Source organism: Chiroxiphia lanceolata, chromosome 1, assembly GCF_009829145.1.
Source record: "Chiroxiphia lanceolata isolate bChiLan1 chromosome 1, bChiLan1.pri, whole genome shotgun sequence".
In the NCBI taxonomy this organism is placed as follows: Eukaryota; Metazoa; Chordata; class Aves; order Passeriformes; family Pipridae; genus Chiroxiphia; species Chiroxiphia lanceolata.
In genome coordinates, this window is record NC_045637.1 from 101,964,589 (window position 1) to 102,036,677 (window position 72,089).

A 72,089-nucleotide genomic window follows, 5' to 3' on the forward strand; every position below is an offset into this window, starting at 1 on the left:
TTTCTCACCCCACTGCTACCCCCCCCCTGTGGACCCCAGAGCAGGGCAGATGAAGCACAGGAGGCTTTCCCCTTGCTGTAGTCGTTTCTGGCCCTACATGCCCGTGGGGAAGCAGCAGCAGCCCCTGTGGAGATGGGGCTGGGAAAGGCAGGTGTTGTTCCCACAACCAGAACCTGGCTCCCAGGGGTGGAAAGTGGGGGTCAGGAAGTTAAGAAAGGTCGGCCAAGTCCCACTGGCTCTTTCTAATCCTTTTTTCCACACACAGCCCCTTGAAACTCCCCTGATTCCTCCCAGTGCAGTGTCTGGGGGAGTTGCTCTACTGCTGCAGGATTCAATTTATTTTTCTCGCTTCCAAACTATGCTTCTGCAGAGTCTCAAGCCAGTTTTGTTTCAGCTTGTGTCAAGCAACACACAGGAGAGATGTGGCTCTATTACACTGATTTGTTTTTCTTTTCCTTCCTTTTTTTAACCTTTTTTTATTATTATTATTTTGACAGGAAATCTTGCTTCTTTTTCTCTTGCATAAGTATGATGTAACCCTGTGAAAACAAATACAGTTACTTGTTGTTTACATGTGTAAAACTGAAAGGAGAGTTTTGCTGATGAAGTTATATCTGAAGGCTAGAGTTGTATAAAAAATTTATTTATTTGTATTTGTTTGCTAGCCAAACCAAAAAATCAACAACAATAAAAAAAAATTCTTTTGGTCCACCCAGAATTAAAATTTGTCTGTTTTCTTGCCAAACAGCAACACACAAATTTGAAAGAAATGTCATTTCAGGTCAGAAGACATTTCATATAGGCTTTTTAACATTCATTAAAGATGAATATAGGTAAATTTCAAAAGGAACCCTTAATGCAAAATGAGAACTGGAAAATTTCTGTTTGAAAACAATCAATATGCTCTTTTCTGATATTTCAAAATGTTTCTTTTAACACAAAAATTTCATTCTGCAGTTATAAAGATTGTTCCTTACAAGGAAATTAGAGCAAGCTTTTTGATACTTATGATGGAATGGAAAGGTTAAAAAGTGGTTAACTAACAATCTTCTTATGTATAGCTGGAGAGTGTACTTTTTTGTTGTGGCTTTATGCAAAGCATCCAGGCAGTAAACCAAATTAAAATAGATAGACTATAGTGTCAAGGGAAAGTTTTATCCAAACAAAATTTAAATAAATTCATGCATTTCACTAAGTTAAAAAATAAAAAAACAAATAATTTTGCACATATGTAATGGTCTCAAGATTTTGCCATTTCTCTTCCACTTTGAAACAATAAGACCCAAATGTGGATAAAATCATCTTACTCTTCCCACTCAAAGCAAGCAACTTTTTCCAAGTTCTTACGCTGACAAAATGTGTTTCTTAGGAATTAATGTTTAAAACTATATAGAATAAGTGTTTTAGTGCTCTAGTTAAGGAAAAATAAACAACTGCATTAGCTAATCTAAGTTCAAATAAACAGATGCATAAGCTGGTCTATTTCAAAGCAATACAGAACTGAACAGAGACCATTAACACTCAAAACACTTCGTAAGGTTCAGAGATGGTTAACCTCTTCAAAGCAAAATGTGCTTAGGTCTTGTATGGCTGCACTGAGGGAGTGAGTAATAACACCCCTATGTAGTGGTAAGCTGTAACTGCAGATTTTCTGAGCGTGTATGCTAGTGCAGAAGGCAGCTCACATGAACTTAATTTTAAAGATGAAGAGAACAAAAAATGTGGTCTCATTTATTTTTCACTGCAGCCAGCAAATTTGACCGAACACAGTGGTGTCCAATGCTCTTTTAAATCTTAGCAAAAAAATCTAAATTTTCAGGAGCTTTAAATCCCATGTGCCAGAGAAAGACCCTTTGAGATATTGCCCAAATATTGTGACATGGTATTGACCCTTGCTTATTCAGCTCTGTGTATAAATGATTTGTGGATCATGAAAAAAACTTTCACGAAGGAAAATCCTGGCTACCTGCACAGTTTAGTAACAGAGATGGAAAGCACTAAATCTGTGCTTTGGTGCATTGTGGATTTTTAAACAGATCTCTCCAGTTTGTCCCAAGTCTACAGACTGTTTCCACACAACACCCTCACCCAAAAACAACAAAACAAACTGCCCCCCCCCCAACTCTCAAACCAATAAAAGTCAAACAACCACAAAAAAGGAGACTAGTATTCTAAAATAAGTGTGTGTGTGTTAAATACAGAGCCATTTGAAGTAGCAGAGACTGAGATAATTGTATATAGGTCTCAGAAAACATAAGAAATAAGAGGGCCTCATTAGGTACAATAGTGCTGATATCCTGATGGAAAACAAAAAACCTGCCAAAGTCTTCTTTCAGGCATTGTTTTGCAAATGTTCTAAATGCAAACCAGCATGGCTTACTTTGTATAAAATTTTGATTCAATAATTTTTCTTTATAGTTCTATAAAATAATACAGAGTATTGTTCAACTTTTTAGTTTCTTGAGGGGAAGGGAGAGACATTTAACACTTTCTGAGAAGCACCCAAACAAGATTTTTTTTTTTCCTTAGGAGTCCAGCCCAGGTTTTACTCAGATTTCAGTACAAGCCGGGCTAGGATTTAGGTGTGTCAGCCAGCACTAAGTGACTATACATACAAATGTAGGTATGATCAATAAGGTTTCTAGTTACAGAGATCACTATTAAAACCTTTACAATTAGCATTTGAACATAATTAACATTATTACATGATTTACAGTATCCCCACACTAAGAACACCACAATAGATAATAAGGGAAAAGGTTGAATTATAAAAATTTGAATTTTGTATTCCTTAATAGGGAGTCTCAGTGCTGTGATTTAAGAAACTACCAATAAGTGCAGAAGCTGCAGGAGGCTTTACATGGGAAAGGAAGAATAGCATTTCTTTTTAGAGCTTCTTAAAACTTTGTTCCACTTATGAAATCTTCTACAGTCTGTACTATTATAACTTAAATAATCTATATTATAACTCCAAATTTACATATTTTAATTACTTTCTTTTTTTTTCTCATATAGAAGAGAAGGAAAAATTCTTCTGTTGGAAGAATTCCACTTGGAAATTTCAATTTCAGGAATCAATAAAAATGCTGTAAGAACTCCTGACAGGTTTGAGGTCAAAGCTTTTAAACAGGTTTCCACATTTGCCAGGTTTTACAGCCCATTTTAAAAATATGTGCTAAAATCAAAGAAGCCCAGTTGCGCTGAAATGATAAACATGACTGGGAATGCTTCAGACTGTGGATGACTTCTTCAAAACACAAGAATGAGGCTTGACTTTTCAGGCAAGGGAGAGCAGCAATTCTGGCACCCTAGGGACTTCCTGCATTGTTCTAGGTGGGTACGCACCTCTTTCCAAAATGTGGGCCCAGGGAATGCCCACTTTACACTAGGAAGCCATAAGCTACTTCAGCTGAGATATGGTATCTCTGTGTCACCCCACAGCTTGCAGTGTAGACAAGTCCTGAGTGTTTTTGAGCTGTATGAACATAACCACAAGCTGAACAGTTTCGTTGTTCAATACAGTTTTGTGCTGTACTTGGAAACTGAATTTATAAATACCTTTCCATAAAAGCATCCTAAGGGTAACAGATGCCTAAAATACATTGGTTCCATTATCAAGGAGTAGATTATTCAAGCTGAATACACAGTATCAGAGTTTACTGATTTGTATATAATCTACATTCTTAACATTTTCCCGGAGTGCTGTTAGTTTGGGTTAGTGGGACTTACTGTACTCTCAGTGTTGAAAGATGAATAAGCCTGTCAACTGAACAGCATAATAAATTTGTTAGGCTGCACATGTTGTGCTCCACCTCTCCCTCATTCTTCATCATGTATAATGTAGCCTAATGCAATATGGCAGCTGTTAGCAGAAAAATGGTGCAGCAGCCATAAAAAAGTGATTTATATCTTAATACCAAAGCAGCTAAAATTAAGAAGCTGATGTTTGGGAGGGCAGCAAACAAGTGAAATGTGAAACACAACACACACACACATATATAAATAAATAAATAAATAAATAAATAAATAAATATGTATATATTAATGAAACATAGGAAGCTGTGAAATGTTAGACTGACAGTGAAATTCTCCCTGGGTATCCACTGCAAGGTCAGATTAATAAAGGGGGTAATTGATGGTGATGGTTGTGGATGTTCAGAGTTGCCTGCATGTCACAGCTGCTTATGCTGGAGTATTGGAAGCATGTTAAATGTATCTCCTGACATGAACCCAAAGATCCTTACTACCAAATTGCACAAGAAAAGCTAATTTAAGGTGGCAGCTGGCAGAAAGAAAACATATCGAGCTGAAAAGTTGTTCTTAGCAGCCATAATGTAGAGAGGAAACAGTGGGATGGGAGAAATAACGTGGGCCTCACTCCTCTGTTTCACTTTTCTGCTGGTATAAATTCACCAGTTTAAGGCTGCAGTCTTGGACTAGGGGTTTCTCCCTGGATGCTGAAACTCTGAGCATCAGAGAAAATTCTTTATTTGGTTTACAACATACCCAATGTGACTAAACATGATCGTGTAACATCTTGTCAGTTTTGCCACTGAACGATGTAACACATTAATCTAAGACACAGTGAAATATAACTACCACATCAGATTACTCCTTGGTTTCTGTTCAACATACACTGTGTGTATATATACTATAAACACACATATGTCTACGTACGTATATACTCAGGCTGCTGCTAAGTGTGATGTTTTTGCTTTAGTGGGTGGCACTATTCCTTCTCAGTCAGTACTAAACTAGTTCTTCCCCCCATGGTGCTTAATGAATAGTGGAATATGGTCAGGTCAGAGAGGTTAATAGCCCTACTTTTGTGAAAAGTGCCAGGGGATCTTTCTTAGCAAGCAGTGAGAACCTCACATTAAATACCATCTGAAAGACAGCCTGTGACTTGCTCAGAATCACAGACTGGGGTGTTGTTGTAATGCAGAAATAGGGGGAACCATGCTACATATTTAAGCGATGAGTCATCCTGCCCCCACAGATATTTACCAGGTGCAGTGAAACTTTGCTTATACAGAGTTACAAAATAATAACCAAAGGGAGTATAGGCAGAAAAGAGCTTCTCTTGGGCACATTTTTTTTTTTTAATAAATATGAGAGAAGCTTTCACCTGATTGTGTTTAGTTGTAAATAATCTGGATAGGGATCTCTCAGACCCTTTGCTGACTTATTCTGGGTGCAATAAGTACTGAATAAATTGGAGCAAGCAAGACCTGCGGCAAAAATGGGCACACTGTTGTTACTAGAGGCCTCACCTTGGACAATTCCAGTTCTTTTAGGAAAGGGCTACGGAATCCTAGTTCCTATGCATTAGATCCTGAGTCACTTTCTATCTACCAGGATAGAGATTATTTTAACAGGATGTTTTATGTTTTGATCATATCCATGATAAAGTGCAACAGCTAGGAGGACTCCATTTTGTGAAGCTCTTTTGAGCTCTTGCCCAGTCTTAATATTGCACTATAGGGGGATACTGTAACTACAGATCATTTCTGTACCTAAAGACTTGTTAGGTCACTGCTACCATACTGAACTTTTCAATCACAGTTCAAATCACATCGAGGTCCTTAAATAACCATTTCCCAGGGGCATCAATGCATTAATGACACATTATCTTCTAACATACTGGTGACTAGTTTCCTCAGGATTCAGCTTCATATGTGGCCCCTCTCCCCTCCCCAGCCTTTCAGTCCAATTCTGCATGTGCAAAGGAGCCCAACCTGTGCTAGCCCATTGGCAGTGACTTCTATCTCCACAAGCCACTTGAGGATTAAAATACCAATCTTTGATACATGGTCCCATTTTAGAAAAGCATATATGGTTTGGGTTTATTTTTGCAGCACTGCTTTATGCCGGGGGGAAGGAGCATGCCTTGCATTGCCATCACAGGAATAGGCTGGCTCTCTGCAGCAGCATACCAAGGAGTTCATGCTGCTTCTGCACTCATGACTGGCTTTGTCTTTGCCCTGAGCACCATGTGTAGGGAACCTGTAGCTCCTAAACATTGTAAAACAGCTTAGGAACAATCCTGTTGCACTGAAGCAACGGGCCAGAGAAACATGTGCCTAGCTCAATGGTATTCTTAGGAAAAAGACTTAGCAAGGACAGCAGGATTCATCTCACTACCTATGTGGGATTGAGATGCCTCATAACTGTGTCTCACCATAACTGTTTTCACAGCTGTGTGGTTAAATTCTACGGTGTAATTACAGTATGATACTATTAAACATAAACTTTCCCACCAGTTTCTCTGAAATCTCTCTGTTGGAGGATACGAAATAGTATCTTTACATTTCTGGTAAAAAAAATTCATAAATCCATTTGTTAGCCAATATTGAAATAGTGTTTTTATATTTGTTAGAAACGCTGTTTGCTTACTACTTGTCTCTGGAAAATTGTGATTGTTTCAGATGTCCAAACTAGATGTTCAGAGTAATTCCAAGTGCACAGCAATCAGTCAGACACTGGTATGGCCTGTTACCTGAATAGATTCCAGAAACCAAGCAAAAATCATTTTAGGAATTACTTCAGTTGTCATTGCTTTGTGGTATTAAAGGTGAAATGAGGAAAGTTTTAAATAGCGAGAAGCAAGATTGCATAATAATTTAGGTCAAAAAGTGAGTAACATGGCACATAGCTGAGATGTTAGTTGAGCAGAATGTAGTGAGTGTAGAACACCAACTACCAGGCATCATTGCCATAATTCTATTAAACTAGCCATTTCTTGAAATTCAAGTAAGGTGTTAGCATTGCTGCCAGCAACAGTTTTTACAAAGACAAATTTGATGACGAAGGATGGTTTGTATTTTTGTGGGCACTGATTAAAATGTATTTGGAGATAAAAGGTATAAGCAATATACACATATTGGAAAACTGAAGAAAGTGCTTTTTCATGAAGTGTAGCAGTTATTGAAACTGCAATAGAAAGAAGTCATTGCTGGCCACCACAGAAAGATCTTTTTGCCCAATTAGATATTGGGTATTTGATATCAGAAACTAAAGCAGTGCAGGGAAATTGAAGCAGGCTGTACTTCTTTGCCTTTCTCTTTTGGAATGGCTGTGCAACATATATGGACCAAAGCAAAGGGCTTTTCTTGTGGCTGCAATCTCTCCATTTCTCCTTTCTATGCCAAATAACACAAAGACATTCCAAAACTGGGCAAGTTTTTGTCAAATACTCCTAATCTTAAAGAATTATGATTACGTGGAGATTTTACTGAACCATCATTTTTTTATTATTGTTATATTTCAGTTTGGTCAAGTATGTTGCTGAGAAAGAGTATGTTTCTACTGTTTTCTATCTTTCAGTGGCAATATGTTCTTTGGTTCTGTGTCCTTCCAGCTTTGCATGAATCACTAAAGCACCAAATCCTTTACTTTTCAACAACTCCTTTAGTGGATGCAAACCTTCCTTTGACAGAAGCACCATAACTACCTTGTTTACGAGGACAAGGACTAGGGCTCCATGTAATTTTTCATCTAAACAAACAAATAAATTTATATGCAGCTTTACTTCCAAATCAGAACTCTTATGCTGGTCTTCAAAATCTGTCTTGTTCTGCTTACTATATTTTGGAATACTTCTCTGACTTCCTGCCTATTTACTCTTGTCTGATAAAGTATATACAAGCATTGCCAGGATCAGCATTATGAGTAGTATATGCTCCTTCCACCCCAGAGTTTTCTTCAATGACACCTTGAACATCCTTGCAGAGTTGTAGAGCCTCTGTTCACACTGGCTGAAAGTACCTGAGCTTGGATCAGGCATCAGAAAGCACTTCAAGAATCTATGTACCCGTGCTTATGTACCTTTTTGCTTTATGTACCTTTTTTTTCCCTTTTCTTTTTCTTTTTTTTTTTTTGACTGTGTTCAATGAAGGATATTTCTGTGCTTGTTTATTCTTAAGTTTGCTAGGTCCTGATTTCAGTCATCCTGGACTACATCAGAAGTAATACAAATGCAGTAAATCAAATCTCTTCTGGTGTCCCTGAGATCAGGTCTGACTCACTTCTCCTATACCTAGTCTTTAAAATCAAATCTGTTCTTTTTTTCTTTAAAACTGTCATTATGTTCTGCTGTACTTTAAAGTGTAGTATTACTTTGAAAAAAAGAGCATAAAAATGACATTTCAGGGTTCTATATTTGTCTGACAGTTGTTTCTGTTGCAGAAGTGCTCATTTTATAAGTTAAAAAGCTGTCTTTCCTAATACAGTGTTATGATTCAAGTTATTGACACACCATCATCAGATTCTGTGACCAGTGTAGGCCATATTACATTGTAAAGCCTCTGTCTGCTTGCACCACTCTGTCTTCTTCAAATCATGCCCCTGGTAACCCTGAGAGACCTTTTGCATTGCATAAGCACGTTGGAGGTCTAAAGGAACACAAAATGCAAGGCAAACATACACTGCAGAAAAAAAATGCAGCTCAGGCTTTGTGTTAGAATGGCAGGGATCACTACTATTAATAACAGTAAAACTTTATATTTCCTACCAGAAACAAACATAGATCCACTCAAGGTTATTCTTTGGGGGCCAGGTTTGAGGCATAGAACTTTCAGTACAGAGATCTGGTCACCATTCTGCTAAATGTACCAGAAAAGCTTTAATTTTATCTCAATGAGAATCTAAGAAAATCAAGACAGTACCTTTCAGTTTTTCAGAAGTGGTGATCTGTTCAGCTGCTTTGGCAGGAAATATGTTTCTAAGGATGCATAGGCAGCACTTGGCTGGGAAAGGGGTTACCTGAAAGTGATGGATGTAGCACCAAGCAAACTTCCACATATCCTTGCAGTCAGAGGTCTGCCTTTCATTTTATTTTATAAAATATATTAACCAATTTGGCATTAAAAGTACAACTTTTGTCATATTGAGAATAACAACATGTTATACAAAGGAACTAAGGCTGGAAGTTGAGGGAAATTAAAAAAAAAAAAAAAGGAAGAAACAAAGCAAAAGTGAAGACATGGAACAGTTATGTTTAGTGTGTGGGGGGAAAAAGAACCCAACATCTTTCCTCTCCATTTTTGTCTTTTTTTTTTTTTTTAATATACTTGAAAACGCAACATTTGGAAAAATCTACACATGTCTAAATTTAGGGTCTGTGTTACTTTACTCTGCATTTCTTTATCACACTTTAGTCATCCATATATCATTTTGTAGAAAGTGTATGTGGCAGGCTGATGCATGTCTTATTTTATAAATATTTATTACCCACTGGTGTGTTCCTGTCTTTGAAGTTACAACCACTTCTCCTTTTCAGTCCATGTTCCCTCCTTTTCCCTGTTAAAAAAAAAGAATCTTGTCAAACAATTTTGTTTATGTGGAAATGCTATGAAGACTAGTTTAGTTTTGGTTTTAGTCTCATCTTTATTTTAGCTTGCCTTGCTCCCCCCCCCCTCCCCCTTACTTTTCTTTTTAGAAAGTGTAGGCCCAGAATATTAATGTAAACAACATGATCTCTGTTGCTATTGCGTGAATGCAGCAAGGCAAACCTGGCTGTTCACAGGCTCATGTGCCCATTGGTCTGTCTCCCCAGGGATGCCTTGAAACAGTTTGAAGGAAATATGACTGGCCTTTGAAGAAGGCTCAGAGACAATCATCAAAGGCTGTAAGTGCTCAACAATGAGGATAATACAGTTTTGTGATTTAACAGGAAGGAATCTTAAAAACCTACCAAACAAAATAAAACCCAACAACAACCAAGCAAACAAATAGTTGGCTGCATCAGAAGGATAACCAAACTGTCTGGTTTGCTGCAGCATAACTTTAATTTTGTCTTGTGACGTGGAGTGAATTCTTTCTGCACACACAGGGTCAAATGTTTGCTCATAAGATGATCCACCATGCTGTTCTACCAGAGAAAGTGTGGTGTTATACTGAGGTAAAAGTGACATAACTAACTGAGAGTCAGAAGCAATCAGCTTTTCCAAGCAGAAACATGATGACCTAAAAATTATGTCTTATTTTTCTTCCGTCTGTCTATTCCTCTAAGGAAATTCTATGTGAGGAGTTAGAGTGAGTTGTACTCTGAGAGAGCAAAGGGAGGCCCAATTGCTCTCTTGAGCTGTCTAGTGAGAGTTTCTGTTTTACCCTAGTCTGCCATTCTCTTTTGATACCCAAAACCATGCCTGTGTTTTCCAGTTATACCAACCAGTCTAACAAAGCAACGCTGTCTTGACTAGCAATCCCCTAATGTTGAGTTTACTTTTCTACCAATGATGAGAATTTAGCTCACACTGATCATTATAATGCTCAAGTACCTTCTTGAGGAGCAGCTCATTTCTATGCAAGTGTTGAAGGCCAGGTTGGATGGGGCTTTGCGTAACCTCGTCTAGCGGGTGGCATAACTTCCCACGGCAGGGGCTGTGAACCAGATGACCTTTAAGGTCCCTTCCAATGTGAATCATTCCATGATTCTATGATTACTGATTTTCAGCTGTTCTTTCATTATTTTGTGAAGTTCTTCAACAACTCCATGCCATCAGCCATTTTTCATTCCCTTTTTCAGATTTTCATGCTCACAGCACAGTCCCTAATGCTGAGCCAGACATTCATAACATCTCTCCTTTCCCTTCATCTATTTTAATTAAAAATTAGGAAAAAAAAAAAAGAGAAATAAGTTTTGTGTGTGTGTGTTGTCTTCTTTATTGCATGATGGGTTGGTTTCTTTAGGAAGAATTAGTCTTTGTAAATTCTTCCTGGAAAATCCAAGCTGACTAAATCAGTGTGCTTTTCTTTCCATGAACTTGTTGATTCCTTCAGAGAAATGAAGCAGGTTTCCCACATAACAAGCACACATTGACCCTTATTGCACTTATCTTCTTAACCTTTTAACTCATTCTTAGATATTACAGATTTTACAGGGTGCTCTAATTCTTTTCAAACTTAATATAACATGTTTTCAGAATTATTTACTGATGTTTCTGTCCCTTTCATTTTTTCCTCACTTAAATTTTACTTTATCCTGCTGACCCATCATACTGGCTTTTGGGGTCTTTTTCAGTACTGTGACTTTAATACAGTATCCTTAAATAGTCTGGAAGCTGCTTTGAAATATTTTGCTCTTTCAGTTCTGCCTTTCAGCTTCTTGAAGTCTTCATAGGTTTTTGCAATTTCTCTTTCTGAAAACACGTTCTGCTGTAGCAGAGGTAGGTAGAAATATGGACAAGTACAACTTACCTTCTTCCTATTTCAGAACTATGTTATGATAGTAGATTATTACATTGGATTATGCATAGAAGTTTTCTTCTTTTCTGCATCTGTCTAGATGCTCTCTGAAGAGCTCATGAGTGATAGCAAAAAAATTAATCTCTGTATCATGACTTGATGTCAATGTTACTGCATGGGAGTAATTGGAAACACCCGCTGTTGCTGTGTTTCCCCTCTTTGCAATCCCTCTACTCTTCCTCAGATGTTGCAGACCGTCTCGGTACCTGCAGTGGGTAACTAGCAGGGCAGGTCTGGTACTGAGCTGCTTCTGTTTGGACTTGGAGTTTCTATTTGTAGAGAATGTCTTTTATTTGTTGACATAATTAATTTATTTATCTGATCTTTCTTCTTCCTGTCCAGACGTGGGGGTGGCAGAAAGCTTCTATACTTGATAGTATTTTTTTAGGCTATGGAAATAGGAATGGAGGAGCAAAGCCTGAAGCCTAACCCTAGAGATGATTTCGCCACAACAGCTGTGTACAAATGACCAGGCTGTCCACTGAAAGCGTGAGAAAGGAGTAGGATTTGCATGAAAAGGTATGTGTTTGAAAGCATGCCAAATTTGAACCTGATTCATACTAAGATAGTTTTCCATTGCTGAGAAAGGCCTGAATTGCTTCTGAGGGTTATGTCATATGCTAGAAATTTTTTTTAAAATTTGAAATAGTGTGATATCTCAGTTGTTAGCCAATCTGTCTGCCCAGACTTCAGATACATTTGTAACCTTTGTACACTCTCATGATGGCAAAACCAATGAGTGTCTAAAGTCTGAAAGTGGTGCTGTGTCTTCTTCCTGCAATGTGTCATTTTTGAGGCTAACATGACCCTGGGAAGGGATGTGTCAGTGAAGAAGACAAACAGCTCAGTTGAGAACTAAGATTTCAACCTTTGAATGGATTCCTTCAGTAGAAAGACTGTGTGAAATTGCATTCTGTAACTGGGAATTTTTCTACCTCTACTCTGATTTCAGTTATCTTTATGTTTTCCAAAGGCATTCAGCTCTGATCACTCTCATATGTAGTTCAGTAAAGTGCCCATGTCATCTGCCACCTTACTATTTGCTCTTTTATACTCAGTGATCTTTCTCAGAAAATAGGACTTCATTTTACTTTCATTTAAGCCATCCAGGTCTGTAATGCCCATCTGACTTCATTAAGATTGAGACAAGTGCATCTTAATTCAGCCATAAGAGGCATTCTTGTGTGTGCCTAAGTTGTGGAGGAGCAGTCTGCTCAAGAGCCCCTCTAGGGGGCTAGTATCTCTTGCTAACTTTGCTCTGAATGATTTTTGTTTGTTTGAATTAAGCTGTTATGTTGGTTTTGTCTGTTGTTATATGACATTCTGGAAACCATAACTCTCTTGATACACATTTCTATCTTCTCAGAAACAGAGTAATTTTCTCATGTAATAGAAACTATATGATTCATATCTATAAATATTGATATGAATATATAAATATATAAATAATATCAATAATTCATAGAATCATAGAATAATAGAATGACCTGGGTTAGAAGGGACATTAAAGATCATCTAGTTCCAAACCCTTCAGCATGGTCAAGGACACCTTTCACTAGACCAGATTGCTGAGAACTCCATCCAACCTGGCCTTGAACATTCCAAGGATGGGGCAGCCACAACTTTTCTAGGCAACCTGTGCCAGTGTTTCACCACCCTCACAGTGAAGAATTAATTTCTATCGTCTAATCTACCTCTACCCTGTTGCAGCCACTCCCCCTTGTCCTATCACTACATGTCCTTTTAAAAAGTCCCTCTTCACTGTCCTGGTAGTCCCCCTTCAGGTACCGGAAGGTTGCCCTGAGGTCTTCCTGGAGCCTTCTCATCTCCAGGCTGAACAACCCCAGCTCTCTCAGCCTGTCTTTGTAGGAGTCATGCTCCATCCCTCTGATGATCCTGGTGGCCCTCCTCTGGACTCACTCCAGTAGGTCATGTTTTTCTTATGTTGGGACCTGAGATCTGAATGCAGTACTCCACGTGGGGTCTCACAGGAGTGGATTGAATTTGCCCCTGTGTCCACGAACTGCAGTGTCACTGTTCAAAGGCAAAATAAACCCATTTCCTCTCACAGTCTTTAAAAGACAAAGATACATAGATACTGTCTAGTCATGTGGACTTTTCTTTCAAACCTTTCACTTCAGGTGCTCGGAGTTGCTGGCTGTCTGATGGGAATGGGAAATCTCACTGTTCACTTAACTCCGTCCTGCAGAGAGTATTTGGGACTCTATTGTAGATGATGACTTTCTACGCTATTTTTCCAGCCAATGCAATTCTAGCAAAGCTGATCAGAAACAATAGTAGACAGGAGAGATGAGATCAAATGGTGACATTGTGTGATACAGCTCTTTTGAAACCAGGAACCACACAAAGGTCATAGAAGCTGGGCAGCAGATATTTGCAAGCCATGGATTTGATCACGGGGAGGACAGTCAATCTGATACCTAGGCAGGACTTAAAATCAGTCTGTGTATTTCCAGGAAACAGAAAAACTTAGGTAAGAAATGAATCGCTGAGGACAGCCATAGAACTACCAAAACTTTGACTCTGTTAACCCTGTGACAAGCATACAAAGAATCATGATATGCACTGAAACTAACCCAGTGACTCAATAGCTCAAGTAGCAGTGTGAAGATGCTCCTCTAAGGGAGAAAATACACACTGAGTAGACACAATCTGTGTATCTGTTTTGAAAAATCATGAAGTGTTATCTGCTGTTGTCTGTATATTATTAACTTGGTCTAATTTGTTTAGAATAGGTTTTTTTCAGTATTAGCAGATTGTTCTACTTGTGCAAAAGGCAGTTCTTAGTTCTCCACTGTTCTTTTCAGATGGAGCGTTTCAATGAGCTTGTACAATAGCAGCAGTTCTCAATAGCATTCTTAAAATAAAAAGGAAATAAAATGGCTTCAGAAAATGAAAAAGAAACTGTGCACTATCTAGTACTGCATTCTATGTCATGACAGAAAAAGGATAGCTCCCTGTTTTACATTTGAAATGTAAGCTTCATTTGTACTAGGTTATACAGTTGGAATACAGTTGGAAGTTTATGCAGTTGGAATCAAGTTACCTTTATTATTTTATTCTCTTAGAGCAACTTCCAAATCCAGCTGGATTAATCTTTGCTGGCAGTAATAATTATAGAATCATTTAGGTTGGAAAAGACCTTTAAGATCATTGAGTTCAAGTGCTTAGTGATCATAACAAAGGAAAGAAAGCAAATATTCAAACATGTCTTAGTTCTAACCAAAACAAAGGTTTTCTCTAGTTCTACAGGCCTGTCAGCCTGACCTCAGTGCCTGGCAGGGTTATGGAGCAGTTCATCCTAAGTGCAATCACACAGCACCTACAAGATGGACAAGGGATCAGACCCAACCAGCATGGGCTTAGGAAGAACAGGTCCTATCTGAACAACGTGATCTCCTTTTATGATCAGGTGATCCGCCTGGTGGATGAGGGGAAGGCTGTGGATGTGTCTACCTGGACTTCAGCAAAGCCTTTGACACCATCTCCCACAGCACACTCCTGAAAAAGCTGGCAGCCCATGGCCTGGACAGGGGCACTCTGTGCTTGGTTAAGAACTGGCTGGAGGGCCGGTCCCAGAGAGTGGTGGGAACGGTGCTGCATCCAGTTGGCGGCCGGTCACCAGTGGTGTCCCCCAGGGATCGGTGTTGGGCCCAGTTCTGTTTAATATCTTTATTGATGATCTGGATGAGGGGACCAAGTGTACCATTAGCAAATTTGCAGACTACACCAAGTTGGGGGAGAGTGTTGATCTGCTGGAAGGGCTCTTCAGAGGGCTGGACAAGCTGGAGGGATTGTCTGATTCCAACAGGATGAGGTTCAACAAGGCCAAGTGCCAGGTCCTGCACTTTGGCCACAACAACCCACTTCAGCACTACAGGCTGGGGACAGAGTGGCAGGAGAGCAGCCAGGCAGAAAGGGACCTGGGAGTTTGGATTGACAGGAAGCTGAATATGAGCCAGCAGTGTGCCCAGGTGGCCAAGAAGGCCGATGGCATCCTGGCCTGTATCAGGAACAGTGTGGCCAGCAGGACCAGGGAAGTGATTCTGCCCCTGGACTCAGCACTGGTGAGGCCACACCTTGAGTACTGTGTCCAGTTCTGGGCCCCTCAGTTCAGGAAGGATATTGAGGTGCTGGAGCAGGTCCAGAGAAGAGCAACAAGGCTGGAGCAGAAGTCCTATGAGGAGAGGCTGAGAGAGCTGGGGCTGTTCAGCCTGGAGAAGAGGAGGCTCAGGGGAGACCTCATCACTCTACAACTACCTGAAAGGAGGTTGTAGCCTGATGGGCGTCGGTCTCTTCTCCCAGGCAACTATCAGTAAGACAAGAGGGTACGATCTTAAGCTCTGTCAGGGGAAGTCTAGATTGGATATTAGGGTGAAATTTTTTATGGAGAGAGTAATCAGACCTTGGAATGGGCTGCCCAGAGAGGTGGTGGATTCTCCGTCCCTGGAGGTTTTTAAGATGAGACTGGATGTGGCACTTAGTGCCACGGTCTAGTAACCACGGTGGTGTTGGATCAAGGGTTGGACTTGACAATCTCAGAGGTCTTTTCCAGCCCAGTTGATTCTATGATTTGTTGAAAATATATTTTCAGTGACGGGAAGCCAATTCAGTTGTCTAGCTTTTGTAGAAAGTGTATGATTTCAGTGCATGATTATTTAAAGCTCTGCTTATAGCTGTGGTGGGCTATGCTTGAGCATTGTGCAAATAATCCATTTAAAGATCAACCTCAGAATTCTTGTTACTCGATTCTCACCCCACTGGAATGTAGCACTAGTCCATTTATCATCATAGGAATGCAACGACTGGTGAAAACCCTTCATAAATTCACTTTACTTTCAAATATGAGAGTGTTCAAATAATTTCCCGCTCAGAGCAGAGATCAGCTGCTTGTGATCAGGCCTCTTTGATCATTTCATCTTACTACCAATCAATTTATAAGCTAGTGCATGTGAGCTGACAGCCTTGCAATTGTGTCTCAATAATGAGAATTCTCCTTTTATCTGTGTGAGCATCTAATTCTGGATTATTCAAGGGAATTATGGTGATGGTAGTTGAAGACCTAACAGCCTGCAGGCAAGGGAAAGTTGCGGCTGGCTTAAGCTTTTGTACTCCATGTGTTTCAGAAGTAGTGAACAACATAAAACTCCATTATTTGAATTCAAATGTCCATTTAACAAAGTCACACCAAAGAGAAAGTTATCACACTGTTCATTCCAAAGAGGCATCCATGTGTTTCACCTTTAAGGTGAATTTTTTTCTGTTATTTCCCAAGTTCCCGTTAATTTCCCAACAAGGAAAGCATATTAAGGGACGATTACACAATGCTTGGTGAAACTCCCTTTATTTATTTCACTTGTGTTGTTGCTGCTGTTGTATAAGAAAGAGCAAAATAACAAAAAGAACAAAGTAAAATAAAATAATAGCTGATCCAAACATTTTCAACACGCTGAAATCCCATTCCAAATGCAAAGACTCTTTCTTTCTGCCTTTTCTTTGCATTGATTTGCACAAGCATTTTCTCTGTGAGCCAAATACATCTCTGGTATAACTTCACTGAAGTCATTGGACTTACACCAGAGGTGGTTTTTGGTCCTCTGTCCTGGGTAAATACAGTAGGAATAAATTGGTCACACAGGCAGAGTGTCTGGCAATAAGTGCACTGAGTGGTCCTGGCAAACCAATAGGAAAGTTCTAAAACAAAAAGCCCAAATAGGTCTTTTACTTAACAGAGGGCCTACAAATCTACTGGGAGCTGCTGAATACTGCCCACTAACTGTACAAAGTATAGGTAGCATGCCTTCCAAATATCAAAATACCAGACGGAATGCCGTGAAAATAAATAACTTCTAATATAAACAAATGAGAACATATCAAACTGTTAACTCTTTAAACATAATGTAAATAAAAAAAATACCAGTCCTTCTACACAATAAATATTAAGAAACCATTGACATAGTTGAAATGTACTCATATAAATTAACAACTTTAATTACATTAGCCAAACAGACATTGGTTAAAGCACTGCATGTAGTATGCAAAATAATAATAATAACAATAATAATAATATCAACAACAAAACACAAAATGATAAAAACAAAATAGGCTTCATAATATCTTGGCTTTCATAATTTATATATATGTATATACATATATATAGTTGTGTGTATATATATACTGTAGATATATATATAAGATGTATGTATACATACATATATATATATATATCTTCAACCCATTGTCAATGTATTGTTTTTGAAAGTATTTAAATACAAAGAAACCCACTGAGAATTAACACAGATTCACTATATCTCAAAAAATAAATAGCTATATAACCCAGAAGTGCTGCTTGTTTCTGCCCATGAAAACCTTGTTTATAGTTGTTCACAAAAGGTCAGATTATGACTTTATTCACTCATACTGAAAACTGTTTACTCCACGAGTAGTGTAGCGAGAGCAGATGGGGAGTAAAGCTTTTTTTCAGTGTAAGGAAAGTGATTAGCATCTGATTCTTTTACTGATGCACAGTATTGACATGAGGTTTAACTTTAAGAACTTAACCATTTCCATCACATCTACCTATGCCTCAGAAATAGATTTTGCTCACTTTTGATGCTGACTGGTAACTTTCTAGGAAAGGAGACCCTCTGAAAATCAACGGCATTGCTTACAGAGTAAGGCACAATTCCACATGAATAATAGTCCATAAAAAATTTAATTTTGCGCATAGACTTTACAGATGCCTGAACTTCTCTACCTTAAGAGATATTGCTGCTAGCCTCTATATGATCTTGTGGCGTCGCAGTTAAATGAACTTGATGGCTTAAATCTCAACAAAATACAAAAAGAAGGAGGTATATATAATGGAGTCCTACTTTGCAGTGATTTGGTAAGAGGCTGTTTCTATTGAAGTCAATGACAAAACTCCCGTTTCATTGAGTTCTAGAGTTTTGGGCCCTAGATCAGTATTCTGCTGTGAAATAAGAGTGCACAATAATTATAAGCATTTTTAAGCATTTTCTTTTGCTAAATCTGAAGAATACAAATACATTCAGCCCTCCCAAAGAAACATCTTAATATGCACTTCTGTCAGTTTTGTAGGCTTTGTATCCAGTGAGCATCTGACTTGGAGATGGGGAAAGTCAACCAACTGTAGTCAACAGTGAAGCAATAAGATTGTGGATGTACTAAATAAATATATTTCTATAATTAAGCATATACCGAAAATGTATTTTCAATATAAACAGAAAATAGGTTATATGGAAATGAATGTGCTAGTAGTTAAAGGCTTCTCTCTTTTTTTGGTACAGTCGCACCTGAAAGGAGTCGTAATTTTTGAGGCTACGTGCCATAGGACAACTGCTTAAATATGGTATTTTTAATGCTATTATAAGTACATGCAGATTTAATTAAATCAAATTATCAGGGATGGGGTGTTTTGCTGGGATCAGTCAGCCTTGATTAAAATCCCAGCTTCTTTTTTATCATACATTTTTTCATTTCCCCCAACTTTAAATAACTCTGACCACAAATCAAAACCCCATGACTGAATCTAGAGACTGAAGGGAGAAATCTTTAAAATTTGTGACCAATATACACATACAAATGAAAGTTAAAAAGGAGGGCTTAGGAACAGTTACTTCTTGATTTAAAAACCTTTTTCTGTTTTAGATGTATCTATCATGAAACATGCTCACAACATCTAAAATCTTATTTTCTTTCCTCACTTGGAAGTTCTCTCAGGCTAGTTTCATATTTTCCAGGGCCAGTCAACATTCATCACATAAAAGCTGGTATCAAACTCAGAATCAGACCTCTTTTAAAAGGGTATTTCTCCTTTGGCCAGGAAAACCATGGGCCTAAACCTACTATGCTTGCAGTCAATGGGAGTTTTGCCATTCTCATCTAGGGGAAGGTTGTGGGATTTCAGATCTCTGATACTCTCTAAATAATCACTGTAGAAAATAATTTTTATCAATGTGAGCCATCTCACCTGCTTCCCCTGGCCACTATGTTCAGAGATGAAGCATGATGCAAACAGCCTGGTTTAAATAATTGAATTAAACAATGTTGACTGTGGTGCCATTCATTCAAAATCCTTTCTCTCCTTTCACAATGCCCACAGCAAAAGCAACCTGTGATTCACCCTCGCGTACCTTTACTCATGTAAGTAGTGTTACTGCTCTTCCACAGAGACCAGTAGACATCAAAGAGCCTGCTGACACGAGTAATGGTTCTGGGACATCCAATTATATGAATAAGGGTTCTGGAGCACCCAATTTTAAGGCAAAGTCCAAAGTCTAGTGAACTAAAAGGAGGTCTCTAACGACTCTCACAGACTGTGTCACTGCTCCTGCTGTTTCAAAGCCTGGCTCTACTTTTAGAAAAATCAACTGAAATTCTGCTACTTGCTTTAAATAAGTGGGATCAGGAACTTGGTTTAAGTTATAAAGATAAATTAGTTGTGCATCTTTGTTGTTTGCCTTTTTATTTTATTTTATTTTAAATAATTTCCCTACTAGCATTTGGTAGCCCTCCCTTTCCCCAGGAAGAAAACACAAAAAACCCAAAAGACTTCTGCAAATAATTTAAATTAGAAAGCCTTGATATTTTACAGAATACTTTAGTAAATTTAGAGTTTAACCAATTGTTATATTTTTTAATTTTTTTTTTTTGCAAATTGCAAACAAGTCTGTAAAAAAATGCATTGTATAAAAAGTACATAAATGTATAACCCATTAGCTGTATTATGCAATCTAAATATTGTGGAATAAATTAGATAGAAAACTTAGCTATAAGCACGTATGTTGATAGCTATTCAACAGAGGAAAGGGCTTTTTTAAAATTTTTCTTTCTTTTTTTTTTTCCTTTTTTTTATTCTCTATCAGTACATACAAATATGGACATGCACTCATGTGCACATACATAAGCACACACACAGAACACACACGCACACATGCACACGCAAACAGTTTTGGCTGACAAAAATGAAGGCCCTGATTACACTGTTTAAAAATGGTTCTTGCGATGAAGGTGCTAACACACTATCCCTAGCCAATGTGACTGGGTTATACTGTGCTATCTTTTTTCTTCTTTTTTTTTTTCTTTTTATTTTTTTTTTAACAGACTGTGCTCTTAACAAGTTGGGGAGCCACGTTAGTGCTTCTTTCCGTGAGAGGTATTTTGAAGCCTGTCCCGTCAGAAGGCAGCTAACAGGGTCTTGGTTCAGCAAACTTATGAGAGTCTGAAGCTTCAGGCTCAGGGTTATCAAACTCAGTGTAAACAGGGCCTAAAGGTTTCTCCCATTCGCTCTTATCATCTCCCCCTACCCAAAGACAAATGTTGTAAGTTTAACATTCTTTTAAATATGACAGCGAAAAATTTAAAAAAACAACAACTATCTACCTATGCCCTACGGGTTGGACCCTTCAGGTTAGGTGTTGACACTGAACATTAGGTCTCACAGGTGACGCACAAACCCATTAAGAGTTGTCATGCTAGAGGGTGGTGGTTGAGACACCAGTCTTTTGGCAAAGACTGCATTTCAAACAGAAATCCTACCACAACTGCCTTTTTCTGTATATTTGAAGGGGCAATGGTGGAAAGGGCCCAAAGCTGCTTGCAACTTTACATCAACACTTTCTAAGTGTATACCAGTACTTCAGGTTTCTCTCACACAAGTACCAATTTTGAACATGAAGCCTCCCACTTGGCAGTAAGAAACAAACAATCTTATAACATACTGTGCTTTGCACACAAACATTCATTGTTTTAAGAGCAGTAAAATGAAGCCAGAAGTGCTTATACCTTGTGTATACATACATATGTACATACAGAAATATCTATCTCTATATATATGTATATCCCTTGGACAAAGTTGTTTACCAACAATGCACAGTTGCTGTGCATCTGGGCCAAGTTTAGTGTTGTACGTACAAAAGAGTACAGTTATGCTTAGATGTACCTCAGACCCGAGCACGTTGGATCCAAATCTCAGAGATTTTCTGGACTTACTTTACATGACAATTTTCTGCTGAGGGCACTATTTGAATTTAACTGGTTAACAGAGATTCTAGCCTGAATGTAATCAACCCACTGACCCCTAATTCAAACCCTAACTTATTACAAGTGAATGGTACCAACCACAAACAGACTTTTTAGAGGCTCGCACAAATGTCTTTGGTGTATGTGTCTATTCATTTTAAGGTACAAAATAATAATAATTATTATAATAATAAAAATAGCTATTTTGTGTGCTGTAGCAGTTCTTGTATAGCTCACAATAAGTGCAGCTCTCAACCCCTCCCACACCCAACCACCCTCCCTTGCAAATATTTGTTAAATAAGGATTAGACAGGTCAGACACCATTGTAGTGCAAATAGTAAACGATTAAAAATTTTTTTTACAAAATATAGAAATGTTTGACTCCAGTAACTGGACAAACATGTTCCTTTCAAGTATCTCTCACCAAAGAATTTTTTTTAAAACAAGTTACTTCCATTTAAAAAAAGTCTCTCTGATTTTTTTTCTTTCTCTTGCAGGTAAACAGTTTCAAACCAACTAGGTTGCATAGTTCTAACATTGTAAGCACCTTTACAGAATGTAACTTTTATTCTTTCATTCATTTTTTATTCTGTTTTTTTTCTTCATTTTTCTTTTTTCCTTTTTCCTTTTTTTTTTTGTAAATTTAGTGCAGAAGATGAAGGCGTATACACCTGCACATTGTTGTTCTTGATCAATGTTAAGTATATGTATGCGTATAGTGTCTGTATGTATAGAGATATGCATATAAATACATAGCCATATATATATACACACAAACACTACACACCTATTCAGTTTCTCTGTAAATGCGGGGGGAAAGCGCTAGTGACTGTATTGATCATACACATGGCTTTTCAATGACATTTTGGACTTAGTCCAAATTGATGCAAGTCAGATGAGCTGCTACCATGGCTTGAACTGATGGGTAACTAAGGGAGGGAACAAAACTCCCCTAGTAATAACTAATGTTTAGTATACTATGTAATAAGATAAGGAGCATACTGAAAGGAAGGGGAAATCCCCAACCCATACCGCTGTTCAGATGCATCTTATTCAAGCCCGGGTTCATGAAGCTTTCTTCCTTTTTTATATCTGAAGTCTTCTCTAATCCTTCATTAGTCTTTTTTTTTTTTTTCCTTTTCTCTCTCTCTTTTCTCTCTCTCTTTTGTTTTTGCTTTTATTTCTGATGATTGTTTCATTCAAAAAAGGTTATACCATGTCTGGTATTTCCTCTTCTTGGGCTTTTGATACATTTTCTTCCCAATGAGAAGGGTTTTGCGCGTACACGCATCTACGAACAGCCACACTCCTCCACAATCATATTCTGTATGTCTTTCTTAATGATATTCTGGCCATCATCATAGTAGAGCATGGACATAGGCCGCAGCTTGGTGGGCACACAACATGACTTGAGGTTGGCAAAGGGGCTATGGCCCCGCATGCGGTAATGGTTGATGACAGTGGAGTGGAAAGATAATGATGAACCAGATGTGCCTGCTATATGGCTGGGGCACTCTCCTTCGCAGTAGTTGGCATGATAACCCGTAGGAGCAATGATCCAGTCACTCCACCCTATGTCCTTGAAGCTGACAAAGAACTGCTTCTTGCAGCAGATGTTGACTTTGCCATCACACTCCAGGCCTCGTCTCCGCCGCCTGTGCTGGCGATCCTCTGAGTGCCGAGCAAGCATCATCAGGAAGGGCCGATGCGATTGCTCTTTTTCCTCTTCTCCTGTGAATTCTCCAGGTTCCTTTTCTTTCCCTTCCCCATCATCTTCCTTTTTCTTCTTCTTGCCCAGTAACACCAGGCTGGCTCCAGTCTCTTGGCACAGGTCACAGGCAATCCGCACATCCAAAGAGTTCTTGCCTTGGTCCAGGAGTCTCTGGACACTGCTGGAGACAGGAAAGATGTGCCAAGTGCTCTTACGTGTGTCCACTGCCTTTTCCGAAATCAAAGTCTCACTCCTTTCACCTTTCAGTCTCCCATCCTCCATATCTTCTGCTCCTTCAGAGTCGCCTTTTGGCTGCCACTGCTGTTGAAAGAGGCGGATGGTGACTTTTGTCCTGCTCCGGTTGGCTTTGGAGACCTTCAGGAAGAGCCACACTTCAGCATGTTCAACCAGTGATAATTCACTGCCTTCCTTTGAAATCTCAAAGTGCAACATTTTCTTGGCTGTGCCTGATTTAGTAAATGGAAATAGACAGGAAGAACTTGTTAGTATGTCTGCTTACATTCTGTTAAAGAGACTTCTGTTAACTTTTGCTACAGGCATGAAGTTCCCTAGGTTTCTACTTTGTAAATTTTTATGGTTTTTCTGTTCTAATCTTCCTTCACCTCACCCCCTCCTCAGTTTTGTATTTTGTGAAAATTCTTTGTTTTGAAAAGTTTATATTTGCCTGTTGTTTTCCAGCATAATATTTTAACCAGTGTTTTGTTATAGCAACAATATAGTCATTATTGTAAAGCATCTTATGACAAATAAGCATGAGTGGCTGCTAAGAGTTCATTTGCCTAATCTGTCTTTGTGATCACTGTTAACTGAAAGGCAAAAATGCTTTATGATGGCAGTCCATATATATCATACGCATAAAAATCTGCACTTAATAGCTGGTTAGGAAATGAGGTCCAGTCCTGCCAATTCTTTAGCAATATTTTGGAAATTATGTGGGAAAGAGGTTTGCCCTTTCTCTGTCCATAAAAAGTCATTCTTCATATGCATCTTAAAATTAGTTTTGAATGTCAATTGCTTCAAAAACAGACACTAAAATATGAGCCTCAGCTTTAAGAGTTTTGCAGAGTTATATTGTAAAGAATTGCAGAACTGCAGCAGGCAGATTCTTCATCCCGTGAGATGTTAGCTGTAGATCCTGTTCTTAATTTAACATACTGTACTTGCAGTGATTATAGTAATGGTGAATACATTGAGAAATGATCTAAAGAACTGTATAATTATGGGGATGGTTCTCTGGCATAATTGTATCAACTTGCTGAGATGTCATGATGATGATTGTGATGGTGAGGAGGTGTTTCTCTGATACAGAGCTCATATCCCTGGCAGAAGTTGGAATGAATAATGGGGGCTGTTTAATGATTTGATCACTAGAGCATGAAAAAGATAAGAGAGAATGAATTAGCTGGGGGATGGTCGTGATATTATTTTCTTAAGAGAGGTACTTTTCTATTTTCTTGACAAAGAAAAAAGCCCTGATGACATCTTTTGTTCTTTCTTAGCATGGAGGCCAGGATGGACTGGGATCACAGATTTTCAGTGTGGAGATACTTGAATTTAGTGAGACAGAAACAGTATTCATAATTATCAATTTGTCATTGATATTATTCTTGAGCTACCCAGAGTTGTTAACCCGATTTTCTCTGCAGTAGTTCTACTTGCCCGTGAACTGGAATTTTGCACCCTAAAACCAGCAGAGGATGACCAAAACAGAAGTAATTGGACACATACAGGAAAAATTGCCCTCACAGTATCAAGGCTCTTCTCCTTGCTTTCCGTTGTCACTGAAGTTCACTAGTAGGGGCTTCCTGACTATCTCCCTGCTCACCCATTCTCAGGTGAGACAGAAGTGGGGCAAAATCACAAGAGACATCTACCCTGAATATGCTTGCTAATTCAAGGGTTGCTGATACCTGAAGTTTGTAGGCAGGCTGTGCTGACATTTGAGCTACCTGTTCCTTTTCTTCTCTGTGAAGTACTGGCACTAACACATTCAGATTTCCCTCGTGGCATTCCCAGGTCAAAGAGACAGATGTTTCTGAATTACAGTGTCCAAAGAGCACAGCGTTTTGTTTTTGTTTTCCATCTGAGAGTGTGAAATTGTAGACTTTAACTGTCACTGAGATAGGGAAACACATGGTTTGTGTTAACTGCTTCTCACAGACAGCTGATGCCAGTCTCTGAAGTGAGTTACATTAATTTCTCAGGGAGCTACATGAACCAGTGGGATTATGACTTAGAAAAAGAAGTAGCTAATAGAAAAGAAAGAGTAAGCTGACTGGTACTGTGCGACATGATGGATTTACTGTTTTTCTGTTATTTTTAAATTAAGATTTATTTGATAATGACTGAAAGTTTGCTAATCAGTTCTTACCAGCTAACATAATTTTTTTTCCATTCTGGAAATCAAAATATGGCAAAATTGCCAGCTGTGTTGGAGCAGACGTCAGGTGGTAGACACTAATCCCACTCCTGACTTAGTTTGAGCATGAGGAGGTGTACAATGACATTCCTCCAGTCCAAATAAAGTCTGGTCCAAAAGGGTGGTTGCCTTGTACACATGGATATTATAAGGAGTGTTCTTTATGAGAATGGATACTTCTAAGGCCTGTGAGGACCAGCCAGCCTGTGGCTTCATTCCCCCCAACTCTCTCTTCTATAGCAAGCTTCTAACTTTAGTTTATCCCTTTCCTTAGCACAGTCCTGATAAACCCTTTCTGAGGGGAATCTGGGCCTTAAGTGAACCTGAAGGCAGGTGATGTGCCAGGAGTTATTCCTGCCCATCCAACCTATTCAGCTTGCTGCCTCTATCCAAGGAAACTTCGTTTGAATAAAAGGCAGTTTAGACAAGGCCACAGAAGGTGTTCTGGCACCCAGCTGCTCTCTTTCCCCAGAACTCACAGACCAGTGTGTGGAATAAGGATGTATTGCTGGGAATTGCAAAACTTTTTCTGTATTCCTGAGAAACCAAGCTGGGCACAGACAGCAGTTCTGATACTAGCAGGGATCTTGTGCATGGGCATATCAGCTGTGCTGGATATGGACACAAAAAACATACACCCTGGAGAAAGCAGGCGGGGTGTGCAGACCTGGCTTGTTCAACAGGGTAAGAAGCTGTATGATCCATCTAGTCTGAAAAGCCAGGCAGCCCTGTGTTACAGAACAACCTAATGCTGTTAAGTGCTAATGCATGGTATTTTACATTCTGCTGTTTCCATGCTAGTGGTAGTTGAAAATAGTTACGAATCGACATATCGCAACAGCAAATATTCATATGACTTTATGCACTGGCCAGAAGCATAGTGATGCAAACAGTCTTTTTGACAAATATTTCATGAAAGAAACAGGATCACAAGAATCCTTTTAATTAGTTTTTCAAATGCTCATCTATGTGTTAAAGTTGAATTCTTCCTTATTACAAAAAATATTTGAACAGTTCAGTGAAAATACATGAGTATTGCCTTTTCTTTACTTGAGAGTAGTGAGCTTGAGCAAGGTTGCCTAAAACATGACCTTATACAGGGAGAACACCCTCCCTATATGTTGTTAGCTATAATTTCAGCCTCTCTGGATGTGGTTATCTACATTTTCACAAAAAATTGTGAATTAAGATTCTAAGGAAAAAACAGACAGGGAGTTTATCTGAGCCTAATATTTCTGAATGAAAGAAAATCCTGAGTCCTCAAACCTGCATAGCTAATAAAAGGTTTTATAGTGGTTAAAAAACACTTTCCCTTTCATAGGTCTTTTTAGAAGGAGACTGGGAATGGTGCAAAGTTGGGGATAAAAAGCACGCTTTCACATTAGGAAAAAACAAAGCTTTTCTGAATTCTCTTCACATTCACAACTAGTTTGTTACGATCACACAGCACAAATGGTATGAACCCTGCAGTCTTTAAGAGGTCACTATGTTCAGACAAGTTAACTTTGAAATCAGAGTTTGGCCTGTGCTAAAACTGAATTGAGACCTCTGGATTTGGATTATTATGGTCACACATTCACTTTGTAACAGGATCTTTATTTCCAAAAGGTTCGGTGCTACAATAAAACAAATTCTTCAAGTGTTCTGAGACAAAAAAAAAACAACACTGTATTTCAGTTTCTCCAGATATTGCTTACGGATTTAGCAGTCTTTCCTTTTAGGTCTCAGTTAACAGACAGGATCAAAGCTTTGGAAACACATACTGTTCATCTAACTGAAGGTAAAAGAGAGACTCCTGAAAGTTGCGGGTTGTATCACTTCCATAATTACATTTTGTTTATCCTCTTGTCCTGCCTTTATATCTGCCACAGCTGATTTGCAAGGGTCTTTTTCCATTTCTAATCATCCTGCTCCTCCTGTCTGACTACTGTGGAAAGACCCACAGCCCAACACTGGTAATGCCTTCATCACTTCCACGTTCATATAAACAGCGATGTCAACAGCCTGGATTGTTATCATAGCAGAAAGCAGCTCAAAAAGGAGACAAGGGATTACTTTGAGCCCCCTTTGATTTCCTCATCTCCCTTTCCTAAAAGTTTGGAGAGGCCACCCCTCTGCTTTATTGCTGAATGAAGTCCCTTCCAGGATAAGAGCTGTGATGCCAAAGGAGCAGTCTAGCAGCACAAGTGACACCAGAAATGCTGTGAGAAATGGTTAAAATTACAAGACCTAAGTAGTAGTGCATATATGGTAAAAGGTTTAAGGGAAGGAGTTACTGAATGGAAAGAAAGCATAGCATCAGTATATATAGCATGGGAGTTTGCTCATATCTGTTTTTCTCTTCACTAGTGCTCACACACATTTTTAGGAGAGAAACCTGAACATGCAAGCAGAGAGGAGAGCCTGCACAGGTACCCTCCTCTCCACCTCTGGAAGGGTTATTCAGGGCTTACGCACAGGACTCGGCACTCAGTACCTGCTCCCAAGCAGCCCTTGGTGACGGGCACAGCACAGGAACCCATGGAAAGACTGACAAAACCCTTGAGGGCCTAGGCACAGGGTGACTGGAGGGGCAGCCCTGCATGGGCTCGTGCTGGGCTCACGGGAGTAATCTGCAGCTCCAGTGTGCTCTTCCTCTGAGGCTAAGGATCCTTCCTTCAGGAACTTGCAAATAAGTTCCTTTATTTGCAATTTGCAGCAGGATTCAAGATCAAGCCCTGTTAGTTCAAGCTATATACTTATATGTATACTAGGTAGAGTCTAAACTATACAAATAAAAGGATCTTCTGTTGAGTAAAATGCTAAGATACTTGATGAAATTTTAACCATATGCTGGTAAATAATTAAGGCTGAGTTTTTTTCATAATTAAGGTGATTATCCTTTCTGACATTATAGTGTGACTTACTCATAATTTCTTTTAATACACAGCATTTAAATTTTCCTTTAACAATATATACTGTGTAAAAAGATGCTGTCACTTTAAATTTCTATGCTTCACCGGTGCTTAATTTTGAACCATTTTTGCATTAAGTGAACTGTTTTTCCATACAAAGCTAGCTTTTTTTCCTTTTTTAGTTGCTAACTTTACTACTGCCTATGTTTAGATTTGGGGGAATTTGTACTGCGTGCCAATCTGTAATTACATTCAAAAGCATCCTTCCCTTCACTTCTCATTTCCGTTCCCCAGGAGACAGAAAAAAAATAGGTTACTAGAAAGGTTCCTCTAAAGAGAGTGAAGAGAAGAGCACAGTTATTGAGAGATAATTGCTCAAAATGTTTACTAATGAGTGACCACTGGAGTCAGATGAATTGTTTGCAGTGTAGAATTTATTCAGTGAATTCAGCACTGTTATCGTCTGGCAATTATCCCCTAGGCAGATTGATTATTATAAACATCCTATTACCATGATTAGACAGTGGTCATTTCTGTAAATGCCTTTCAGCCTATGGAGCACTGGCAAACAATTTATTCTAACTATTCATTATCTGGCTTATGTGACTGGTCATCCAGGTTGCAAACTTTTATTCCTGCTCCCTAAGTGTTGCCTCTTACAGTGGGAGGAGAAATGACAACACAATTAACAAATACCTTATCTTTATGCTCACCTATCATTTGTTTCCAGAAAGAGGAGATTTTGTTGTAAGAGAAAAATAAACCAAAAATGAAAATCAGGAAAAAGAACCATTCCCCAAGCATTCTTGGGGGGGGTGGGGGTGGGGGGGGGGGGGAGGGAGGGAGCGGGGAGGGGGGAGAAAGCAGCAGTAACTTTATTTAAATACCTTTTCTTGAAAAGTTAACCCAAAGAGGCATTGACAAGGTCATTTAGAATGTGGAACAGTTCAGTTCTGGTGAACCCTGACTCTCTCCTGCTATTTTGTTAGGAGGGAAGCACTTTACATCCACAGCTTTGAGTTCTTTCCAAATTAAAAGCCCTTCCCCCACATGGCTTTAAATATTTAGAAACAAAAAAGGTGTTTGTTTGGTTGAAGTGGGGTTTTTTTTACTTGATTTTTGCATTTATGTCTGAAATAGCTGAAGTGAAGTTTAGGGTCATTTGCACCAATAACATATTCCAAGGTAAAAACAATACCAAGTCTTTGTCTTTTATAAAAGAGATAGTAATTTTGTTGTACATACTTGTAATAATTTGTTGTAAAATCTAAAATTAAGTGGATCAGAAGATGCCAGTCTTTTTTCACTAAAATATTTAATTTCTGTGCACTAAGGCCTAAACCTCAGCCCACTGAAATGAATAACAGAACTTCTATTTGTTCTCCAGTAGACTAAGCTTCAATGCTAAATCAATGTTGCAAAACTCTGTTGCATTAAATGAGATTGCCTTTTCATAGACTTTCGTTGCCTTTTCATAGCCTTTCATTGCCTTTTCATAGACATATCTAGATATAAGAACTTCTCAGCACGAATCATTTACATGTATGCAGTGTAGATATATCCTGCACACAGGAAAACGTGTGAATACACATACTTTTCCACAGAAATGTTATGTGTAAAGCTACACAGGTATATAAGCATGTCTGCCTCAGCATGCCTGTACATAAGGACATATGTGTGCCTATACACACATACAGACAAATACACGTTCAGATATTCCTAACTGCCTTTCCATACAAATCTGTGGACATGACTACACACAGATATGGACACATACAGTACTTTCTGTCTCTCTCAGGTATCTTTTTCTAGACTGGTTCCCACCTTCTCAGATTCATCTGTGCTTTCTCAGGTTGTTCTTAAAACAACCAATCTCCCTGAATTCTCGCATTTTAATACAATAAAACAGATTATTACAGAATGGCTTTCCTCTTCTGGAATTAACTTGCTTTCATTTCCTAAACTTGAAATCTTTGACATAGTATACCAGAGAAAAAAAATAATCAAGGGAAAATAGACTTGTTTTCTAAAAGCCAAGGAGACTGCATTAAAAAAAGATGTGAGCAAATTATCTCAGATGATGATTCATGGTCACATTTCTCAGTATCTTGTAAAAAATAATATTGATAATTTCTGATCTCTCTAGATTTCCAGAACTTTTAGCATCCATCAGTTTATCTTTTTCCCCTCTGTCTGTTCCCTTCCTGTATTATTTTCCTTGCAGTTTTCAGTCCAGTGAATCTCTGCCTTTTAAATAAACTAGAAGAGAGGAACAATCTGCACTCAGAGAATCTACAGATAAGCATAAAGATCTCTGAGAGTCGGGATCCAATTAGGTAAAATAAGAGTTTGAAGGAAGGTTGCCTTGTGCGAAGCAAAAAGCCTTTGGAGTGTGCCCTCTCGTGGCCGTTCTTTACTCAGCACGAATACCTGTACTACTAAACAAGGTTCCTTTCAAAAGAAAATTGATGACATTATTCATAGAGACATAAGCGATACATCCTTTTTTTCTTCCCGAACTCCCAGATTGGCTGCATAGGGGTAAGTATCTTCCTAGGAAAAGGCATGAGTATATACACACATGCATCCATCTGCACATGAAAGTGGGCATCACATGATCAAGTTAACCTTGAATTCAGTATGAAGTGGTACAAAACGATAGAATTGGTCTAAACAGCTGTCAAATATCTCCTTTTTTTCCTGGCAGTTCTCCTAACAATAAACCTTTGGATTTCAGTATTTCCATCCAGTAATTCCTATCACCTTCTCGGGGGCTGATGTTAGCAACCCATTTCATTGGTAGTTTAGTTGCCAGGATCAAATTCAGTTGGCAAAATCCCAGATCCGCCTAATAAGCTATCTACTTAAAATAAGAAGTGAGCTAGTAGCCAATTATATTTTATGAGTATTGAGTATCTTTGTTATAGAACCTGTTGGATTTGCTTGTCGCAAAGTTACATGACTCCTCTCCTCAAAACACTCTTTAAAGACCTTGAAGTAACCCACAGAACTCAGGCATGGCTACCCTCATAGTACAACTAACCGAGGTTAGTAATCTTAGTTTGATACGCAAATAGAAAATAATTTTCATGTTTTACTTGTAAGAGTGCCAAAGGACAGTAGGGTGCATTTGTAAACTTTTGCCCAATACTCACGGTCATTAGTTTTGCAGAGATCTGTCTGGATTTGTTAGCTGTGATAACTACCTGCCAACTGTTTTGCTGATTTCCTGGACATAACTACACCTGTGCTTCAGACAAGTTCACTGCATTTATTTCCCCTCTAATTGTCTGAAGACTGTGCTCATTTGAACTTTGCCATTTTATAAAATAGTCTCAAGCCAGAGCCACATGCACAGGGCACTGTTTGTTCATTCACTCCGTTTCTTTGTATGTTTGAGGATATGGCTGATGAAAGATGGAAATACTACTTTTTTATGAAGGCAAGTAGTAAATGTGGCTTCTGAAAGGTATGAGGAATGGCTGTTTTATGTCAAGCCATACCCAAAGGAACAAGAAGCCTAAAGCCTTATTTTTCTTTTCATAGACCTTTATTTGATACAACGTGAGATGTTTCCATTCATTTTCATTGATTGCTTATTGCCCTCTATTGAGACAGAGTGAGTTCCACATTAAAAGCAGAAAGAACATTAAGCCAACTGTGAGAGGAACATGTTTATTCTCCTGCTTGGTGTTTAAACTTCTTCATCCTATTCCCAGTCTTCACAGAATGAAAAGTGGGGACTGTCCGTGTGACTATATTCTATTCCTGTCTTTTTAACTCATACTTCCTTTGTCTTTGCTTTTGCCTCACTTTCCTTAACAGGAAAAACATAGTGCTTTAATATTTGACAAGCAAAACTGCCTGTGCATGATGAGAAGAGATCCCAGGTGGAGTTTAAGTTGTTGCAACATTAGCACCTGTAAAATGTGGTAGATCCTCTGATGTTAGAAAGACACCAGATATGAATGGCTATAGATGAAGAATATGTTTCAGTACTCTGAAGTTACTCCAGACAGTGCAGTTATCACTTCCATTATAAGCCCAAACCCAAAGAGCTGGTTTCTAGGTTGCTAATTGCTCCTCCCTTGTCCCAAATCAAAGCCTAGCAGGTATGGGAAAAAGGTACAGACTAGCCCTCCTGCCTTGGCTTCCAGGATGCCCCTGTCCTTCAGCTGTGCAACTCCATAGCATAACTGCTCTTAAATTAATTTTGCTAGCAGCAGTAGGACAATGCTATGTAAATCAAACTGAGTGATGTGTCAGTATTGGGTAGCTGGTGGTGGGGGGGATCGGTGGCAGGATGATTGGCCAGCGTGTGGGCAATGGCATGATTTTTGCTGCTCACGTGACCCCGAGAGCCAATGGCTTCGGGAGCCGCTGTTGGAGGGTGTCTTACAGAGTAGGCATATATCAAATTCCAAATTCCTTTGTGTCAGAGCTCAGGAGAGACAATAATGTGTTTACAAATGATTGGGACTCACACAGTGAAGAGAAACCACTGTTCATGCCATATGTGTTCCACTGTGCTCAGAGCGAGCTGCTGAAAACCAGGTGGGGAATCCGACTCATAGATAGCTTAGAGATTTCCTTGCTTTTACAAATTCATTTCTAAACTAACGTTGAGCTGCCCCTGCTTCTAATGACCTCTGGCATTGACACCTTCTGCCTGCTTTCTGAAGAGGAGGGGATGGAAAATTTGAAAAGCCTGAGCTCTCATACTGAAAGAACTGATGATGTGTATATTGACAAGGACTCTGAAGGCAAGGATTCCTTGTACAGTTGAAAATCAGACAGCTAGAAGGAATGTCTGTTCTTAAAAGCATGCACACTTCTTGTGCACGGCTTCCCTGCAATCAGAACATCTGAGTCAACAGGTTTTCAGGACTGGAAACTCTGAGTGTTGTCTTAATTGTTTATACTGCTGCAGCAAACTTTTAAACAAAAATGTTTGGAGTTCCTTTGCATACTTTGCCTACCATATGCTGTACCAAACAAAACAATGACATTCTTTTAAAACCGTCTTGGCAACAGGAAAAATGCTTTGGCTAGACAGCATCATAAAAAGTTGCTGTTAGTTAGATGATAGAGTTATTGCAAGATACTGCTATTGATGCATGCATGAACATACTCATTTATAATAACAGATATATATGCAGATGTAGATATGTATACATTGAATTAAAATGGGTTCTGGTCCTATTCGTGTAGGAACAGCACAGTAAAGCACAACTTTAGAGCTGTTTCCTATAAGCAGTTGAAAGGAGTCTTAAGCCATTACTTAGTATATATATATATTCTGAGCTCTTACTATGTAAGTGTTAGGGGAAAAGAACTGTGAAAGAGTTCAAAATACACCATATCAAGGTTGCATTTTTTGTCTGGAATGTTTTAGGAACAGAATCTTTTTTCCAGTATGCAGAAGTCTGCATTACAAATTGGATCAGCTACAGCAACTTGTCCGGTTCTATTGCAGTCATCTGACAGTCCCTGCAACTCTTTATTGCCGAAGATGCTGTGTTAAATTAAAAAGAAAAAAAAAAAAGAAAAGAAAAAAAAAACAAAACAAAACAAAACACAAAAAAGCCCTCTCACTTTTAACAGTTAAAGCTGCTTCATCTGATTTTATAACTTCCACTCTAATTTTTACATGAAAGGTTGTTTCTAAAGTAGTTTGCAGCTCACTTTCTGTCTTGATAAACTCTCCAAAAGGCTTCAGACTTTTTTCCTTCACCATCAACTCTGCAATCCAGTACTTTACTGCAAGTACTCTGGCTTCACAGACACAGTTTGGAGGACCCTGCTGCAGCCTGACTTCCCTGTGTGGCTGACTGTACTTAGCAAGTGTAAGCTGTAGCCAAGACTAAGTCAGAAAAGTCAAATTCCTTTGGAGTCCTATACCACCACCCCCCCAATCCCATTCCTCCTTCTCCCTTCCCCCAAGTCTCATCCTACAATCTTTCAGAAAACATTATTGCTGAGGAGAAGAAAATAACTTAATTGCAGTTTTGGCACAAAGGATATTTTACAGTTTTGCTTTTCAAGCACTCACCTGATTCTGCAAAAGTGATGATTTCTGAGGTTTGCTCCACAACTTCATTCATTTCAGCTCTTCTTCCAACATCATCCTCTATTTCCACATAACCATCCTCTCCCACCTTTCCCACATGGAGTTTTTTGATGGCATTTAAAAGTGCTGCCTTGGGCACCGGCTGGGTGATATTAGGTCTGTCCCTCAAGTGCAACATGTTCAATATGTGCTTCTTTACTGCTTCCACCATCTCAGGCTGTGAGCTGGGCACATCCTTTGAAAGCGTGGCAAGGGCACATGATGGACAGTCAGTGACCGAACTGTGCCCCTCGGATCCTGGGGTTGGGGAACTCCTCACTATAATCCAGCAAAGCACCAACAGAAATCCTCTCTTCCAAAGCAAAGGCATCCTGGCAGCAGAAGTTGTTGTGATTCCCTTTTTGAAAGGCCCTGCTTTTCCTCCCCCTTCACGAACAGTTTTTTTTGGGGGGGGCTGGTTTAGTTTGTTTGTTTGTTTGTTTGTTTTTTCCTTCTCTTCAGCAAATTCTCTGGAACAAGAACCAAAAGTTTTCTGTGAAGTTTTGTTTGCAGGTTCCCTCTCTGAATGCAATAAGTGCTGTAGATGTTTGTGGCTGTCAGGGAGAAGAGTTCTGACTCTGTCTCAGAGTAGGAGAGAGACACAGAGAGAGGGAGAGAGAGAGAGAGGACGGATTGGCCTAAAGTGAGTGAGTGAATGAGAGAGGGAGGGAGTTTTGTCTGTGAGTAAAGGCTATGATTAGGAAGGGGGAGGAACAGGCAGGCTGGCTTCCTTATGCTCATTGCTCCCCTAACACACACCTCTCTTCAAATATCACTACTCGTGGTTCCTTCCCTCCTCCCTTTCTAAAATCTCTTCTCATTCCTGTAAATTTACTCTTTTTTTTCTCTCTCCGTTCGACCCTCCCCCCCCCCAGCTGTCATTCCTCCCCTTTTTTTTCCTTTTTTTCCCCACTTTCTTTTTGTTTTGTTTTGTTTTGTTTGTTTTATTCCTTCAACATATCACTGGCTTAACTAAACAGAGGAAACATGAATGAATGAAAAGGGTGAAATCTTTAACGAGCACCTTACTCTTGGTCCTGCCTGGTATTGTTAGGGATAGCAGGAGATGTTAAATAGCTTGTGAAAGAGATGGGGATGAGGGGAGTGGCTCCAAATATTTTGGACAGAACATTATTCTGCCCTGAGTAGAAGAAAAGATCTTTTCTGGAGGTTATTAACACTGGCAAGAGATCTGAAGGGTGCAAAATCACACTGTTGTTTGGAGGGCTCTATAATACACGATACGCTCCCCAGCTGCAATATGCAGTCAGGCACTGACAGTCTAAACATGAGTTGGTACAGTACATATCTGTGATATGAAGGTAGTGTCCTCCCACCAAAAACACCTCTACTTTTATGCTAGTCTGTGCCTAGAAGTTCTCAGGTAGTTATATTTAGGTTTGGGTTTAATCAAGCAATGCCTGAAAAATGTTTTGAAGGTAAAAAGTGTTACATGTCATCTGGCCAAATCATACTTGGTTCTGGCTCAAGCAAATCCCTCATCGATGCCAATAATAATTCTGTCTGAGTGAAGGTTGAGTAAGATCATCTACATTTGGCCCATTGTTATTAAAAGGCATGTATTGCTTCATTCATTTAAATCATGCAGAGCAATCATAATATTAGAATAATACAGTAGGAATTAAAAGAAATCTAAAGCATTACTAGGAGCAGGAGTTTCAACCAGTGCTGGTAGCCCCTTGACAGTTTATGCTCTACAGTGAAAAGGCATTCCCGATGTCACTGCCATGGCTTCATGTTGCCTTCAGATTCTGTCTCCTCTCCATTCTGTTCCTCACTGAGAGAAGCTGAAGGTAGCCAACTCGCTTACATTTGAATTTGATAATGGAAAATGGAAAAATCACAGCTATAGCTATAACTTTTTGGGATTCTTCCCCTTTGGATGTTAACTTAGAACAGCTTCTTCTTTTTTAGTGTTTACCCTTTTCCTTCCCTTCATTCTCTTTCTAACACAGCTCTATCTTTTCAGGTGTGCTTACCTCCTACCCAGCAAATATTTCACTTTTAGTATATTACCATCAACCATTGTATTTCACAGTGGAAAGGAATAATTTATAAATATAAGCATTTAGAAGTCTCTAATTTCCATGAGATGACTACAGGCACATGGGCTAAGAGACAGGCAAGGAATTATAGTTAGAGTAAATGAAACACACAGAAGTAATTGAACAATCAACCAAAGTTTTACAAATGTTATATATTGCAAGTCCTTTTCAATTAAGGTCTTTTATAAGTCTTTTACTGTTATAAGGCATCCACAGTACACCCTCATCTGTGTTTTACTGACCTCAGTTGCTATACAGTTATATACTGTTACACTTACAGGTCTGTCAGCATTATAAACCCTGCAGCCATTCTTATAAACACATCTTTGTAACACAAACCTCACTATAATACACTGAAATTTCTTGGATCTTGTGAACAGCCCAAAGTCTGTTGTAATTATACGAAGTCTGAAAGTCAGCTTGAAATAGAACTAAAAGTTTAATTGGACGAAAAAATAATTTCAGATGAAAATACGCATTCATGATTAGATGTACTAACAGATGACATAATTAAAGGAGTTATTTATAGTTCTAGTATAGCACCTATCCCAATAGTGTCTGATGAAAAGGAAAAGATAGGCATAAACCAATATAAAATACAGACAAGTATGTTTGGATTCTTGCTGTGGGGTATACGTTGCTTGCCATCTACTAGAGGTACACTTATCGCATACAATCTCTATTACATATAGGGATAGCATATTTCACTTGCATGCCATGATGATGACAGATTTAACATTAAAGCATAACTTTCTAAAAATCACTGTTTTCTAGAAGAGTCTGTCAATACCGCTGATTCCAGTTCATTTGTACTTACATGCATATACATATGTGTACAAAAATACATAGCAATTGAATACATACAGAAATGGTGGTTCAGACTCTTTCTATAAAATTACCTGAGCTGCAAAGGTCTGTATATGTATTCATTCACTATAACCCTAGCAATATGCAACAGCATGCACAGGAATTAAAAGTTTTGGTTTTAAAAGAAAAAAGCCGATTTAAAGTTTTACCTCTCTAGTCCTGACTCTCAGAAGGAGACTGCTGTATTGTGCACTAAGAACTGCTGAAGTTCCTCTTTGTGGTATTTATAATGCGAAGCTTTGTACTGTACTTCTCATGTGTACACTCACATATAACGTCTGTCAAAAGTAAGTGGGCCGGATCACTGTGCTGGATTGGTTAATCCTGTTACATCAGCATTGACTGTTTTTCCTGTATGAGACATACTTCTGGTAATTATCTAATGGAAACTCCTAATTGTCTAGCATGACAAAATATCGTGGATTCAACTTGTAGTGGTGATCTCCATTTAAAGGATAGAACTTAACATCAGACTGAAAGCAAACATTATGAGTCAGGAAGACACACTCCAGCTTGTTTCATTGCATAGCTATATAGATATTATTAGATGTAGATTTCACTGATTTAGTTTAAATATAGTATTTGCCAGATATTTAATTACCAGCTTGCAAATTGTTTTCTTCTTCTTTCATACTTCAGGATATATCAGATACTCTTTCTGCAAATTTGGATCCTTTTCAAATTCAGGAAAATGCATTTTAGTAAGAATCCTTTTGCTGTGGATGAATTTTTTTAATTCAATCTCTGAATAAATATGTCCTTCTGTTTAACTTAGGGATCCCTTCAAAGCTCTTAAAAAATGAATCATGTTGCTCCTGCCCAAGTCTCCTGGCTTTTTGACATGCAGATTGCATCACACTATTAAAAACGGCTTAGACATCTAAAAATAAAATACAATGAATGACAAGTCACATTTTTTGCAAGTGTGATATTAACACTTGTGGAATAAAATAAAAAGCAATTTTCATTTCATTTTACCTTAATGAAAATCAGAAATAACTATGCCAATTAGGCAGTACAGAAGTAATATATATATATAATATATATATTATATATATATACACACACATACATGTGTATACATATATATGTATAAGGTCAAAAGTAAATCTAAAATCCATCTCCTTTCTTAAACACACATAATAACTGGCTTTATGTAGTACCATTTATGACAAATGGCATGATCATGCAGTCTTTACTCATTCAAAACACCCACTGATTACCAGAAAATCCCCATCCTTCAGATTTTTTTTTGGCCTGAATCGTACTTATAATTGTATTTTTATGTCCTGTTGGTAATGTCAGTTTAATCTGTCTTGGAATATGGCTGGTCTGGATCAGAGAAGAAAGATTTAAAACTTTCAGTTTACAGTGATACCAGAGAGTCCTTAAAGCACTGTTGATCCCAACTAGTGTACGTGCTCTATTCACACAACAGCTTTGGTAGAATGAGCAAAAAATCAGAAGTTAATGGGAAACATATGACCAGATAGGTTGTTTTGTTTCCCATTTTTAATATGCATATAAGAAATTTTCAGGCTGTAACATGATGTGGATTGAAGCCTCTTGAAACAGGTTTCAGTAGCTTTTCTGATTTTGGTGGTTCCAGTTGTTACAAAGAACAGCTTTTTTATGGTTTCTTTTTCCTTTTTTTTTTTTCTTCTGTAGCAGTGAGAGACTTGCTTCAAGAAACAGATAATGAGCATGCATATACCTAGCTATTCACAGTTATTTTTAATGGGGATCCTAAACCGAGTTTTGGCAAAAGACTTTTCCAGTTTGCAATTCTGTTTCTCTCGGGACCAGAGTGAGTTTGGTTTTAACTGTCATCCTAAAACTCCTGAAATTAGTTACATACTGGTAGTGCAGAGACTGTTGCAATTTGGCAGCAGACGTGCTCAGCAAGGGATCTTGTATTGCACTGGTTTTACAGAGAATGGGAGATTTGCCCTGAAAGTAACAGAGCTATCTTCTCCTTGGACTCACAGTAGTGTGGTGCTCCATTTGCAGCAGCTGGTGTGAAGGCTGCTGACCATCTACTGATGTAGCACCCAGCCAGTCCGGAACTTCTCCCGCAACGGCAGCGAGTCAGAGAATTCCTGATGAGAAAGCGTGTGGTCTGTGACAAAAAGAGAAAGCTACCTAGTGAAGTACAGCAAGCATGTATGTGATTTATAGTGCAGGATAACTTCTGAAAGGAGTTTAGGAGAAGTGAAAAGCATTATTCATTTCAGAGCATGCTCCTTATTGCCTCAGGGAGTTTGTATATAGCTTTACCAAAGGCCTAATGAAAGCTTTACTCAGTGACTAATTTTTTTCGCACCTATTTCTCTCTTTATAAATATTTTTCTCCCCATCCCCCCGCACTTCTTTTCATTTTGTAGAACACAGCAACACCTGCTGGCAGTGGTCCGGGAGTACTGCTGGAAAGACCCACTGATCTAACTCTTCAGACCAGCTGCCATTAAGCACTGCCAAGCCATATTAATGAGCTGCCTCTATTTTTACCCCTTCCTGCCAGAAAGGGCAATTGCTCTTGGGAAAGACTGTAGCTGGGTTTTTTTGTTTTGTTTTTGGGTTTTGGGGGGGTTTTTTGTTGTTTTGGTTTTTTTTTTTCTGATTTTTTTTTTCCTGTCAGCTTCAGAGTCCAGATAATCATTGTTCATTTAGTGAAGCTGGGATTTCTAGTTTAAATTCTGATACCACTGATTGAGTCTACATAAGACATTAGAGTGATGCTGAGCTCACATCCATATTTTAGTTCTATGCTGCATCAGAAATAACTAAAGGAATGGGACTGAGAAAGAAAGGTTAGTATTCCGGCAACCTGTCTCCTTTTTCCTCAGTTGTGGATTTTATCTTACAAACCAAAAAAAAGTGGTCCAATGCCACTTCATTATTCACTCAGTGGATATTGTCTGATTTACTGACTACTTTGGAATCTCGAACTGCATACAATGTATTTTTCCATGTCCATTCCTGCTTTGAAGAGCAGCCGTTAGAAAACATATTGGCACAGATTTCTTTGCAAATCAGCTGGAATTTCACTCTGTTGTACCTTATTTTCCTGTAATAGCAAGAAAAGATTTGTCAGAAACTTATATTTAGAAGGTTTATGTTTCTACTTTTATGTAAGTGGACCAATTAAGGCTGATCTTGCTGTTGCTAGTAACTCAAATGCTTATGTGCTCTTTAGAGGGGCCAGTGATTTCAATAATAATTAGTGAGCTGGTCAAAAAATAAAGTTCATCTGAGGATAAGAACTCGGTCTAGAGCGTAGGGTAGATAGTAGCTTTCAATTTCTCACTTTTTTTTTTTTTTAATATTGATGGATGACACTTTTTGTAGGGGGGCAGGATAAGTATAAATGTTCTGTTTTACAAAAATCTTATGTAAAATCAATCTGACTAACAAAAGCAAGTATGTTAATTTTCTTTCTAAACTACCTATGTCTTCTGACCTGACATTCATTGATCTTTTTTCTTGCCAACTCACGGAACAGTGAGCTTTAACAAGGATATTTCATGTCCATGCTATTTTAGCATTTGTGTTGCCTTCTTATACTTAAAATAAAAACCAAGGCATATCAATACATAAGGTGGGTGACACAGATGATGTTATTAGCATGATGGGATATCACTTAAATATGTGTCATAATCAGAACTTGCTCAAAACTTCCCATTTCGGGGCAAACCTATTTACAAAGGGAATTTTCTTGAATTTATAGAAAGAGTATGTAGTTAAGTTGTAACTGGAGAGAGTAGTCCAAGGAACCAAAGTTTTTCACACAGCTTGTTCATTTTACAGGGGATTTTTCAGTACATTACTGGAAAAGTAATCTTTTTTTTCTTGAGAAACAGCTCTGTAATGTGTAAAATGTCTTCAGTGGTGCTATCCTCAAAGATATTTTGAGGTTATGATTAAAGTCACATCAATGATTCAAACCACACAGGGAAGGACCACCAGGTGATAGATCCTGTTTGGCTCCATGCAGGGTGAAAAATTTATGGCTAAAGTTGGAGCAGCATTTAACATTTATATGTGAATTTAAGCTACTATTGAAAGTCCACTAAGTTAATTTGCATGCTATTGAAAACTTAGACAGTTGCACAAAGCATACATTGGAATAATTCCTTGTGTAATTGTACTTCAGTCAGCATAGTTTTATCAAGGATGTCTTTGGACCAAGTTCAAAATAATGGGAAATAGCATTATTTCTCTGACAAGCGCTGAACTCTCTGCTCTGTGTCCCTTTTACTACAGTTAGTCAAATCACAGCACAGACAACAGTGTAAGTACAGACTACTGTTGTCTTTTGGCTTCTAGGACCAAATCCCGCTGCCACTGAAGTTAGTGCTGACTGTGGGAGCAAAAATCGATTGAATCAAGCTTTGACTCTAAGGATAAGTATTAACCATCGGTGGATGGAAAGAGAAACAAGAAATCAGGCCTTAGACAAAAGCTGTTCATATGATTATTCACTGATGTAATACCCAAAGTAACATTGTCTGTGGATTTCAGAAAGATTTACAACTGTTTTTGCAACAGGAGCATTGGACCCTTAGTTAATGTAAATGAAGGTACCTCTTCTGACTTCAGAAATTAGGTTGCATCAGTAGATCTGATGTAAAGTCTATTTGTTTAATTTAACTTCTATGTATTAATGTCTTGTTTTTAGCTTTTCCTTTTAAAAACAGATCCTGGTTTTCATCTTGTATGAAAGGTCCAATTTCATCTTGGTTTAGGTCCTCAATAATGGGGATACATTTTGTCTATTATGTTTTGATTACTTCTAAATCTGCTGATGTATGGAAGGGAATTGAATGAAGCTCATAAGATCGCCCCTTTTGTTGAGTTGAACTCAACCAGAGACTACACTCGAAAATCTTCCAAGGTAGTCATCATGCACAGGTCATTGGGAAAAGTTGCAGTGCCACACATCAACAGATATTCCCATCTGTGAGAGTGGCCAGCAGAGAATTGCCTTAAGTGAAATACTGAGGACACGAACAAGTGACTTAAAAAGGATATAGATCTTCTGCATTGTTGCTGCTTTGTCATTGTAAATCCTCTGTAGAGCAAATCACTGTAGATAAAGTGAATACATCCTGCAGTGAAAATGGTAAGAGGACTCCTGACTGCTTATAACTGTTTAGTGAACAGAGTTTTAAACGGGGACAAGAAAATCTGGATTCTATGGCCCTGTTCTTGACTGCAGAGGACAAGCACCTCATGTTCCCCTCCATAAAGTTGAAAGAATCAATATCTGTTCTGAGATCTGTGGGGCAAAAATATCAAACAAGCCCTTGCTGCTGTTTTGTTTCTCATGGCCACTGGTTTCCATGAGGGTTATTTAAAATAATATTTGGACTCATGTCCAATACACACACAGGTTAAGTCTGAGAGATGGGTTGGGCTTCAATGATCATTTTCATGGAAGCACAGGAAATTACTGAGAGCACTTCACATGTGGGGAAGTGAGGGGAGTGAAATGAACAGTTATCAATTACTGAGGTAATGAAGGTGCCCACCTTCCCCATACATAGTCTCCCACCTCCCTCCTCTATTTTAACAAGCACTAGAGATTACCCTGAGATTCCAGGTTCAAATGTAAACCCATCTAAGTTTTGAGAATTTATCTCAGATTTTTCCTCAAATCTGGGGATTTAACACTTAAGATTTGACTTGGTAGCAGGAAACTGAACCTTTGGAGTGGATATGGGACTACCAAATCTGGATTTAATTCACTAATCCACTTCCGTTAATTTTTCTCATGTGACTTCACATTTTATGGTCGAAATTTTATACTTGTGGTTCAGTGCAGGTGGGACGTGTAACATGTAGTCAGTTACATACCTACTTGCCTGGTGTCTGCTTACAGACACCAATGTGCATGAACTATTAGGTTTAAGTCTGTTTATTGGTGAGCACAAAATAATACCCGCCAAGCTCAGAGGTCTTGGAGAAGTGCTTTTAAAATGAGCTTTATAACACCCAGTAACAGTTAGGGGAACAGAGGGTTGATAGGCAGCAGTGATGGCCAGTTGCCTAGAATATCAGTTCCTCTTCAATAACTTTTGTATGCCAACTATGAACTTATAAACAGTTATTTTCTTTATTCATTGTCTGCTTATTGGTGTCATGCCCTCATGATGACTCCTGCTAAAAGGGGTGACATAAGGTAGCTCAGAATAAAGTTTTTGTGTGCAAACAGGGCTCAACTGTGTGTCTATGCACACATTTTTTAATTGCTCCTTTGAAGCTGCCTATTCAGGGACAGTAACCAAGCATCTAGGAAGTATAAAAACAACAAAGAAGTGTTCAGATGTTTCTCATAAAGCAGATTCTTTTGGGGGGGGGGGTTAGTTCTAGTTCTTTTTTTTCCCCCTTAAACTGAATTTAGGTCATGTGATCAGAGTCAAATTGACAGCTTTGAACAATAACCTAATCTGCTTGCTCACAGGAGAGAATACCAGGGACAGCCACAGGACAATGTTCCTCCCTCACCCGTGTTCTTGGGTACACAGCTCATGCCCTTGGCTCAACAAGTTCTTGAGATGCTCAACAGAGTTGCCTGTTGTAGTGTTTTGCTTTGAGTGGGAACTGAGCTGAAAGAAGTGAATGCTTTCATACAAATCATAAAATAGCCAGTCTAGAAGTGGCATTCAGGGAAATATTCATGAGGGATATCTGCAGACTAGGGAGAGAGGAATCTTGGATGTATTATTTAGAGGTCTCCAAACTTAAAAGCGTAATGTGAAGTGGCAGTTCAAAAAGGCAACAAAATGTTGGATGTTGTCAGGAAGAGTGTGAGCGCAAGACAGAGGGTACCATTTTGCCACTATATATATTTGGTGCACCCACGAAGTGAATGCTGTCTGCAGTTCTGGTCTCTGCATCTCAAGCAGGATATATTAGAGTTAGAGAAGAGACATTAAAATTATTAAGGTTTTGGAGCAGCTGCTTAATAAGAAGAAAGGGAAGAGCAGCTTGGAGAAGAGAAAGCTGAAAAACCGTATGCTTGGGGTTTAGAAAATCATGAAGATGGCAGATAAGGTGAATGCTGAACTGTTATTCCACCAAATCCTGCAGTACTAGGGGGAACTCGTTGAAACTAGTAGGAGAAGATTTAAAACAGATACAGTGCTTACACAATGAAAGGAGCTTCAGGGATTTGTTGCCACAGGAGGCTGTGGAGGCAGACAGTATCAGAAGACTCAAAAAGGTCCATTAAAAACTTCCAGAGGGAATAGGCAGGGACATATCCTTTAACATCCTTAATACAACAATTGCAGATGCTGGGGAGCTTGAAGTGACGGGCCCACAGAAAGCAGCCAGGCTCACATTCTCTCTCCAAATAGCATCTACTATTGCCACTGCTGGAATGAAAAAGAGGGTTAGATAGACCACCAGCACAACCACTCAGGGAGTGTCCTTATGTAGTAGTGAGGTACTCCTGTCTCCATGCTGTGGAAAGAAGAAAGCTCCTGAAGGTGATTCAGAGTAAGATCTAACTGTTCCTGTCCTGAATCACCCTCAGGAAAGCCCATCACTCACCACCAATTTCAAAGGAAATCTACTCTAGACAAAAGGAAGTCTTGTGAATAACCACGTTAATCACAACAGACACAAGCTGAGTTTGAACTCTTGCTCTAGAACAGAAAAAAGTGTCATATATAAAAACTCAGTCCAGGCACTCCACAGTCATTTTGGTGAATGCTTTTAAGAGCAAAAACACTGTATCAGATTATTGGTTAACTTTGATCACCAGCAATTGGAAACATTTCCTCAGCCAGTGATGCTGAAGCAGTATGTCAAGCTCTGGTTAATTAAGAAAACATTTTTTGTATACATTAGACTGCTTTCTCATAGTCTCAAAGCTGAATCACTAGGAAAGACTGCCTCTGCTGTCTAGCGGCAAAGCTGGTCTGAATCGCCCAGGTATGACCAGATGTCCTAACATTTATGGGAAGTCTGTTGCATGTTAGCATCTGGAAATGAAACAGGCTGTGAGTCTGGAATAGCAGGATGACTTCTGACTCAGAAAGAAGGGTGAAAGTCAGGATGTGATTCTTTTATATAAAAGCTACCCCAGTAGATTCATTTGAGCACTCCAGCTCAGAGACATGAAATAACTGCTTAAGGGACAATTAAGTATTTCATGACCTGATTTCTACATACAGTGAGCTATTTGGATGTGCAAATATAGACATATTTGGACATAAATTACTAGAGTTACACATGTGAGACATTTTTAGGCATCTGCTGAAAACGTGGTCACTCCAGAAAAAAAATTAGTTATTCCCAAGCATATTCTGAGATTCAAGAAAAGGCTAAAATACAGTACAAACTGCACAGAATCTAAACTCACCTTTAAATGTTTTCTAACTGTGAAGTTCAGTATAAGGGATAAAATGACTGATCTCTGGTAGCACAAATACTTGGTATATAAATTTTCTTCAGAAATCAGCTGATTAATCACCACTAAATCCTTTGAAAGAGCTATATGTCTTATTTAACTTTGAAGATACGAGGTGGGAGCTTGCTCACGGTACTTAATTTGCTGTTCAGGGCTACCAAAGAAGTCTGTGGTCAGGATGGAAATGGGAACCTACCATGATTCTCAAGCTTTTTTCCTACTTGCTAAAATATGTTTCTACCTACTTATGAACTGTAAAACCACACAAAGCTGCACAAAGCCTCTAACAGAAATGTTTAGAATACAGTTAACTGGTCTGCAGTTGACCATTTCAGTATCTGTAGTACTCCTCAGCTCATCTTCTGGCTGAGTTTCCAGATATTACCATTGGGACCATTATTCACTGATTCAGTTTAGAAAATTCTGTTTGTTTCACTCACAAGAAGTCTTTTGTGAACGTGAGAAGTACAATGTTATTAGTGTTTGGACAAGTAAACAGTTAGCTTGCGCACTCTATCTTTTGTTTAATTAATGTTCAGAAAGGGCATTTGAATTTCCCAGCTCAGAGACAATTTTGGTAATATAATGTCCAACCTCTGTAGCTCCAATTTGGAACTGTTTTCTTAGTGCTTGTGGGACAGAGAAGTTGAAAGTAGTTTCATATGGCCTTTATATTATCAGTGCAACTGCCGTACACCTCGCACAAAGAAGTTAGTTTGATGGAAAGAGCCCAAAGTATCTGACCTTCTCTCAGAGCACCCCCTACTTATAGTCTGGGCTGCACAATGTAAATGCTGTTACTCCACAGGGGTAAGAATTCAATTTACACTGGTAGTGCTTTCATAAGAGCATTTCAGTTCAGTAGGTAAATATTTCCAGGTGGCCAAGTCTACTTTTAGGGAGGGCAAATTTGCAGAGGTTAAATAGCAAACAGGATTGTTATAAGTCTCTATCAATTTGAAAAAAAGAAAATGTAATTTAATACAGCATTCTTCCAAAGATTAACCAGAGGCTTGGCATGCTACATAGCATGTGTGACTGGGTTGTTGCTGTTAAAATCCACGTTCCAAACATTCGTAAGCTTGTTTTGTAAAGATATTCTGGAATTAGCAATGAAGAATAAAGATATCACGATACCAGTAGATGAAGCAGAAGATGTGGATCATGCATCTTTATGTTGGAAAGGCCATTAGGGGAGTTTTTTACTAGTTCTGAGTCTGAGTGTGTGTGCATTGAATGAACAGAGAAAGGGAAGAGCCTGCTTCAGGCCAACAGAAATATCTTGCAACTGTAAAACGAAGCAGAAGGGTTTAAATGGTGGCTCCTATTCAGAAGTTCCACTGGAAGTGTCCTTCCAGTTTCAAGGGCCCTTTGTGATGTCAGATGCTGTTAGCCCCTTGTTAGTCATTGCCAGAGGAAAAAAAAACCCTCAGCAACACACAACGAAATTTGGTCAGTTTGCTCAGCTGCTGTTGATGTCACCCCTTGCCCACTAAGAGTAAGTTACTGTAACAATCCTCCCCTTTTATTAATCATAACTTTTTAGAAAGCAAGAACTGGGTGACATCTTTATTGAAGAGGACTGGGTCAGCTTTAGTCAGCTTTGCTATAACATCTCTTGTGTGTCACATGAAAATAATTACCAGCTCTCACTTTCCATGTCTGACCAATCATCCCCTTTTTTCCCCTTTATGAGGCTACAAGCCTGGGTCAATTTCAAACATCTGCTGAAGGTGTAATATATTTAGAGGTGAAAGAGACTATCTTTAACTGGAAGTTGGGACATTCAAGGGGATCCATATAATATGAAGCCACTTGCCATATAAAACATTAATGGTATTTATCATAGTAAAAGCATCATCTTCCATGGTATAACATATTAAAGTGCCTCTCATACTCTGAATGTGATTTCAGCATTGTTATATTCCAGTATGTTTTTGCTGCTCTGCTTTTGTTTTAGATAACATAAAATGTTTGTCTCCTTGAACAACTATCTATATAAAAAAAGACAAATAAGCTAAATTTCAAGGGCATTTTTTTCATTGTTGATTTTTTGAAAGATATTTAATTAGTTATTTGTTAAGAAGTCAATGCCTTTTTTTTGCTGACCTATTGCCTAAGACTGAAGAAGAGACAGACTCTACCCTTCACTTTTGACTCCATATTTCAGTCATTTTCAGGACAAAAATACCTTCTCACTTCAAGAGAAGTGTAGTTGAGAAGAGGAATTTAGACAGTAACGGAAGGTTATTTCATTAGGGCAAGTGATTCTTTCACACCAGGGAAGGAAATTCAGGAGTTTGAGTTAGACAGTCTGTCATGTATCTGTCTTCTAGTTGAGATGTTTTCACTATCTGATACCTTCTCTTGCTGTAGAGACTTGAAAACTGTCATTAAAGTTACATATTAACATTCTCTTTGGAAAGTTAGTTGTTTGAGATTCATAAGTTTTTCAGTGATGAACAGTCTCCTCAGGTGAAGTTATTCTTGTATTTTTTCCAAAACCTGTATGATTTTGTGCCCCTGCTTCAAAACCTCTTTTTTTAAAACAAAAACAAAAACAAACCAAACAGGAAAAAAAAACAAAAACAAAAACAACCAAACAAACAAACTATGTAGTTTAATAAACAGGGGAATAATAATACCAGTTTGTTACTTCTTTGCAATACAATACAAGGAGCTTCGCTCATTTTGTTTATTTACTGTGACCTTTTAAGGTTTTCCCCTGGGGCAAAATGCCACCTGCTGTATGACAGGTATTCTCTGTTGGAAGGTGCATTGCATTGGTCTCCATGGTACTAAGAAATCTGTAGCGCACTTGAGAAGAACTTAATGAAGTTTGGTCAGCATGTAAGATAGGTCACCTATACAGATCCACTGTCAACTAAGCACTCTGCATAAGTGATCTATATTATTATTATTATTATTATTACTTTGACACCAAACTTGCATTGCCTTTAGCAGTTTCCAGCAATGATTTAATATTATATTCTATGTTGTGTATTCAGATTGCAATACTGAGACATTGGAAGGTTCAGTGGAATTAAAATGATTTGCACTGTTCTAAGCAGTTCCCAATGTGCAATAGAAATTCTTACCCTGTGTACCTGTTCTAAACTTAGGAAACTCAGAATTTTCAGGAATCAGATAGAGTGTAATGAAACTAAGTCTTTTTTTCTAATAACCTGAGTTTTTGCTTTATTTTAATAGCTATAAAAATATTAAAATAATTTTTAATATTTCACTATATTTTATAATATTTATAGATAAATATTTAATTTATATAATGCATTTTACACTTGAAAAAATGCATTTGATCTGGGTTTTGTTAACATAAATACATTATGGCAAACAACATCTGTAGTTATTGCTAACCTTGAAAGTAATCCATTATAAAACATGCATGCAGTCTCCCATTTTCTTTTTTACAGAAAAAAACCATGAAACAGAAATATTTATCATTCATGTTTGCTCTTTTTCCTTCATTACTGCTGACATAAAAATTCCAAATAGAATTTCACTTGATATATTGGAGGTGTTCCATTTATGCCTGATTTATAAACTAGTTGGGACAGGAGGTATTTATTTTTGCAATTAACATGTATTGATCATAGAGTTTCATTAATACTTTAAGCATTTCTCTGCATCTAATTTATATTCATTGAAATATCGTGCTGTTCAATATTTCAGCAGAATCTATAATTTTAATGGGTTATCAAGAGCTTTAGGGGAAAAGGAAAATCATATCACTAAAGAACACCCATAAAATAAGATGATTTGGAGAAATACACATTCCTACTGCACATCTTCCTAATGGTTGTGACAGTAGGGCTGATCATTGTAAACACTGCATTGTGGCATTCAAGTAGATGAAGCCCACTGTTGATTTCTTAACTGCATTTAGTTATCTTATGCAGTTATAGATGACTGAGGCTTCTCTTTTTCACGCCAAGGCGCACCAGGCCAGTTCAGCAGCTCTCAGCTCATATGGTGTCTTGCCAAATGTTTTCTTGACACTTTTCTTGTGAAAGCCTTCTTGTCAAGGGCTTTGCATCTTATTTCAGTTTCAGACTGTGACATTCATTTATTATATTTGTGGGAGTAGGACTTGTGGAGTCTCATCTCCAGAGATTCCTCTTTGAAAGCAGGTTTCTGCTCTTCTAGAAACTAATCTTTCTTTTTCTAGTACAAGGCAGAGATTGCTCAATAGGAACATCATGCTTATAATTGCTCACAAGGTGACCCAGGCTGTTATGACTCCTAACACCTCAGGGAGACAAGTGAACAGAGCACTGGAAAGACTGGATGCTGGTCACCATCCCTCACGCCAGTCAAGAAGGGGTCAAAGTACTTTGAGTTTACCACAGGCACTGATGCTAAGCATGGCTGTCACCATAGGTCTGTGAGATCCATCAGCTGTGGTCCCATCTCACATATTTCCATTTCAGTGGTTGTGTGCTTATTGTCATGAGATGTGGCAAGTTTGGTACTGCAGAATAGATTGATAACTCTTCTACCTGTCAAACTTATCTTTCAGGGCAGAGTTCTCCAACTCTCGTGCATTTATAATGCTTGCCAAGCTGAGTGTCACTCCTGATTGGCATCTTTGTCCTTGGTTATTTCTTCTTTATACTCAAGATTTAAAGTCTCTTCCAATGACAGCCCAGATTGCCAGTAATATAAATGTCATTGCAACCATTATCTCTGGTCTTTGTAGCTGTCTTTCAAAGTTTTTTTCCTAGCAGTCCTATTAGTCCTAACTAATTACAGGTCTCATTTTCAACCATCATTCCCTTGGAGTTCCTGAAGACTTTAATTAAAATATCCAGATTATTTTCCTCAGAAAATCACTGGGAAAGTTCTACTCAATATGGAGGAGAATTTTTGAAAATATCAAAAGTTCTCCATGTTTTGGGACATGACTGAACTTTAAAGCACAATACCTCTTGAAGTTCCTAATAATTTCTATTGGAGTATTATAACAAATGTTTTCTTGAAATACAAACTGTCTTACTTTTCTAGGAAGTTGCTGTTAATACCAAAGAAAGATTTGTGGATGTTCTGGCACACAGTATCTCTGATGAAACCCTGTTCGCTTTTTAGTATTCAGCTGCATGTAGCTACATGCCCTCAATTACCCTTTTCTTTAAAGCCCTCATGAGATCAGTCAAAAGTCCTTTTTTTGCCTGGATCACATTTCCCCCCAATATCTCTGGCAGCCACATTCAAAATTTGCCAGTAATTCAGTGCTCCCACAGCTTGACAGATTGATTAACAGATTGTTACCAGGCTTACTGTTTAACAGGCCAATTTTTTTAAAAAAGAATTTGGGACGGCAGTTACCTTGTGATTTGAGCATGCTTAGCTGTTTCAGTTTTGGTTTTGCTTCAGATGTGTCCATTGCAAAATCTCATTTACATTCACTCTATAACCTTCTCCTTTAGGCTCAACAGCTGCATCTTTGCTTGAAAGCTGAGGCAATGCAATCAGATCATTGTTGGAGCCACACCTTGAGTCCTGTCTGACCCTTTCTACACAGCAGTAATTCTTGTTATTTTATTATTTGTATCGAACAAAGGACCTTTTCCTGTTTTCTTTCAGAAGTGTCAGGAAAGCCATGAAGTCTGTGTGACTCAATATAACTTCACACTTCTTGACCTCCAAAATGCAGTCCTGTTCATGCATACTTAGTTCCTTTTCCATAAAAGCATCTCTACATAATCCTAGTTTTCTTCTTGTATCCTTGTCTGCCTTGTTACATCTAGAGCCTTTTTCAAATGACTTTTTGTATTTTATGAAATACAAGTATTTTATGAAATACAAGGTAAAAGAAAAGTAACATTTGAGTCTACTGAAGTCCTCAGAACTGGCAGAAAAGAATAAGGCATGAAAGCTGTTAGAATATTTTAAAATTTCCCAAGCTGCAACAGATTAAAAAAAAACCAACAACTGAATAAAACATTCAGTTTATGACATTTTCTATCTACTTCAACCATTTTTATTTTTTCTACATGTTCATACTATAATTATTTGAGAATGCAATTTGAAAAGTGTTTTCAAACCCCATTTGTCAATTTCTGAATGATTGGCACTTCTGCTGGGACAGAAATTGAAGGTACTTTTTCTGTCTTTATTTCCCAGGGAAGATATAAAGGAAAACTTCCCTTTTCTATTAAGCTTCAGCTTAGCCAAGTTAACATTTTTTCTGGAAAAAAAGTTGCATATGATGGAACATTTTCCATCCAAATAAATTCATTTCAATTTTATTATCCAGAACTGCATTATAATGCAGTGTCATATTAAGCCACTACCTTCTGTCACTTGGCTGTCCCTTTCATTTTACAAGATGCAAGTTCATTATATGCTGTAGTATTCTGATTCCAAGGGATTTAATCATACAAGCTAGGGTATAAAATGTGTAGCAATTTGCCTTCTGCCAGGTCCCATCATTTTTTACTGTATCAAGTTAAAATTATATGGATGGATCAGCATTAGAGGAAAGGTATCTGTGTGAATGGAGGAGGCTGATGAAAAAGAGGGTTTTTTTCTCTTAAAAGAACATGTACAGGTATGTCAGAAGCTGAAATGATTAATACTGGGATAGAGATAATGCCTTTGGGAGCATAAGCAAGGCCAAATTTCTGCCCACTTGCTGTCATTGTGTCCCAGGCTAAAGGAACTTTCAACAAATTATCTTCTTCAGTCTTGCCTCTTTGACCAGTTCTTACTTGACAGCTACATCCCGTTGATCTAACTTTACATCACAGTTCTACCTGCATGGTATCCTTCTCAAAGTCTTTCTTCACAGCAAAGCCATAATGTTTAGAAGTTGTCATCCTTCACTTCTGAGCTATTTGTGATCAGCTACCAGGGAGAGGATCATGCAGTCCTAGAATCATAGAATATGCTGAGTTGGAAAGGACCCAAAAGGATCATAGAATATGCTGAGTTGTAAGGGACTCATCAGGATCATCGAATCCAACTCCTGGCCCTATACAGGACACCCCAAGAACCATTGAGTCCAACCCCTGGCTCTGCATAGGACAGCACCAAGATCACACCATATGCCTGAGAGTATTGTCCAAACACTTCTTTAACTCTGTCAGGCTTGGTGCTGTGACCACTTCCCTGGGGACTCTGTTCCAGTGTCCAACTACCTTCTAGGTAAAGAATCTTTTCCTAATATCCAACATAAACCTCCTCTGACACAGCTTCATACTGTTCCCTTCAGTCCTATCAGTGGTCACCAGAGAGCAGAGCTCAGCACCTGCCTCTCTGCTTCCACTGTAAGGAAGCTGTAGACCATGATGAAGTCTACCCTGTGCCTCCTCTTCTCCAGGCTGAACAAACCAAGCAACCTCAGCCTCACGCAAATTTCCCTCCAGAACTTTCACCATCTTTGTGGTCCATCTTTGGATACTTTCTAATAGTTTTATATCTTTCTTGCATAGTGGTGCCCAACATTGCATACAGTATCCGAAGTGGGCCCACAACACAGGTGCAGAGTAGAGCGGGACAATCACCTCCCTTGACTGGCTGGCGATGCTTTGCCTGATGCCCTCTAGGAAAAGGTTGGCCCTTCTGGCTGCCAGGGCACACCGATGATTTATGTTCAAGTTGCTATCAACCAGGACCCCAAGATTCCAGTGTCTCATTCCCCAGTCTGTATGTACATCCAAGGTTGCCCCATCCCAGATGCAGAATCTGGCACTTGTCTTCATGAAGCTTCCTATGGTTGGTGATTGCCTAGTCCACTAGTTTGTCAAGGCCTCTCTGCAAGGCCTCTCTGCCTTCAAGGGAGTCAACAGCTCCTCCCAGTTTACTATCATCACCAAACTTACCGTGTATAACTTTGAGTCCTACATGCAAGTCATTTATGAAGAGCCTCGAGCCTAAGATGGAGCCCTGTGGAATCCCAGTAGTGACAGGTCACCAGTCTGATGTTACCCCATTCACTGTTACCCTCTGTGCTTGACCTGTGAGACAATTGCTCACCCACCACATGATCTTTATCCAGCTATGTGCTGGACATTTTGTCCAGAAGGATACTGTGAGAAACAGTATCATAAGGTTTACTGAGATCCCAAAAGATTACAAGTGGCTTACCTTGGTCAGCTCGGTGGGTAACCTGGTTATAAAAGGACGTTAAGTTTGACACACTTTCTTCTCTTGAAGCCATGCTGGATGTGACCAATTACTTCAGGTGTTTTTCAACAACTCCCAGAATAATTTTCTCCATAATTTTACCAGGCACTGAAGTGAGACTTGACAGGCTTATAGTTACAAGGGCCCTCTTGGCCTTCTTGAAAATTAGGGCGTTTACCAGCTTGCAATTCACTGAGATGTCTCCAGATTCCCAAGACCACTGAAAAATCATTGAGAAATGTCTTGCAGTGACATCAGCCAGCTCTTTGAGTACCCTGGGATAGATAAATACCATCAGGCCCCATAAATTATAAGGATCCAGTTAGTGAAGTGCATAATGCTCATTTTCATTTGTGATTGTAGAAGGATCAGACAGCTTCAAAACTGTCGTAGTGGCTTCCACAGATCTGATTTCTACCACTTGTATGCTTAATTTCACCTTTTGCTCTATAGACAAAAAAGTATGTGTATTTCAGTGAAATTTAAAATGTGTTCATTCTTTTTATGCTCCACAGATCAAAAGTACAAAAGTTATATTACAGTGTGGAGTCAATATAACAAGATTCCTCTTTTTCAGACTTTCTCGATGGAAACTGGAAGTCTTCTGAGAACAGTGGCTTACCAGATAGTGTATTCTTCTTTTTACCATTGTTCAACTAGAAATAAAATTAATTTATAGCTCTGTCTTCCTGACAGACAGTAATTTGTATCTTGAAACCTAAGACCACTAACTCATAATTTGCAGAACTTGACCATTTCTGGTCAGGAAAGTCTCAAGTGTGAACTCACACAGAGACTGAATTATCTCTGTCCCCATGAGAAATAGTTGCTCCAGGTCATGGTTGAGGTCATTATTAGAATGTTTTCTAAAGGCTTGTCAGTATTCAGACCATACTGTTTGCTTGTTCTTGGGGGATTTAACCCTGCAAATTGCTGAGCATTTCTGATAGATACTGAGCACCATCAGCTTTCATTAGGATTAAGATAAAATTGAGGACACTCAATCTGTCTTGAAAATGTTTAGTATTTCATAAGATTGAACCTTGACTGATTTTTTTTTTCACTTTACAGTCCCTAAAGAATCTTAAATTTAATTACAAAAATTCTGCTGAAGCTCAGGCAGAATGGACGCTAGTAAGTGCCAATGGTATTTGAAACTGTCTGTCAGTGGAGTATTGAATTGCTCAGTCTGGGTTTTAATAGTTTGTACTTTCTAAATGAGTACAAAAATATTATTTAAATCCTATGTAATGTAAAAGTAAGTAAAATGTACTTTTAATGCAAGACAGTACTTGTAGAAATTGTTGGATATCTCTCCTGTACTTAGGGGGGAAAAAAGACATTGGGCTTAGGAGCTCTTTCTAAAAGTCTAGTGAGGGCTTAACATTTTTCTATGCACTCCTTCAAATCAGAGATAACTAAATGATGAGATAAGTGGGTAGCTCTTTTTTTGTTGTTTTTAATTCAGTGAAGGCCTCCCAGTGCATATTCCTGTTGGAGTTGATGAATAGCTCCTTTGGGGTACTGTAAGCTCCACTCAATGTATTTATGGAATATCTTCCATTTACACAGACCACATTTTTCTTGATCAGCCCATAAGGATGAGGAGAGACAAAAGGAAGCTGTAGGCTTCTTTTCTTTTTTTTTTTTTTTTCCCTTCTTGTCACTATTTTATGCTCTCAAATTCCATCTGACCTTAACCTTAGAAGATATCCTCCCAAACCCTAAAGCCATCCAGTTAAAGGGTTCATTAGCCATTACTCTTCCTTTTTAGATTAAACAGTCACACTCTACTTACTTACTTACTTACTGGGAATGAATGGTAAGAAAGGTCTGTTCTTCACCCAGCTCATGAAACAGCAGCATTTTTGATGCACTGTCTTTTTCAGTTATACCTTTAACACAGCCTCAAATGTTTCTTATATTTCCCTTATAGTGCCACTGGCAGCAGATCAGTCAGCGTACTGCAACAACATCCTTAGAGTTTTGCAGTACGTATCAGTATCATGTGAGTTGGCCCAAGGTTGTACACCTCCTCCATGGGCTTCTCCAGCTTTTTCAGACCTACCTGATGGCTAAAATACAGTGACTGTTGATGGAGGGAAATGAAAAGGAGATGAATTACAGATGATAACATATGCTTCCATCATGAACTCCTCTCCTATAAGTGAGTGGGAGGTGAATCTGATTCACACACTCCAAGCTAAATGGATTGACAAGTTTTAGGTAAAGAAAAAATATTCCTCTGTATCAGTGTAGTGTATGCTGGGATGTTTCTGGTTTTGCCTTTTTACAGCAAAAGTCATGCTTTATGTCTCAAAATCATTCTACCCTGAAACGATGATAGTTCCCAGTACTTAAATGCTGATGATGCTTGATGCTGTATTCTTGCTATGGCACATTACAGTTCTGGATGCTCATTATTATTCATCATCTTTCTTAATTGTGTTACATAGGAACTGTTTCATGGCCTGTGACATGTGGAGTAGATGTTCTGTGCACTGTTTATAATTAAACATCTAATTCATAGTAGCCTACAGTGCAAGGAATGGTTCACAGATGGTTCCAGATGGTCCTTTCCAGTTCTGTGTTCTCACATTTTTATTACAGTTAAAGGGTAGCACCAGCAAAAGGTAACTGGCAATCTCTGTAACTTCTCTTCTGTGGATTTAAAATGCTGTTTGATCTCCATTTCCTTTGAAAGAAATAAGGAAAAATATGTTACTTAAAATCAAATGCAGAAATGAAGAGTGAAATGCAAAGTTAAAATGTAATAACACAAGAAATTATTTTGCTGTAGTTAGTTAGAAGGTTCTCACAACTGTACTTTATTCATTTTGTGTAGAATGGCAGTGCAGCTACCAAACCAAGAGCTCACCAAATGTTTTCATCCCTCAAACAACATCTAAGAACATCTTGCATCTTCTCTGTTATTAGTAGATCTAAAATGCCCATGTGTAGGAAAGCATCGAGACTTTCCAAAACTATACAGATACTTATCTATATCTATGCCTTTGTCTGTACTTATATCTTGCTAATAACTTGCATATGAAACACTACATATCTTGCAAAACAGACACATGACACTTTTGCTGCTGCGTAAATATTCCATGCTAATGTTCCCACGTGCTTTACGTAACACACACATGCATTCTGACACAGGGGAATGAAGCAGCCTGGAGGGGAAGCTGCAGACCAAAGAGGTCACTGAAATGCAGAAGTGGGGGAACAACAGATCTGATACAGGAAAGGTCCCAGACCTCCTCTGCAGCAAGTAACTCATGAAGAATTACCACAGTAATCCATTCCACTGAGTGTACAGCTTGTCCATGTCAGACAGGCACACACACAAAATATACCCTAGTTAGCAAGGCCACGGTAGTACTGAAGAGCTCATTTTACACATAGTCTGTAACACTGAGTTTCATGCTCCTTCAGTCATTAGTTACGGGGATAAGGATTCAATTAAGCCGATATATGTTTGAAAGTTCCCACTTAGGGAAGTGCATGTGTCTATGTTTCTGTGATTGTGTCAGTGACTGTGGCTATTTGTATTAGAACTGTGGGTGAACAAAACTCTAAATCCAGAATTAGGGAGACACAGAGTAGACTTTGAATTCAGACCATAATCTTGTAGTTCAGATCCATCCCTGTTGTAAGAGTTTGTGTGGCTCTGGATGAGTGGTAGTGCTTATCAGTGTCTGTACAAGCAATTGCATAACTAAGACTGACACAAGAGAGTGAGATGGCAATAGGACTAGTCTTGCCCCTTTGCTGAATCAAAATTTCTTTTCAATGGAAAGACTCTGCTAGTGTCACTCTAGCATATTTTAAAACAAGGATTTTTTTTTAAAATTCTGTTGTCTAAAAATTCTGGCTGTGGGCCAGCACTTGGAAGGAAAATCTCTAGTTGGTGAATAAAAGTTAGCCAATCTGTGAACTAGACCAGGATCTCAAAGCTGAGAAGGAGAGGGTAAATCATGAGACAGTTGTCTCCTGACACTGCAGCAATTTATGGGAAATGAGAGGCTGCAGTGCTTTTAATATTAACCAATTTTTACCTGAAGAGTAAATATTCTGGACCAAATCTATGCCCCAGAGCTGTTCCTTAAAGCATTCGAGAAAAGATAGATTTGGTTTGCTATGCATGAACTAATTTTTGGTGTTTCAGCCTGAAGGGGTATTCAGCTGGAGGTAAAACACTGGATTTAATTCTCCATTTGAATAAGTAATGGGGAAAGAAGCTTAATCTGATATCTTTTTTCATCATGGTTTTCATACATTTGATTTTTTTGTTTTCTCTTCAGTCTGTTGAAGTCCCAAAAGTGACCTTGACAAGTGATTTCTCTTGCTTCTTCTCAATGTGAATAATCCAAATTATTTCTGTGCTTATGGATTTCCTTGAGACTAAAAAGCTTGAAATAGCAGCTTTTATCTTAAAATGTTTAAACTTGATTGAGTCACAATAAGTCTCTAGCTGTCTGCATATGTAGATAGATATCTGTTCTTGGCACCTGTATGGCCTTCACTGATGTAGTCTTCAAGCATCTAGCAATCCTAGCAGGATTTTAGTCTCACTACCCCTCCTGATGGAAAACTAAAATGTGGCACACAGGGAGGAGGCCTGTCCAGGGGCTCCTGGGAGGTCCAAATGCAAGTTCACAGCAGCATCCACTAGATCAAGCCTATCTTCTCACCATATTATCAGAGCAGTTGTGGGAAAAAAGGAAAAAGAGCCTTCTTTATCATATGTTAACACACTTTAAGGCTAAATTTGCCCCTTCATAACAGTCATAATGGTTTAAAAATAAGTTTAAACATGGAGAATATTGTTTTTAAAAAATACACTTATACAAGCAAATCAAATGGATAGCTAAGGGCAAGTTCTTTTACCAGGCTGTAATAAAAGCAGACTGATTAAGACTCAGGGACTTCAATAAACCAGTTCTGGATTTGTGGTGGAACTTGAAGAAGTGAGTGAGCCAGCAGAGTCAACACTAGTGAGCATCTGTAATGACAAAAAGTGACAATCCTTCACCTGCTATCATTGAAAGAAACTTCTTGATCATTTCAGATCACTTCTTGATCATTTTTCTGGTTGGTCCATCAGAAAATGCCATGTTTTCCTTCAGGATTGATGTACACCATCAATTAAATTGATGTTCATATATACAGTGAATCCAGGAGTGTAACTGATATGTAATCTAATGTGAACATGGCAGCGTAGAGAGGAAGGCAGTGGTTTGCTGAGGCTATCAGCTTACAGGTTCTGCTACGGCCTGCTTCACCTGAAGCTTTTTTAGTCCTTAAAATTGACTTACCCACCTAGACCTTTTGCTTCTGCAGTGTGAAATGAGAATAAGGATGTACTTATCCAGAACCAAGAATCACAGAACCATTTGATTTGGAAGGGAACTTTGGAGGTCACTGCCCAAATTCCTGTGTAGAATAAGGCCAACTTGAAGCTACACCTGGCTTCAGGGTTGGATCAGGGTTCCCAGGGATGTCACCGTTTCTGCCTGGTATGTGAGACCTCATGCATCAGATTATGGGTTAGGGAGAGGGGGCAGAGGGACCCCTTGGGGCAAGGTCTTCTGAACATTATTTCCTGATGCAGGCATTAGAGGGATGCTTCTGGCTTTCTGAACATCACAGGAGGCCAAGGCTTGACACAGCAGGTGGGTAGGATGTGGGGTCTTCACTCCAGAAGCCCCTTGGTTGTCTCCTCACCATGCAGGATATATGCCAGGCCTAACAGAGAGGTAGGACATGAGAGAGTAGCAAGAGGACAGAAGCCAGCGTGCCACAACTCTTGCAGGAGCAGCTGTGGCTTCCCCGTGTGTCCATCCCTGCATCTACTGTAGGCTGGGAAAGGGGCAGCAGTAGATTGAACGAGGAATCTCACAATTCCCAGGTATAACACAGGGTACAGAATAGCCTTATTGCTCCCCTGCCTTGGGGAAGAATTTGGTGAGTGTAGTGAAACAGGAAAGTAAAAAGAGAAGCTTCTGCAGATGAACTGCGGTCGCTGCTCTCCAGCAAGCCTGTGACCTGCGCCCTGGCCACCGCTGTTCTGCTTGCACCCTCCTCGCATGCGAGCGAGCTAATCCCGCGGAACGGGAGCCTGCAGCCGGAGCGGTAATTAGCCTCGAGTGCTCATTAGTGTAACTCCCGTGCTTGGTTGGTGTTCGGGCGCCCTCTCCTGGTGCGGACCGGCCGTGCGGGGGCAGTGTCCAACGTCAGGGAAGGGAAAGCGGAAGGGAGATCACCTTTATCCTACGCCTTGCTGCCTGTATGTAAAATCCTGTACCGCCTGTAGGACGTTGCTGAGCACTCAAAACTTGGTCTGGTTAAGTTTCCCAGACGCCCTCCTTTCCCCCTTCCCCACCCACTAAAATTCTTCCCCTTTGCTTCCCTTTCCTGTGTTTTTTAGTGTCTGTGAGAAAGGTTGAATTATCTTACATTTTTTATGTCACTGGCTTCTCTGATGGTCTATAGAGACAGGCATTAACACAGGTTTGCCCCTTAGTCTTGTTCTGTCCCTGTCATAATTTTGAACTATCATCTCTTCCAAACACCTGAGTCTGTGTTGCTGCAGACAGGCCCTGGACCAGTTAATCTGAGGAACTTAATGCTAGTTGCATATTGGCATATATGAAAGATTCTTCAAGAACAGCCTTATAATTGATTGTATGCATCTTACTGTTTTGACACCATGACGCATGACTTAAAAAGGCACGGTAGCTAGAGTAATGATCTTACAGTGAAAGTAATTATCCTGCAGAACAGTCTGGATATAATTTTCATTCATTTAAGTAACTTCTGCTACATTCAATGAGCTATAATCCAGTGTAGACTTAATTCTTCCTTCAATCTGTTCCACAAGGAATTCTTCAGCCTCTTATGAGGGATGAACTCCAGCAAAATAGGAACTGCATGAACAACCACAGTCATTTGCCACAGGGACCAGCAAAGACTAAGAGCATGAGAAAAAAGGAGCAACTTCTACATAGCTGTGAAAAAGTACCTGGGTTGCCAGAAAAGGGAATTGCTCTGTTATTGGACACAGATTGCTGTCACATGTGCAGGAGGTTCAAGGAAGCTGGGTTGAATGAGTCAGGAGCATTCTTCAGAGTCAGAGAAGACCCTTGTTCTGCACTGAGATCAAATGTTTAACATGCTGTCTGCTACTATCTGTAGCTTGCCCTCAGCTTTGTTTCTCTCACCCAAAGATCCAGGGAGAAGTCAGTAATTGTGTAAGGCTGGAGATGCCATGTGGTATGCAAGGGAGTTGGAAAAAAAGCAAACCTTTGGCTTACAGGCCACAGAGTTGACATAGACTGAGGTTGTGGGCCAGCCACAATTGTCTTGGGACTGCTGTTCTCTTCTGCTGGCACGTCATCTGCCTGCAACAATATGCTGACTGAGCCTGCTTGTCTGTTGTAGTGCTTATCCTACCACTCCTTTGCCCTGTAGAGAATTTCTGTATTTCAGTGGTAGATCATAGCAGCTAGTCTTTTTCTGTTCCTCTTCACTCAAGGTAGGAACAGAAGCAAGAGATTTTCTTGTGAGCACAGGTACAACCCTAGGATGTGGGAATGGGCTCCTCAGATTTCTTTTTGCTTTTACCAACCTGTGAATCTTTCTTTCATATTCGTGAAGTCCATGTCAGCACTTCAAGCTTTGGTTGTGGTATGATAGCACAGAAGAGTGTCACACAGACAGCCTGCCTCTCTGTAGAATCTGATTACACAATGCATGTTGCAGTGCTGTGGGTAGTACCCTACATATCCTAGTAGCCTGCAGAAGGTAGAAGTAGTATGTATTCCTAGAAAAGAGAGTAAGGAGAAGTTAGAGATGAATGTGTTTTATTCAGTGAACTCTCTGCAAACACAGACTTCAGAAGAAGCTTCCTTTGAGAAGAGTTCCAAAGTGCTTGTGGAACTGGCATGTGCAGATAGGAACCAAGATGCCTATGGGTAAAAATGTGTATCAAAATAAAAATAAAAAGAATAGCTTAGAATTAAACTTTGGCTTCTCTTTCTGTGCTTCCTCAGGAAAGGATATAGACTAGCAGCAAAATGTTCTCAGCATCAGCAAAAACTCTGGTGCTGTCAAAAAGATCTGACATGTGTTAAACTTCTGCAGATGAAAACTGAAGTCATGTCAGATGTGATCACTGAAGGAACTGTGTGCCCTGAAATTTCACAAGAAGACATTCCCAGCAGCTCTCTGAATGCCCATTGGGACACAAGGTTCTACTTACAGTCTAAAATATGGGGAGGAGGAGTCGTAAGCATTCTTCTTTCAAGAGTAATTTTCTTGTCATTGTGGCGAATATAGATAGTTATATTGACAGCATGAGACGAAGAGGTGTAACAGTGCATGTGGCCCCTTGAAGGACCTGTGGGAATAGCTGGTGCTGCTGTATAACAAATCAGTATCCAAATACTGGAAATTAGCTGAGAGCTATGATTCCCAGCTGAGAGTTATGATTCCCAGCCCAAAAGGAACAGAGATGACTAGAGGCACATCTTTTCAAGGGATAGACTTTCAGAAGGGTCGAGGGACTAAGAGGCTGTTGCTAAGTGAAAGAGTTTTTATTCCCTCCTAGATTAATTTTAAAGTGTGTTTCTGTCCAGCTTGCTCAAAAAATGTTTATCACACAGCTATGGCTTTTGTTGTCCTTGGCTAATAGAAAGCAAAACCAACCTCGACTGTGTACTCAAAAAGAAAACTGTGCTTAATGTACATTTTCCCTCATCATCATTCTGCTGTTCTCTAACCTGCTTTGGAGGAGGATTATCTGGAGGTGACCTTAGATAATGTCATTGTCTTTTGAATGCTTGACCTCCCTACTAGGGTTAGCCAGAAGGTTGCAGCAGTGCTTTTCATGGTACTGCATGAACAGGACTGCAATCACTAAACTTATTTTATTCATTTCAGGATACAGAAAGTAGATCACAACAACTTCAAGTCATTAGTGTAATGTTTGACACATTTTCTGTTTCACTTTCACAGACGTGAGACTGAGACTGAATTTGCATTAAAGGCGTACTTGGAAGAGGTACAGATTTTACCTGGAAAATTCAAAAAAATCTACATCACTACAGATAAGCCCATTCCTTCTAGCATTTTGCCACTTCCACATAAAATTTATTCCAGAGAATTCCAGCAGAAAATTTAAATCAAAACTTATTGAAATAAATTAAAATTATCATTCAGATCTCAGTATTTCTGTCTGAGTGTTGGTAAGGTTGTGAAAGGGACTTATTTATATGAGTTGTTTCCTCCATTGCTAGTAAAACCTTGTCTGCTGATAGTTGCCACCATTGCTTGATACTCAGCTGGGCGTGGGAGGCAGGTGTAGGCAGGAGAATGCAAACGTGTCCGAGGTGCTCTTCTCACACACTCTTACCTTTTAGAGCTGCTGTTACCTGTTTTATAACAGCAAATCTAGATCTCAGCAAACCTCAGTGTTATGTTATGTTTCTGCTAAAATAAGGATGAACTCTCTCCTCTCTGCTGAATTGTACTTCACTGTCCTCATCACATATGATCCCCTCAAGCTGCAGTGTGAGGCCGGGTTTCACCTCTTGCTTCACACTGCTGGCTAGCTGGGATGCCACTTGGATACCACACAGGCAGCTGGGACAGCCATGTCCACTGTCTGTGGTTGAAAGCCTAACCCCATTGTGACATTTCTTTCTGACTTGAAACAGATATTCTCAGGTGAATATTCTGGCTTGGCATTGTGGCTGTGACCATCAAGCTGGGGAATAGTTTTTCCTTTGCTGTTTAACAGAACTGTAAATACACTACTGTACTTATGTATTTATGACATTCTGAACATCAATGCCCATATTCATACATTCAGCAGCATTAATGCTGAAGAAGCCAGTCCTGTTCAGTGCTGCACTCAAAGATCCAGTTGGATCCAGTTACACATCTTTACTAGCACTTTGTGCTGTGTTTAAGGGAGTGAGGTTGCTGCAGCCTTTCTCAGCTGTCTCATTGCCCCATGAATGTTTTGAGCAACTGATACACCTCGTTGGCTGTTCATTTAGTAACTTGAACTGCTGATATTCTTCGCCTTGCACATCATGATTTAATATGCATAAGCATTGACACTGTATAATTGTTTATTAGTTTTGGCTTCTCTTTGAATTTTAGAGTAGAAATCATATTCTAAGAAACAGGCTTTTAGGTCAAATTCTCTCTTGCTTTTCCCATAGTCTGTCATTTCGTGAACTTGAACCAGTTTTTTTCATTTGTGTTCTTTGGAACTATCATGTCTTTTATCTAAGCATATATCCCAGGCCATAATAAAACTTGCCTTGCCTTTTGCTAACCTTTTTCAATACCTTTAATACTACGCTTTTCTTAAACTGCTGAAATCATCATATTTCTCCTTCTGACACTACAAGGTTCTGTTAGTTCTTTTCTTTCTCAGATGCCGAGATTGTGGGGCTTTAAATGTTATTTGCTTACTCCATCCTTATAAAACTGTGGATTTTAATTAGTGCAAAGCTAGAGGGGAGAAATATATGTCTGGGATAATTTTCATACTCTGTGGAATGAAAAAGAATGGGCTTTATTTTTAGTTGATGTAGATCTGTTTATTGACTAGCTAAGCATACAACTTCTCTTGAAGTTGAATTATTTTCCATATCGGTTGCAGTTAAAGACTAAAAAAATAAGTTTGTAAAATACATTTTTCAGTTGGAAAGCAGTTAATTTATATAAATAAAGTATTATGCTGCAACAATAAACCCTGTCAAAATTCTCTATATCAATACAGTATTTGTGTTCCATTTAGGAGCAAAAGGTGGCTGCAGTGTTGTTGAGAGATGTTGGAATAGATAAATCACTGCCCTTTCTGCAATAAGTACCTGTTCTTCTGAGAGATTCATAAACAAGAAGGTAGCTTGATCAAAAAAAAATTTTAAAATAAATAGACAGAATTCTTGGTGGCTGAATTGTTTGTCTCTGTGTGTCTCAAGGCAACACAAAAATTACTTTTTACAGGACTATTTTCAGTAAGATACAGAACATTCCTCTGTGGCTTACTGCAGTTGAAGACACCCACAGAGGTTAGTAAAAATTGCCATCATCCTCAAAGTGGTGTATTTGCTTCAGCTTTCCTCTCCATCATACCAGAGTGCGCTATATGCTGCAGGGGGCAAAGGATGCCAGCCATTAACCTGCAAACAGTTCAAGCATGGACTGCACAGGTGACCTCATTCACATGCTCACAGGATGTGAGCACAGGTCAGGGAACAGAGGATTGGGCACTTGTCACCCTGTGACAAAGTACCCCAACAGCAGTTGTTGAGGCTGGAGTCAGCATAGGAGTGAGCTATGGGCATAAGAAGCACACTGAAGCAAGGAGATACCTGAAGTAGTAAAAAAAAAAAAAATGCTGTTGTAAATCAACTCTTTCTACTTGGTTTTGATTCCTGGGTAGGTGGTGTCTATTCAACCAGATTTAAGTTCAGCATGTGTTTCTGTATTACACAGAAAAACCATCTATGTCTTTCAATATGATCAACCTAAAAACTCTTTTGTAAACTGAGTCATTAGCTATTGTAAATCCATCACTTCCCTCTTTCCTCAGGGATCACTGAGACTGATTTTTGGAGTGTTTAGGGAAAGAATAATACTGACAACTCAGCAGACTTTATTTTGTATACCTTATAATTACTGTGAATGTAGATAATTTTTTTCTCTAAGCAAGTTCATCAATGAGTTTTTTAAATGTGTCTGCAGCAGGTCAGTCAGATATATGAATGCTCTGTTTGACATTGGGCAGATGGCACAGAGATGTTGTTCTTCCTCTTCAGTAATATGTGCAACAAGTCCAGTGCTATGGCTGGACTGCAAGAAGGGTTTTATGAATCTGCAAATATTTTTGGTGTTGGGCTTCATCTGTATTATCAGGCTGAATTTTTATAGAAGTCCTTAGTCAATGGAATTTCTTTTGGCAGAAGGATCATTACAATTATTGATTTGCATCTCTTTGTGAGACTTTTTTTTCCATATCATATAGATCTGAGGGTTGTGCTGGTTAGCCTCACTGTACATGATCTATAACACCCACAGCAAGAATCTTTTTAACTAATATCAAAGCTGAGCAAGTATTTATCCTAACATCCGAGATACAGCTGTGTTTCTGACCTAGAGGACCATTGTTTCATTAGGCCTGATTAACTACAGCATTATTCAGTTTTGCTCTGTATGGATTTATATCAGTGTACAACTTCAGTAATATGATAAATTAAAACCAGTGTGCCAAAACCTGATTCAGCTGAAGTCAATAGCAGCAGTGCTGCTGACCTCACGTAGCAGAATGACCTGTTTGAAAGCAGTTGTAACATCCTTCTATCTCAACTTCCTCATGGCTTTTTATGACTGAAAGTGGAAAGAAGCCAGAATTTTTTTGTTTGTTTTAGCTTTTTGTGTGCTCTCAGCAGCATGCAATTGTGCTGCTTTTGCAAAACACAGTATATATGTTACAGTCTCCAGTTCAAAGGATGCAGCTCTGCTGCCGTTGTCTGTTTAGTTTGCCCTGCATTCTCAAGGCCTACAAAAAGATCTGATTTACTGCCTTACTGTTACCCAACTGAAGGACATTTTTTTGACTTTAACTGTTTCATTTGTCCTTAAGAATGGTTCTAATTTAATTTTTAAAGCATAATTGATCAAATAAAGGAATATTTGCCGCCCACGTGCTTGACCCTTATTTAATGAACAGGAGCTTTTTTTTCTCTGTGAACCATTTATTCTTGAGCTTGCTATCTGGATTTTCACACCATAAAGTCTTTTTCTGATGATGTAACATGCACTGTGCCATTTGATAGTGGGGTTTTAACACTATTTACCTCAGTGTGGCTCTAACAGTTTTACCAGCTGAGGATTTGGCCCTGACCTCTGCTGCATTAATTCACACTGGGTCCCTTCCAGCATCCCTGGTCAAGGTTAAATCAGCTTTACACAGCAGTCAGAGAAAACATTGTTGATTCATTCTATATGGTACATATGAGCCTTGATATTTTTCCTGTCTGTTTTGAGATGTCTGTGTCAAGTGCCAAACAGCTATCTAAACACTGAATATCTCCTTGTAATAGAGTTACATGGTTCCCTTAAAATCATGTTTGAATTCCAAGTTTTAAGGCAGTAAGATGAATCAGCCATACCACAGTGCCCATGGTGACAAATGAAAGACAAAGGCAACAGATATGTGACATAGTTCTTGAGATTACTTTGCTTCTTACATGTGTTATAACCTCTCCCTCATGGTCTTTACTCTTTTCTCGTGTGAAAGTGCTGTGTAAGTACAGGGAGAAGCGCCATCACATGAAGAAATGTCACTAAGTACATGTGAGGAGCCTTCTCTGTGAGGAAAGGTAGATAAACTGTCACATAAAATCCAGTTCTCCTGCTCTAGTTTTTTCCAGTTGTAGTGAAATTTTACTAGATTGATAACTCCAACCTTGTTGGAATAAAATATCTGCCCCTCCAAAAATTCAGGAGTGCTGTGCCTCGTACAGACTATATCATATTTATTTAAGGAATAAGCACTCAGCTTAAATGTATTTTGTATAGCTTCTGGAAAACTGTAGCTTATGTTGGGCACCTTTATTAACTTACTTTGAACCTCTTGTCACTGATTTAATAGCATAAAAATTCCATTCTAATATCATGGTACCTATATTTACAGTGTTCACACCATGTCATGTATATCATCTTCAGAGGCATCCACTGAATATGGGAAAATCGGATAACTCCAGCTGTTGTTATTACTTTTAACCCAGTGAGCTTTTGGGAATTATTCCCGCTGTCTCTTACATTGTAATAGTGCAGTGCATAGTTTTGTATAACATCTAAATTTTGTTATAATTAATACAGAGTCCATAATCTAGCAAAAGAAAGTTTTGATCTGATATATGAAAGAGTAAGGAGGAGTGGAGAAAGAATGTTAAAAATTTCAGAGATTTTGATATTCTTTGGCAATGGCGGTTGTAGATCTGTTCTACACAAATTAATCCTGCATGAAAATGTGATTGGCCTCATGCATACCCTAGCTTGACTTGAAATGGATGTCCATCTAGCTCCTATTGGTAGATTCATGACAAGGAAATATTTGGATATGCTGCTAAACCAGTTTTGCAACCACAACCTGGGTTAATATCTGGATTTACTTTCCAGTTTCCCATATGAGAAGCTTTATAGGGGACACCTGCTTCCATACAAGTGACATTCAAGTTCTGCTGGGTTTATATGAAAAACAAAACATTCAGTACTTCACCCAGGACACGTCAGGAGGTTGTGCTTTCATGTTCTATTGCACAGTAGGAATTATAATGCAGCCACATCATTTTGAATGCTGTTGCTTCATTTTCCACCTGCCTTAAATCTGCGCACCAGTGTCTCAGCAAATGTCAATTCCCAGGAGCCATGTCTGCCAGTTTCCTGCCATAACCACCAAACCACACATGAAGGATTCTTCCCAGTACATGATGTATTCATCTGGCCTTGGAAACCCAGCCCTGTTGTGCTTGATCATCTTTAGACAAAGTCCCTGAAGGTGCTAAGAGACAAAGAAATTTGTAATGAAGAAAACTATACGGTGTCCCTCTGTTTAAATCACATGGGCAGATCAGGGGTATACTGTTCCTATGCAGAGCAGCAAGGGAAAAATCATTTTCTTTGCTGTTGCAAATGGAGAGATCATGACACTGGAAGAACAGGACAGAAAAACCTCAGATAAGGCTCTTTTTAAACATCTTTAGCTAACAGCGTAAGGGTTTTCTTCCTTTGACAACCCATCATTTTTACATTGCCAAATTCCAACTCAGACTGATTACAGTGGTTTCAAAATGCTGTATCCATACCTCTGCATGGGCACTTGACCCTTGAAAGGGGAACCTATGTTATGTGGCCTCCACATTTCCCTGATTACAGGTTTCAGGGAGGAGGATGGGTAGTTCTATGAGGCTGAGGAGTCATAGCTGATCCTGAAAGAACCGAGTCAGTAGCAGGAAAGATTTTGTATGGCCAGTGTAGATGTGGGCAGTTTCTGTACCAGCCTTGTATATGGGGTACCCACTAGTTGAAAGGTTTTGCACTGACAGTAATTTTTTTCTCTATGTCTTAATAACAATTTTCTGCCTGCAGCTGTTTGCATTGCAGAATGATTATGTTAATGCCACTTAATCTGAAACAAAGAAATCTGAATAATGAAAGTGATTGGGACTTCTGGAAGGAATAATAGTTTTAAGATAATTTCACACGTTCAATGTGTTTGCTGCTTGATATTTTATTTCCATAGCAAACATCCATTTTTCCATTTTACTGTGCAACAAAGCATGAGGTAAATTTGTTCTGTGAATCTGAATACCCTCAGTTCACAAGTTCCTGAACTTTAGTTGCTAGGAGTATCAAAGTCTGAGCCAAGCTGAAGGGCAGCCCATTTCTGTAACGGTCAGAGTAAAACCCTTGATCTCAAACATCTTCACTTATCCAAGAATCAAACTCTGGCCCAAGCTTCACAGCTTTAGCCTGATCTCTCACAGTGACACTAACATTCCGCTTTTATCCAGAGGGTGCTACCAAGAAACCACTTGTAATGTCATTAATCGCAAGATGTGCTTGTAAGTGTAAGAGAAGCTTAGTGTTGCTTAGTGTTCCTCACCTCGGCTCCTGGCAGAGTTTGCATGGCTGGTTCATAGCAAAGAAGGGACATGCTGCACTAGCTTGCTGCTGAGCAAAGAAAGTGGTTAACCTCGCGTATGTCTGCACTTCTGTCTCTCTACAATGTGCTCGTTGTTGAACTGGACAGCTATCGTGGAAAGACTGCTGATTCTCTTCCCATGTTCTTTAACTGTAGTCACATGTGGCCAAGCTAAACCCCCGCAGTGCAACTGTTTTTTCCTATTTACACATGTTACTAAGAAACATCAGCTAAGGATATGTTATTACAAGTTTGTGAATTACCCTATTCTTGGCACAGGGCCAAGCCAAACATTTTATTTCATTTAAAAAAGCAAAATGTGATAAAGTCAGTAGTTATGATTGACAAGCAGAGGTGGAGAGCTACTATGAAACAGAGAGACGGGAAATTCCAATGATCCTAATTAATAGGCATAGTCATTAATTCCATCAGTGGAATTATGAAACAGAAATGTCATTCTGCCTTAAGAGCAGTTAGGCCAGGAAAGGTTACAGGAGACAAACTGTAAAACAAAGACTGATTCATTGATCAAGGCACCTTGATATGACAAAGATGATTTTTTAAAAATCTTATTTTTGTTAGATTCATTAAGATTCAAGTCTATAATAAAAAAATAAGGGGGAAACTAAAAAACAGAAATATGATTTAAGTAGCAAGGGTAAAAAATGAAGGGTAAAAAGTGAAGAGACAGTTCTATGAAATAAACAAAGTAGAATCTAAAAAACTTTTAATTATCTCTAAGCTCAACACAGAATGCTTTCTCTTTGTCACATGAGTACTATTGTAACCAGTTTGTCACTCCTCCCTTTCTTGTGTTTATATATACAAGAAGGAATATGTCATTTTCTCTTTAACAGTCTTGTTAGAACATATAAACCAGAACATTCTAGTAACAAAATTGCCCTCTTTTTGTGGTTATTTTCTGAGGAGGGATAGTAATTCAGAAATTACTATTTCCCCCTCTTTGTACTGGTTATATCATTGCAGACTCAAAGTGCTGGCATGAGACACACTGACTGCACTTGGAGTAGAATTTGGAGGGGATGTTACTGGCGCACTCACTTGCACCATTCTGCTTGAGAGTTTGTCAGTGTTTCAATTGCAAACTGTTCCTTGCACAGATTTATAATTAGGTCATAAAAGTTCCCTCCCAGCTAACATTTGTACTTCTTTTAAGTTTTATGACACAAGCACAAAATAAAAGTTGGGATTTTTTCATGGAATATATTTCATCATAAGGCATAAAGATTTATGCACTTAAATCTCATTCTTGTTTGGAAGAGTTACACATCAAACTCCATGTGCATGCATCAGCATAGGGTTATAGAGGCAAATCATCACCTGGTTGTCCCTAACCTCAGCGAAGCCCACAGAACAACACCGATTAACACCAGCCAATCTGGCTCATGGTTGGTGTCCTTCATTTGCTGGCTGTGGCCAAATTGTTTTTGTCAGCCTTTTGATCAATGCGCTTGCAACAAATGTGGGTAGAGCCCTTCCCAAATCTTCATTTGCGAAGCCCAGCCATGATGATGATGATCAATATAATTTCAGTATGATTTCTAAACTAATGGTAAAGGAGAGGGAGGCTCCATTTCAATGTACCTTATAAATCTGGAGTAAGGACAAAACATAACAGATATTAGAGAATGAAATACACTTTTTTTTTCATCTATCAGAACTAACAGTCTGAATCGAAAATAAGTGGGGCCCATGATGCCCATTGGCCTTGTTGTGTCTTGTCAAAAACTACAGAAAGCAACAGCTGGAAAAGCATCCAGAATATCCACAGCCCTGTTTCACAGGATGATCTCCACTGTTATGCCAGATACAAGGTTTTATCACAAACTCTGAAAGAATGACCATTTATTTGTTTATGAGTCATATTTCATTCCAGACATAAGAACTGATGCACTATTTTCATGTCTGTTACTATCTGTGGGAAAAACTGTGCTTCAGTTCATGACTGCCATTCACCAACATTGTATAGGGCTGGCTGCTAGAGAAGCATATGGGCCATTGTATCAAAGGTTCACTTCCTTCCTGAAGATTTAGCAAACCTATCAGTGATTTGTTTCTTTCCCAAGAATACTGACTGTTCTTCCTCAGTTGCTGTGGATTCTTGGAAGATCTTACCATTCGTCTGAAAGCCAGATCTTCAGGTAGTTGTGGTGAAAGTTGTGGGCTAGACAATTAAAGGATAGTGCAGTTGAAATGGTGCCAAATCCATTCTAAGTGCAGGCTTTTTGCAAAAACACCACAAAAATACTTAGGCTGTCATTTCACGTTATACTTTTTCTAATAACACTGCTGCTATTTTACCAATCTAGTTTTCAGGGATTTAGTTCTCTCTTGTAGACACAGCCATACTGTATTTCCTTAGCCAATAACT

The 72,089-nt window shown here is 38.9% G+C and overlaps 1 protein-coding gene and 1 long non-coding RNA gene across 2 annotated transcripts; one reads left to right on the top strand and one right to left on the bottom strand.

Annotated features, from left to right (window-relative positions):
* Positions 1-20,379: 20,379 nt before the first annotated feature.
* On the bottom strand, positions 20,380-37,631 carry INHBA (inhibin subunit beta A). Its single transcript, XM_032708188.1, has 3 exons — positions 37,550-37,631; positions 34,411-34,937; positions 20,380-23,491 (listed from the first exon to the last, which is right to left on the bottom strand). The coding sequence occupies exons 2-3, from the start codon at positions 34,796-34,798 to the stop codon at positions 22,605-22,607; spliced, it is 1,275 nt and encodes a 424-aa protein (XP_032564079.1). The 5' UTR covers positions 34,799-34,937; positions 37,550-37,631; the 3' UTR covers positions 20,380-22,604.
* Positions 37,632-62,190: 24,559 nt separating this feature from the next.
* On the top strand, positions 62,191-64,862 carry LOC116798338. Its single transcript, XR_004360871.1, has 3 exons — positions 62,191-62,231; positions 62,993-63,031; positions 64,784-64,862. It is a non-coding gene; the product is annotated as an uncharacterized LOC116798338 (long non-coding RNA).
* The last annotated feature ends 7,227 nt before the right edge of the window (positions 64,863-72,089 follow it).

Excerpts from the sequence above, each read along its gene's own strand:
- INHBA (XM_032708188.1), bottom strand. The coding sequence starts at position 34,798 with ATGCCTTTGCTTTGGAAGAGAGGATTTCTGTTGGTGCTTTGCTGGATT. Across the intron at positions 23,492-34,410 it reads CATCACTTTTGCAGAATCAG|GCACAGCCAAGAAAATGTTG; the intron begins GTGAGTGCTTGA and ends TTACTAAATCAG.